The sequence below is a fragment of the Bos indicus x Bos taurus genome, chromosome X (assembly GCF_003369695.1).
Source record: "Bos indicus x Bos taurus breed Angus x Brahman F1 hybrid chromosome X, Bos_hybrid_MaternalHap_v2.0, whole genome shotgun sequence".
Classification (NCBI taxonomy): domain Eukaryota; kingdom Metazoa; phylum Chordata; class Mammalia; order Artiodactyla; family Bovidae; genus Bos; species Bos indicus x Bos taurus.
In genome coordinates this window covers 12,086,577-12,158,665 of record NC_040105.1, presented here as the reverse complement: position 1 = coordinate 12,158,665, position 72,089 = coordinate 12,086,577, and the positions used below count along the sequence as shown (strand labels likewise).

At 40.0% G+C, this 72,089-nt stretch overlaps 1 protein-coding gene and 1 pseudogene across 1 annotated transcript; one reads left to right on the top strand and one right to left on the bottom strand.

Annotated features, from left to right (window-relative positions):
• Window positions 1-20,086: 20,086 nt before the first annotated feature.
• Window positions 20,087-21,352, top strand: LOC113887886 (annotated as a pseudogene).
• A 27,077-nt stretch (window positions 21,353-48,429) lies between these two features.
• LOC113887389 (ATP synthase F(0) complex subunit C2, mitochondrial) lies at window positions 48,430-49,082 on the bottom strand. Its single transcript, XM_027534504.1, has one exon. The coding sequence runs from the start codon at window positions 49,006-49,008 to the stop codon at window positions 48,577-48,579; it is 432 nt and encodes a 143-aa protein (XP_027390305.1). The 5' UTR covers window positions 49,009-49,082; the 3' UTR covers window positions 48,430-48,576.
• Between the last annotated feature and the right edge of the window lie 23,007 nt (window positions 49,083-72,089).

Genomic DNA, 72,089 nt, shown 5'->3' with positions numbered 1-72,089 from the left:
TTTGAGGAACGATCACACTGTTTTCTATAGTATTATGGTTCCATAGTATTAATAGCTGTACCAGTTTACATTCCCAGAAGCAGTACATGAGGGTTCCCCTTTCTTCACACCCTCTCTATCTCTTGTTATTTTTATCTTTTGATAAGAGCCATTCTGACAGGTGTGAGGTGATATCTCTTTGTGGTTTTGATTTGTATTTCCTTGATGATTTAGTGATGTTGAGAATCTTTTCACGTGCCTGTTGGTTCCCTGTATGTCTTCCTTGGATAAATGTTTATTCAGGTCCTCTGCTCATGTTTAATTGAATTGTTTGGGGTTTTTATTTTGAGTTGTATGAGTTCTCTATATATTTTGGATATTGACTCCTTATTGGACATATCATTTGCAAATATCTTATTCTGCTATTAGTTATTTTATTCTTTTTGATATAATCATAAATGATATTGCTTTCTTAATTTCTGATAGTTTGCTATTAGTGTATAGATATGCAACAGGTTTCCATATATTGATTTTGTATCCTACAAATTTACTGAATTCATTTATTAGTTTTAATAGCTTTTTGGTGGAATCTTTAGGATTTTCTGTATATAGTATAATGTCATCTGCAAATAGTGGCAACTTTGCTTCTTCCTTTCCTATTTGGATGCCTTTTATTTTTTTTATTTATTTTTATTTTTATTTATTTATTTTTTGGATGCCTTTTCTTTTCTCTCTCTCTCTGCTTGGTCTGATCGCTATGGCTAGGTCCTCCAATACTATGTTGAAGAAAAGTGGCAATAGTGGATATTTTTGTCTTGTTCCTGATCTTAGAGGAAAAGCTTTCAGCTTTTCACAATTGAGTGTTATGTTACCTGTGGGTTTGTCATATATGGCCTATATTAGGTTGAGGTATGTTCCCTTTATACTCACTTTTTGGTCAGTTTTAATCATAAATGGATGTTGAATTCTGTCAAATGCCTTTTCTGCATCTATTGAGATGATCGAGTGATTTTTTTTTCATTTTGTTAATGTGGTATAGAGTGTTGATTGATTTGTGGATATTGAATCACACTGATGGTTTTTTAAAAAGCCTCCCCCCGGTGGTTTTCATGCACAGCCGGTGTCCAGAACCCCTGTTTTCAAGTTCAGTGGCAGAATGGAGGAGAACAAAGCCCAGATCAGAGATGGGTGCATTGCCCCCACGCTGTCTCCTTGCAGAATGCCGGCTGTTGGCACTGCAGATAATACTGAAAGTAGGTGAGTCACGGCCACACAAGAGAAGGAAAGCGTTGCATCCAGGAATTGAGCAAGAGGGAGAGTGCTAGTTCCATGTAAGTCAGTTGCAAGCATTTCCTGGGAGACACATAATACACAGGACACGCTGACATGCTAGATAGCTTGGACTTCAGGAGTGTCATACCCTGATTGTGGTACCCACTGGAAAGAGATACTAATCATTCAGCAAATGGAGTGATGGAGAAGCTCCTTCAGGAGGCTCATGCTTGGAATCCTTTCCTTTCCAGAGGATTTCAGGAATTAGAACATTCCTGTCAACTGCTTAAGTCAGCAGGTCATTCACTGAACTCCTCTCTTACCACCCTATATCTTTACTGGCTAGACAGTAAGCATCACTGAAGAAACTATGAATGGAACTACTTGAAGATAGCATCTTTAAAGAGGTAATTAAGGTTCCATGAGATCATTGGGGTTAGCCATAGTCCAGTATGACTGGTGTCCCTATAAGAAGAGAAGATGTCAGTGTCAGAGAAGACACTGACATGCACAGAGGAAAGACCACGTGAAGACACAGGAGAAGATGGCCGTCTATTAGCCCAGGAGAGAAGCTCTCAGAAGAAACCACACCTGCTGACAGCTTGATCTTGGACCTCTACCTTTCAGAAACATGAGGAAATGAATTTCTGTTGTTTAAGCCACTTAGACCATGGTAGTAACAAGGTAATACAACTATAGTGATACTAACAGTACCAGTGCCTGACAGCTAAATAAGACATGGCCCCAGACTCCAAATCACTCAGAGTCTAGCCACTTGTCAGAATCCACTGGAGGCAGTTTTCTCCAGGGAAGGAGGAGGAAGATTGTGAATGAGTCTGTGACTAAATCTAGAATTTTGGAACTGCCTGTAGGAATGGGGCAAGGGAGAAAAAGTGCTGGATCTTGGGCCAGAACCAAGTGGGACATAAAGGTGGCCAAGCTAGAACAAAGCACCAGGAGGGGTGCCAGCTCACAGAATTACAAACAAAATGGGGAGGAGCTGTGCTGGATGAGAAACAAGCCAAGTGATCCAGCCAAGAAAGAGGACCAGGTCACAAAGGCAAATGTTTAAAAAGCAGAGCCCAGGTAAAAGACAATGGGAAAGGGATCATAGGGACTGCTTCCTGGGTCCATAGCCCATCTGAAACCCAGTTGGCCAATGACATAGCTTTAAAAAGCTTAAACTCACTTTCCTTTCATGCTCTCTTACCTGTATAAAAGCCAGTGTTGAAATTGAATTCTGGCATCCCCATTAAAATATGGTTGAGGGACAGACTGTTCATAACTGTGTCATGTTGGGTTCCCCAGAAGCAAACCCTGAGAAGAAGATTCTGGATTACAATAATTTTTAATAATAGGGAGGATACATCTCTCCTTATTTACTACCGTCTCAAAAACATTCTTGGCAAATTGCATACTTTATTTTATTAAATGCATTCTTTTTGCGTGTCCAACTCTTTGCAACCCCACAGTCTGCAGTACGCCAGGCTCCTTCATCCATGAGATTCTCCAGACAAGAATACTGGAGTGGGTTGCTATGTCCTTCTCCAGGGGATCTTCCCAACCCAGTGATCGAACCCTTCTTTCTTATGTCTCCTGCATTGGCAGGCAGGTTCTTTACCACTAGCGCCACCTGGGAAGCTCCTATACATTCTTAAATTATTTTAAATTTAAAAAGAAAGCCTGTTTTGTTTATGATTGAAATTATATGAAATTGATATATTTATTTGAAAAGGATTAACATTTTTATTACATTATGACTTTCTATCCAGGAGCATGGTATATCTCTATATTCAGGTCTTGTTTTATGTTGCTCAATAAAATTTATAACTCTCTCTCAAATAAATCTTACATTTCTTTGTTAAATTTTCCCCTGTATATTTTGTAGCTTTTGTCTCTATTGTTAATAGGATGTATTAACAATACATGTAATATGGGATTTTTTTTCCCATTTTCATTTCTATCTGGTTTCTACTAGTAAATGAATTGATTTTTAAAATATTTGTCCTGGTAACCAGTACCTTACTAAATTATTTTACCTGCAATCCAATAATTTACTTTTAATTGTGCCTGATGTTTTTCTAGGAAATGATCATATCATTTGCAAATCAGGGTAGTATGACTACCACACTGGTGGCTCAGACGGTAAAGCGTCTGCCCACAATGCAGGAGACCCGGGTTCGATTCCTGGGTCAGGAAGATCCCCTGGAGAAGGAAATGGCAATCCATTCCAGCACTCTTGCCTGGAAAATCCCATGGACGGAGGAGTCTGATAGGCTACACTCCACGGGGTCACAAAGAGTCAGACACGACTGAGCGACTTCACTTTGACTTTCTTTACTTTTTAAGGCTTATTGCATTAGCTAGAACTCTGAAGAAATGAAAAATAGCAGCGTTTCTTTCTTGAGCAAGCATAAGCTACTGGCTATTATTTATGAGTTGTAATTGTGACAGCAGTTACTTTGTCTGTAATCCCTTCTGCAGTCTGTCAGCAGGATATCAGGATGATATTGCATAGTCAGAGTGCCTCCCTGGGCAGAACCACATGGAATCAGAGGGGTTTTAACGGACACATTTTGACAGAGTTCTGCCTATCTGTGAGGTTGAGTGGGGCTGGGGAAGGGAGCACACGGGCAGGCGTGAATTACATCTCAGGGACTGATTGTCCCACACAATTTTTAAAATTATTTTAAACAGCTTTATTGAAGTATAGTTAACATACAATAAGAGCTGCTGCTGCTGCTGCTAAATCGCTTCAGTCGTGTTCGACTCTGTGCAACCCCGTAGACGACAGCCCACCAGGCTCCCCCATCCCTGGATTCTCCAGGCAAGAACACTGGAATGGGTTGCCATTTCCTTCTCCAATGCATGAAAGTGAAAAGTGAAAAGTGAAAGTGAAGTCTCTCAGTCGTGCCTGGCTCTTAGCGACCCCATGGACTGCAACCCACCAAGCTTCTCCGTCCATGGGGCCTTCTCTGACAATAAGAGCAGAAGTTTTTAATTTTGGTGAAATGAAATTTATCTAATTTTTATTTTATAAATTTATTTGGTGTCATATCTCTGAAATCTTTGTTGAACCCATGCTCACATGGACTTTTGTTGTATATTTTCCTCTAGCACTTTCATAGTTTTAGACTTTTCATTTAGCTCTATGCTGTATTTTGTGTGAATTTAGGGGATGGTGTGAAGCCTTGTTCAAAGTTCACATATTTGCATACAGATTTCCAATTGTTTCAGCAACTTTTGCTGAAAAAGATTATTCTTTCTCTGTGCACCCCTGTTGCAAATCAGTCATCTATAGATGTCTGAGTATATTTCTTGAATCTATATGTTTTTTCATGGATAGTTTTTTTTTCATTGTTTCCACTCATACCACATTGTCTTGATTAGTATAGTTTTATAATAAGACTTGAGTAGACACACTTTTACAAATTTAGAAAATTTGAACTTCTTACTTGTGAGGTCTGGTCAAAATGCCCCCTCTTTAAACAGACTGGAGTGAAAACACTGCCAGCAACATATGCAGAGCCGATGGGAAGCTGGAGGTTCAGTCGACCCCTCCCTGCCTACATGTAAGGACTGTGCTGCCGGCCTGTGGTCTGCTGTTGTTTGCAAGGCCCAGGACCATGTCTCACACCCTCCTCTTTCCCCAAAGACAAAACCCACTTCCCATAACCAGGCCTGTGTGGATCTACACGACTGCACAGAGCTTGTTTTCCTCCTCTTACTCACCTTTTTGCTTCACTGTTTTGAAATCACCAGGCAAGCTCAGAGCAGGCAAAATCAAGTCACCTGGGTTATTGGATGATTTCTGTCTTCCACCTTGACCCCTCACCATCCCCTTTACATCATCTTTCCATGTGGTATAAGTATTTATTTGAGTGCCTTGGGCTTGATGTTCTCTACAGCAAGCAGCTCTACTTTCTTTTCATCTCTCCTGTGTGCTGACACCTGTAATAATTATCAGCCCAAAATTAATCCAATCCATCAGATGCACACTGTTTGGTTGCTCCTCAAAGCTTTTCATTTTTCCTGGCCTATCCTCACTGGAATGGCATTGTACTAAACTAAATTTAATGTGTGTACAATGAGAAGATTTTGCCTCATTTTTATAGGACTTTGATGCTCTGGTATTTCGAACCAGCCAGGCTGTGACAGCTCAAGTTGCCTAGTAACCATCCAAAGACCAGCACCAGAGTGAAACCCAGAGAAGCCACGTTCAATAATAAAAAGAGCAACAACCAGGAATGAACAGGCCCAGGCTCATGGCTGGGCTGGATCTGCACTCCTTTGAGTATGCAGCTGACACATCTTTGGTTAAGCTGCTCAAATCCTCCATCTGTAAAATGGGCCTGACATTTGAGAGCGGGTACCTCCTGTATATATTGTGAGGGTTAATAAAGAATCCAGAAAACAGTTTGAATCCTTCAAACTAAATGTACTTGGGAAATATGTTGGATTTATGATAATTTGGTGCTGACATGCAGATAATGTTGGGAAGCAGGATCAGTTCAATCACTGATTTCCAAGATTCTAAGACAAATACAGTAGTATCAGTATCTATGCTTGCCTTCTAGCTGCGATGACTGTCTGGACACATCTCAAGGATGGAAAGTAGTGAAAAATACATTGAATATTGAGGGGAAAATGAATCCAAGTATTCAAAAACTACCTGAGTTATGATGTCTGAGGTCAATACACATATATGGGATTTACTCACATTTAATTTGGCTAATTTTAGAGAAGTCTGTCACTTCAAAGGGTAGAAGCTCGGGATAAAGGTATATAGCACCACAAATAGAATATAAAATGGCTTCGTTTGGGTTTCAGTCACCTCTCTCAATGCCAAGGTGGAAATTGGGGTCATCTGAGCCAATATGCCTTAGCTGGGGTTCAAGCCTGCTCTCCTCCCCCCTGGAATCTGGGCATCTCCCTTTTCCCATCACCATCACCACAGGCAGACCTTGCGCTTTGCTCATGTTGATTTATTTCTCCCCGCACCCCCCCCCAAACATACTGAAGTCTTCACAGTTGCAAACATCAAGGCTCACAGTTTTCAGCCTTTTACCTTTTTTCATAGTCCTATTGAATGATCTGAAACAAAATTATCCTGAAAACCCCAGCTCAAGTGTTCCTTTGTAAAATGGATTGTTTCATTTCCCAGGCCCACATGGGTCATAAAGCCCCTGATATATCACCAGGAACCAAGACGAACTGGCTTCAAATCTTTTCTCTGTTGTTTTCTGTGCATACCTAAGGCAAATTACTTCATCTCACTCTTAGATTATCATGTTTAAAACAGATCATAATATACTCAAAGGTTGTTGAGAAGATTAAATAAGGATATATGTAATAAATGTGTACATATGTATCCTTATATGTGTATATATGTGTAAGGATAACAGATATAGACTTGGAAACAGACATATATGGTCAGATATCTATATAGGTACACAACACACACAGTCAGGAATTTTATAAGTATTCAGTGCTCGGTAAGCTTGTTTTTGGAGAAGGCAATGGCACCCCACTCCAGTACTCTTGCCTGGAAAATCCTATGGACGGAGGAGCCTGGTAGGCTACAGTACATGGGGTCGCTGAGGGTCGGACACGATGGAGCGACTTCACTTGCACTTTTCACTTTCATGCATTGGAGAAGGAAATGGCAACCCACTCCAGTGTTCTTGCCTGGAGAATCCCAGGGGCGGGGGAGCCTGGTGGGCTGCTGTCTATGGGGTCGCACAGAGTCGGACACGACTGAAGTGACTTAGCAGCAGCAGCAGCAGCAGCAGCAAGCTTGTTATCAACTATATTCTCTCTCTGCCCTTTTTCTAGCTCTTGTACCAATCATGGCAGCTTTTCCAGAGGCTAGAGTTGGACCCTACATCACCTAACAAAATCCACTTGTAGATGTATTCCTTTGGAGGAGGTTTAAAACCATGTTAAAAAGTAAAACATGCCCGCTAGCCTGTAATGTCCAGTAGTCTGCATTATAATTTTCTACAATTTTAGAGACTCCAACCACTGTGTCTGTTCCTCTACCCCATGCTGAGATCATTTGTTAATCACAAGTGCAAAAAGCATGGTTATGAAATAAGGCAAAGAGACCACCTATTTTTTAAAAAGGAAGCGTGTCTTGGTCCTATCTTAGGGAGACAAGTTTTTATTGTCTTAGAATATTTTTAAGTGATGTTTACCTGTTACAAGAGAAAAACTTCAAAACTCACAGTTCTGGAGAAAAAGCACCACACTGAAAGCCCTCCCCCAGGGCCATTTGTGCCTGCTCTCTGGGCATTAGGGAACGCATTGTACAGTGACACATGATTGCCTTGACTACATCTGATCCACCAGCAAGGACTCTGAACAACATTCATTTAATCACTTGTCCTGAAATCACCGCTGAAATTGCAGCCAGCTGAAGTGACACAGGAAACCAAGTCCCTGCACCTAGTGTGGGAGATGAAAAGAGAGATCATACAGAGGACTGATTAAAGCCGGGTGCTTCGGTGACCCTCATCCTCAGAACACCAGGGATATTCTTTTGTTTAATTTCTTTTTAATTGAAGGATAATTGCTTTACAGTATTGTGTTTGTTTTTACCAAATATCAGCATTGGATCAGCCATAGGTTTACCTATGTCCTCTCCCACTTGAACATCCCTCCCATCTCCCTCCCCATCACAGCTCTCTAGGTTGTTACTAAGCCCAGGTTTGAGATCCCTGAGTCATACAGCTAATTCTCATTGGCTATCTACTTTACATATGGTAATGTACATGTTTACATGTTACTCTCTCCATACATCCCACCCTATGTATATTCCCGTTATATTGAAGTATAACATAGATAAAGTATACTAATCAAAAGGTCACAGCTTGATGAATTTTTACAAACTGAGCAGACCCATATCAACAGCACCCAGATAAAGAATAAAGCATTACCAAAAAACAAAAAGAAAGAAAGAAAGTAGGGCACTACCATCACCCCAATAGGACTTGTGTCCCCTTTCAGTCATGAGCCCACCAAGGGTAAATGTTACCACAACTTCTAACACCTTAGTGTTTGCCTGCTTTAGGATTTCATATAAATGAAACCTTCTAGTATGCACACTTTAATATTTGCCTTCTTAAAATTCAGTGTTATTTTTGTGAGAGTAGACCACATTATTATGTGTAGTTGCAATTCATTAACTCCCATTAGATTAACATGCAACATTTTATTTATCCATTACATTGTTGGCTATTTTTTAATTAATTAATTTGAAATATAGTTGATTTACAATGTTGTGTTAGTCTCAGATATACAACAAAGTGATTCAGTTATATATACATAGAAATCTATACTTTTTCAGATTCCTTTCCATCATAGGTTATTATAAGATTTTGAGTATAGTTCCCTGTGCTATAGAGTAGGTCCTTGTTTATCTATTTTATATATGTATATATCAGAGTGTATATGTTAATCCCAAACGCCTAGTTTATCCCTCCTCCCCTCCCTTTCCCCTCTGTTAACCATAAGTTTGCTTTCTATGTTTGTGAGTCTATTTCTCTTTTGTAAATAAATTCATTTGTATCGTTTTTTAAGATTTGAACTATGGTGAATAGTATTACAACAAACACTTTCATGCATGTCTTTGGGTGAATAAATGTTGGCTATAAACCAAAAAGTAGAATGTTTGGGTCCTGGAATATGCATACGTTCAGCGTTAGTACAATTGTTTTTTATTTTTAAGTTTACATACAGTGAAATTCACTTTTGTTTTGGCATGAAGTTCTAAATGAATAGACTCTTATAACCACTACAATCAGGAATAAACAGCAAAAAATCCCCCCAAATTCCATCATGCTGCTCCTTTATAGTCAACCCTTAACCTACACTTTCCCCTGACAAACCACTGATCACTCTAAAAGTTTTGTTTGTTTGTTTGTTTTTTAATAAATGGAAATATGCAGTATGTAACCCCTTTTAGACTGGTTTATTCAGTGCAATGTATTTGAGATTCATTTGTTTATATTGTTGTTCAGTCACTCAGTCATGTCTGACTCTTTGGAACTCCATGACTGCGGCACACCAGGCTTCCCTGTCCTTCACTGTAAAGTCTTAATTCAATCCTTTTTATTACTGGGTCAGTTCAGTTCAGTTGCTCAGTTGTGTCCGACTCCTTGTGACCCCATAGACTGCCGCATGCCAGGTTTCCCTGTCCATCACCAACTCCCGGAGCTAGCTCAAACTCATGTCCATCAAGTCAGTGATGCCCTCCAACCATCTTATCCTCTCTCGTCCCCTTCTCCTGCCTTCAGTCTTTCCCAGCATCAGGGTCTTTTCCAGTGAGTCAGTTCTTCCCATCAGGTGGCCAAAGTATTGGAGCTTCAGCTTCAGCATCAGTCCTTCCAATGAATATTCAGGATTGATTTCCTTTAGGATTATTCAGTTCAGTTCAGTCACTCAGTCTTCTTCGACTCTTTGCGACCCCATGAATTGCAGCACGCCAGGCCTCCCTGTCCATCACCAACTCCCGGAGTTTACTCACACCCACATCCATCGAGTTGGTGATGCCATCCAGCCATCTCATCCTCTGTCGTCCCCTTCTCCTCCTGCCCCCAATCCCTCCCAGCATCAGAGTCTTTTCCAATGAGTCAACTCTTCGCATGAGGTGGCCAAAGTACTGGAGTTTCAGCTTTAGCATCATTCCTTCCAAAGAAATCCCAGGGCTGATCTCCTTCAGAATGGACTGGTTGGATCTCCTTGCAGTCCAAGGGACTCTCAAGAGTCTTCTCCAACACCACAGTTCAAAAGCATCAATTCTTTGGTGCTCAGCTTTCTTCACAGTCCAACTCTCACATCCATACATGACCACTGGAAAAACCATAGCCTTGACTAGACGGACCTTTGTTGGCAAAGTAATGTCTCTGCTTTTGAATATGCTATCTAGGTTGGTCATAACTTTTCTTCCAAGGAGTAAGCATCTTTTAAGTTCATGGCTGCAATCACCATCTGCAGTGATTTTGGGGCCCCAAAAAATAAAGTCTGACACTGTTTCCACTGTTTCCCCATCTATTTCCCATGAAGTGATGGGACCAGATGCCATGATCTTCGTTTTCTGAATGTTGAGCTTAAAGCCAACTTTTTCACTCTCCTCTATCACTTTCATCAAGAGGCTTTTTAGTTCCTCTTCACTTTCTGCCATACGGGTGGTGTCATCTGCATATCTGAGGTTATTGATATTTCTCCTGGCAATCTTGATTCCAGCTTGTGCTTCTTCCAGCCCAGCATTTCTCATGATGTACTCTGCATATAAGTTAAATAAGCAGGGTGACAATATACAGCCTTGACGTACTCCTTTTCCTATTTTTAACCAGTCTGTTGTTCCATGTCCAGTTCTAACTGTTGCTTCCTGACCTGCATACAGGTTTCTCAAGTGGCAGGTCAGGGGGTCTTGTATTCCCATCTCTTGCAGAATTTTCCACAGTTTATTGTGATCCACACAGTCAAAGGCTTTGGCATAGTCAATAAAGCAGAAATAGATGTTTTTCTGGAACTCTCTTGCTTTTTTGATGATTCAGTGGATGTTGGCAATTTGATCTCTGGTTCCTCTGCCTTTTCTCAATCCAGCTTGAACATCTGGAAGTTCATGGTTCACGTATTGCTGAAGCCTGACTTGGAGAATTTTGAGCATTCCTTTACTAGCGTGTGAGATGAGTGCAATTGTGCGGTAGTTTAAGCATTCTTTGGCATTGCCTTTGTTTGGGATTGGAATGAAAACTGACCTTTTACAGTCCTGTGGCCACTGCTGAGTTTTCCAGATTTGCTGACATATTGAATGCAGCACTTTCACAGCATCATCTTTCAGGATTTGAAATAGCTCAACTGGAATTCCATCACCTCCACTAGCTTTGTTCGTAGAGATGCTTTCTAAGGCCCACTTGACTTCACATGCCAGGATGTCTGGCTCTAGGTGAGTGATCACACCATCTTGATTATCTTGGTCATGAAGATCTTTTTTGTACAGTTTTCTGTGTATTCTTGCCACTTCTTCTTAATATCTTCTGCTTCTGTTAGGTCCCTACCATTTCTGTCCTTTATTGAGCCCATCTTTGCATGAAATGTTCCCTTGGTATCTCTAATTTTTTAAGAGATCTCTAGTCTTTCCCATTCCGTTTTTTTCCTCTATTTCTTTGCATTGATTACTGAGGAAGGCTTTCTTATCTCCCCTTGCTATTCTTTGGAACTCTGCATTCAGATTATTTACTGAGTACTGTTCCATTATTTGGATCACAATTTGTTAGTTCATCCATTTGTTGAAAGACATTTTTTTTTTTCTTTTTAAGGCTTCTATAAACATTCACATACAGGTTTGTGTGTGAATATAACTTTCATTTCTCTAGGATAATCACTTAGGAATGGTTTATTTGGTATTTTGTTGGCCTTTATAAGAAACAGCAAATTTGTTTTCTGCAATGACTGTCCCATTTTGAGTTCCCATGAGGAATATATTAGAGTTCGTGTTGCTCTGCATCCTCATTGGCAGTTGGTATTGTCAGGTTACTTTATAAGCCATTCTGATACTCTTGCAATGATTTCTTATTGTGGTTTCCATTTACATTTCCTTAATGATTAATGTTGTTGACCATACTTCTGTGTGTTTACTTGCAATTCTCAGAGAGTTACTTTATGTATTTTTAGTTGTAATTCATGGGAGGATAGGGTGAATTGTGCTTCCTTCATTTCAACCAGATCAGAAGTCCTCAATATCTTTTGAATTTAATTTATTATATGCTTCAGAGAATGTGCTTTCTGTTAGTCTCACAGCCAGCACAGCAAATAAATGGACCATTAACAGCACGAGGACTCCAGATGATATAAACACATCTCAACGACACTCAAGGACACCTATTATCCTTTGAATCATGTCTGCCAGTTTGTTGAGAGCCTGCTGTTCTATATGATAAGTTCCTACAAAATTCAAGTGGGCAAAAGAACTGGTGTGAGTTAATTTTAAATGTACTCCACACTTTTCTGATTGTCACCCCCATTTTGCTTCCCACAGAAGCAAGTTCACCTATTCCCCTTTGCTTATGGTGTTGTTTTTTTTTTTTTTTTTTAGGCTGGAAATAGTTTTTATTTTTTTATTTTTTTTTAATTTTTTATTCCTTTATTTCTCATGTGTTCCCCATCCTGAACCCTCCTCCCTCCTCCCTCCCCATACCATCCCTCTGGGTCGTCCCAGTGCACCAGCCCCAAGCATCCAGCATCATGCATTGAACCTGGACTGGCATCTCGTTTCATACATGACATTTCACATGTTTCAATGCCATTCTCCCAAATCTTCCCACCCTCTCCCTCTCCCACAGAGTCCATAAGCCTGTTCTATACATCAGTGTCTCTTTTGCTGTCTCGTATACAGGGTTATCGTTACCATCTTTCTAAATTCCATATATATGCATTAGTATACTGTATTGGTGTTTTTCCTTCTGGCTTACTTCACTCTGTATAATAGGCTCCAGTTTCATCCACCTCATTAGAACTGATTCAAATGTATTCTTTTTAATGGCTGAGTAATACTCCATTGTGTATATGTACCACAGCTTTCTTATCCATCCATCTGCTGATGGACATCTAGGTTGCTTCCATGTCCTGGCTATTATAAACAGTGCTGCGATGAACATTGGGGTACACGTGTCTCTTTCCCTTCTGGTTTCCTCAGTGTGTATGCCCAGCAGTGGGATTGCTGGATCATAAGGCAGTTCTATTTCCAGTTTTTTAAGGAATCTCCACACTGTTCTCCATAGTGGCTGTACTAGTTTGCATTCCCACCAACAGTGTAAGAGGGTTCCCTTTTCTCCACACCCTCTCCAGCATTTATTATTTGTAGACTTTTGGATCGCAGCCATTCTGACTGGTGTGAAATGGTACCTCATAGTGGTTTTGATTTGCATTTCTCTGATAATGAGTGATGTTGAGCATCTTTTCATGTGTTTGTTAGCCATCTGTATGTCTTCTTTGGAGAAACGTCTATTTAGATCTTTGGCCCATTTTTTGATTGGGTCATTTATTTTTCTGGAGTTGAGCTGTAGGAGTTGCTTGTATATTTTTGAGATTAGTTGTTTGTCGGTTGCTTCATTTGCTATTATTTTCTCCCATTCTGAAGGCTGTCTTTTCACCTTGCTAATAGTTTCCTTTGATGTGCAGAAGCTTTTAAGTTTAATTAGGTCCCATTTGTTTATTTTTGCTTTTATTTCCAATATTCTGGGAGGTGGGTCATAGAGGATCCTGCTGTGATGTATGTCAGAGAGTGTTTTGCCTATGTTCTCCTCTAGGAGTTTTATAGTTTCTGGTCTTACGTTGAGATCTTTAATCCATTTTGAGTTTATTTTTGTGTATGGTGTTAGAAAGTGTTCTAGTTTCATTCTTTTACAAGTGGTTGACCAGATTTCCCAGCACCACTTGTTAAAGAGATTGTCTTTAATCCATTGTATATTCTTGCCTCCTTTGTCAAAGATAAGGTGTCCATATGTGCGTGGATTTATCTCTGGACTTTCTATTTTGTTCCATTGATCTATATTTCTGTCTTTGTGCCAGTACCATACTGTCTTGATAACTGTGGCTTTGTAGTAGAGCCTGAAGTCAGGTAGGTTGATTCCTCCAGTTCCATTTTTCTCTGCTTATGGTGTTTTAAACTGCTATCATAGAAAGTAACTGGATCTGCTTAGGCGCTTTCTCCCTTTTCCACAGTTCTATTGTAATGATCTCATGTTTGGTTTGACTCAGTAGTTCTCAAGGTAGGGAAGCAGGCTTTCCCCTGCTTCTTAGGCTGCCTTAACAACAGAATTGGTAGGCACGGGTCATGATGGTGGCAACACATTTGTCAAACTGGAGCTGGTCTCAAAACATACTGTTTCTGGTATAGCCAAAGCTTATGACTTAAGATGCCCAAATATTGCTATCCATTCTAGTTTATTAGGCAGGATTACTTGAACCCACACATAATCCTCTAGCAGGATGTCGAGTGTTTCAAATGGCTGTATGTACTCATCCAGGCCATAAGGATAATGCTACTCAAAGTGTTCCTGCAGACCAGCAGTGTCAGCATTTCCTGGAAGCCTATTAGAAACCCCAGTGTCCAGGCAACCACTGCTGAATAAGATCTTTGATGGTGGGCACAGGAATATGGATTTGAACAAGCTTTCCATTGTACTCTTTGCATTCTAAAGTTCAAGAATCACTGCTTATTCACTTATACTTATCACAAAGCTGAATTTAAAAGTTGGTAAGAGGAAATGAGATGCCTCTCCCAATATTTTCAAATTTCTGAGTGTTGGTTTATTACTCTTTTAGGGCCAGGCTTCCCTAAACCTAAAAGAAGAACTAAAATGACTTCAGTAATAGCAGTTAGCAAAACTGTCAGCTTACAGGAGAGTATGAGGCACTCCTTTTACACTTATAGGTGGCAAAATATTATTGTGCAATGTAGGTAAAAAAAAAAAACTTATTTTTAAACTGTTTTAGAGTAAATGCCCACCATAAAGTAATTTTAAAACAAAGACAGTTTATTTCTCTTATAATTCATGTTTTAAAAAATAATATTCAGAAAACAGGAAAACAAGCAAAGCTATTGGTGGTGTACTTCCCTCAGGAAAGAAATTATTTTCTGAGCATAAGACCAGGGCAAAGTGAGCAAGTTTTAGAGTAATTCAAACTTGATTCTCAGTCTTGAGCCTTGTTAAAAGAATTCTGAGAGCTGAAATCAAGTAGAGATAGCATGGGAAGCTGGCAAAAAAAAAAAAAAGACAGACGCAGTCTTCTAGATTGGTCTCGAATTGGTCAGATGCTGTTAATAAATATTTATTGGGTGCTTATTATGTGTGGAATGTGTGCTTCATGCTGAAGCCAGCCATCATTATACCAGTTTGGAAGTATGCTACCAATTTGGAAGTATGCTCAGCTAGCCTTATAAAATGCCCACCAAACCCATGTAGGCAATAGAAGGCAAAGAAGGTTTCTTCTTTCCTTCTGTACTCTTCCTCGACTCCTCTGCAATCTCCCCACCCCTTACTGAGTTATGTTTTCTTCCACAGGAAGCTGTTAGTACTGAGTCAGCATCAGGGGCACTTCCATTGTTTCTGTTTCATCCAGCCATGAACATTCACCCTCCCTCTTCCAACAAAAAACACACCTTTTGCAAGCTGACGAAGTGAAATACGAGGGGTAAAGGGTGGACACGAGCTAAAAGAAGTGTTATTATCCAGAAGGAATTTATTTTTTTTTTGAGAATTATCAGTTCCTGCTGTTTGAACTTCAAGCAAAAGATACATATCATATAATTCTTGTATCTGTTTTTCCAATTAATGTCCCTATGAAAAAATCCAACAGAAGTGAATTAATCATGGCATCTTCTCTCTTGAGCTGGGGACTGGAGCTCAGGTTCACCAGCGGTTTTAGTGCTTACTCTGCCCCCTGGACTTCAGCTGCAGCTTGCTGAAGATAGTGACTGTTTAACCAGAACCACAGAGCTATTTGGCACATTGCACGTGCTGCGTCTGAAGGAATCATAACTGACTACTCATCTGCCTACAGCTTGAATCTCAGGCCAATGAGTAGCCTGAGAAAGAGCCAGATTATTTGAAAAGTGACGGTGCTGGCTAACACATTAACTGGGCACTGCCTCCATCTGGGAACACCTAGGGAAGTCCAAAACAGGACAAGGGCGTGCTTGCAGGAGAGACTCAATGGTCAGGTTCTGGGGTCCCTTTATTTCTCATCGTGTTCCCTCCAAGTGCTATTCTTCCCTTCCATTTGAAAAGAAATTGTGGTGTTAAAGGATTTTTCAGAAAGAAGAAGGAAACAATCACTTTATATCAGCAAAGGGGTTTTTTTCCTTTGGTTGTGAGAGGGTTTTGCTCATTTTCCTTTAACATTACAGACATCTGTCTCAGATTCTGCTCCAACAATATTGTAATGTCATCAGGGATCAGAACTGGCTTCTGTTGATCAAGGATTCGGAAAGTCCATTTGCAGATGTTAATTCTAAATGGGGGAGGAGCCAGATTTGCATGTCTTAGACCAGAGTTTGCTAATTCTTATGAATTTGAGGAACCCTTTATACCATCAGGAAAATTTCCAAGTCATCATATAATTTTACCTATGTTTCTAGTATTAGTTGATGGAGCAAATGCTTGTACTAGGAAAAGAAGTGGCTATCATTTCAAAAACAATTTTAAATGATTCTTACTTGATCAGTAACAAGACCTGAAGACCTTTGAAAGTAGTAGTCAATATATTGGAACATCTATTTTTATTCATTATGTAGTCAATACTTGGTGAGCAGAAGGATTAAAGGTCCTTTCACAGAGCAGTCAAAGTTCCTGAGCGTCCACAGTGCACAGATTTGAAAGCAATGACTTAGACAACAAATACTATTAAATAAACAAATGAATGAATAAATACAAAAAATAAATGATGGGGGAAAAAACAAACCTTGACTTATAAGTAAAACAGAAAGAAGCAGATTTCTATTGGTTCTGAAATTAGAATTACTTTGATTGGTAAATGGGAAATTATTTTGTGATAATTCTTGTTACTACCCTGAGTATCTGTGGTGAATTTAGGGGTACTTGTTGCTTTGAGGTAATCGAACTATATTAGTAGAGAAATCAGATAAAAATAAGACTTCTTTAGAAGTAGATTTTAGCTATTACAATGGTTTTTAAAGATGGTTTTATCTTCAGGGATTCAGGAGTACAGAGCATGGAAACATTCATGGCTTTGAGATATAACTTCCAGGAAGGATAGGAATGTCCCAAGTGTCCTGATCAAGGATAGAAGGTAACTTGATGCCTCCTACTGTACTGCCTCTAGTGTTGATGCAATGACGATTACCTATAAAGTGAGAGAGACACCTACTTAAAGAGGGATGGCGGCTCCTCACAGAGCAGTGTTACAGCTAAGAGCAGGCTCACGACTCCTACTTCTCTACCTCCTCATTCAACTCTGAATCATGAATCCCCATCTGGGATCTCTGAGGATGAAGATGGGGCTTCAAGTGCCATTAAATGGAATCTTGAGCCAAGGATAAAGTATCACCTGAATCTTATCTTGGTCCGTCCGTTCTCTTCTCCTTCAAGTCCTTAAGGTCACTCTGCCCACCGTGGACAAGGGCAAGGGCAGAAAGGCTTTCTTTCTTTTCAGTGAGCCTGTGCCTGAAACTCCAGTGCAGAGCTTTCTAGGTAGCTAGACAAAAATCCATGACTTAGACCCGGGCTGGGGGTTGAGAGCTCAACCTTCCTCTAATTGCAAAGCACACTGTAATATTTTACCACCCTTATGGAAACTGTATTAGGAAAGTAAGGCCAGGGTTTAGAATATCCAGCTGTATGTGAGATAGAAAAAAAAAAGGAAAGGAAGCCAGAGCCCAAAGCCAGGTTCTCCTCCATGGAGGCAAAACAGAGAAATACACCTGTATTTCTGACCCTCTAACACACAGGGTGAAACGCACACTGAGGTATCAGAGTCTCAGCCACTCAGATTAGCAGCACATGCTTTGGAGAGGACCTACAGAATAGACAGGAAGAAGGAAGAGATCTCCTTTCTCATTCTAGAAGGCCACTGTCCTCTTATGAACTCCACCCCAGAGGATACCTAACTTTGGAAATCACACAATGAAATTTTTTGGCAGATGAAATCGGCTCACAACCCTAATGGCACAAGAAACTGCATGGAAACAGTCTTTGACTTCCTGAAGCAAAAGAAATAATCAGGCTCATGCTGGCATTTGATGAGTTAAGTGAACTGAAGTATGAAGTCTGACAAATTTGTTCATGGAATTTCCTTCAATCAAGAGGAGAAACAAAATCTGTAGGAAGTAAATCTTTGCTTCCTCTCCTACTGCTGTTATTGAAAGAATTATGGAGACCTTTTCATTTTTTGCAGAAAAGCAATGAATTGCCTCTTTTTATTAAAATGGATAAAAGCAGTGTCTAACTCTAAGGAGACAAGAACGTTCTAGAACAGTATTGCCCAGTATGCTATACTTTCCAATATGGTAGCTAGCAGCCATGTGTGATTACTAAGCATTTGAAATGTGGCAGTATGGCTGAGGCATGAAATGTTTAATCTTATTTCATTTGAAGTAATTTGATTTTAAATAGCCAAATGTATCTAGAGATGACCATATTGTAACACACAGTTATAGAAGAACTGTTTTATTCATGAGTGCTATATTCTTATGAAATATATCATAGACATAAAAGAATATATAATGTATACAGTTTAAATAATATTGAAATAATTCACATGCCCTCCAACCCTTCCTAAGAAAGAGAATATTACCCAAACCTCTGAAGTTCCCCAAGTGCCCCTCCCCGGCCCAATCCCTTTGTATCCCATCACACCTCCAGAGCTAACTATTATCCTAAATTTTCTGTTCATTGTTCCCTTAGTTTTTTGGTATGTTTTTACCAAAATTTCTGTGCATTCTAGATATTAACCATTTGCCAGTCATATATACTGCAAATATCTTCTCCCTATTTATGGATTGTCTTTTTATTTTATGGTCTATTTACTAAACCGGAATTCTTAATTTCAATGTGGTTAACTTTAGCATATATTTCCTTTGCTTGTGCATTTGTTATTGTTAAAATATCCTCCCCACTGCCAAGGTTGTAACATCTTTCTCTTATATTTTCTTCTTTGTTTTAGTTTTCTGTTTGCCTTTATGTCTTTGATCGATCTGATTTTATTTATGATATAAAATGGGGATACAAATTCATTTCTTTCCTTAGGGATAGCTATTCTACTATTAGTTATTGAATAGGTGGATTGTTTGCTCACTTATCTTTCATGCCAACTCTTGTTTAAGTGGGCCGATTCTAGGCCCTCTCTTTTCATGTAGCTTTCATCTCTCTTCATCTTTCCGTGTATCTTTTCATCTCTCCTTTGTGTATGTGGGCATAATTCCAGACACTACCTTCTGTTCCACTGGTCTGTTTGTCTACTCCTGAGACAATACAGCCATCTCTTAATTACTACAATGCTGAAATAAAGGAACCAGACAGAAAATAACAACCGATCTATACTTCCATTTACTTTTAAAATTCAAAGCAGAATGCTTCACATTCTCTTCAGTGAGGCATAGAGAAGAGCAAGAGATGAAATCATAGAAATGCCAATTTGGGAGTGAGATGAAAGCCACTAGAAGATTTTCAAGTGACGTGACCTAGCTTATGTCTTCAAAGTATCACTCTGGAGCTTAACTGAGAATAAACCTTTGTGAGGCAAGAGTGGAAGCAGGAAGACAAACCAGGTGAGAGAAGATAGCAGATAAGACCAGAGTGGAAGCAGTAAATGTAGAGACATGTGGTCAGATTCCAGGTATATTATGAAGACCAGGCTGATCATACTTTCTGATGAATCCATTGTGAGGTATAAGATAGGAGAGGCATCAAAAGAAGAAGAGAGTTATCAAGAATGATGCATTAGTAAAAAAAAAAAAAAAAGAATGAAATAATGCCATTTGCAACAACATGGATGGACCTAGAGATTATTATACTAAGTGAAGTAAGATAAATATAAAGACAAAGGTAAATATCATATATCACTTATATGTGGAATCTAAGAAAATGATACAAATGAACTTATGTACAAAACAGTAACAGACTCATAGGCTTCAAAAACAAACTTATGGTTACCAAAGGGGAAGAGGAGGAGGGATGAATATGGAGCTTGGGAGTAACAGATACACACCACTACATATAAAATAGATAAACTACAAGGACCTAGTGTTTTAGCACCTGGAACTGTACTCAATATGTTATGATAACCTGCTTTTCCTGTGGGAGCCACCAGATTGAGAGGAGTGTGGCCTTCTCCTCTCCTCACCATGGTGTGTGCTCATCCACGGATATCAGTGTACTCCGAAAGGGAAGAGTCCTCTGGCAAAAAAGTCATTTTGCCTGCTGTGTTCAAGGCTCTCATTTGACCAGATATTGCTAACTTTGTCCACACTAACGTGTGCAAAAATAACAAACAGCCCTATGCTGTCTGTGAATTATCAGGTGATCAAATCAGTGCTGATTCTTGGGGTACTGGCAGATCTGTGGCTCAAATCCCCAGGGTTCGAGGTAGCAGGATTCACTGTTCTGGCTAGGGTGCTTTTGGAAACAGGTGTTGTGGGGATTGCATGTTTGTGCCAACCAAGACCTGGTGATGTTGGCACCTCAGAGTGAATACAGCACAGAAGTGATATGCCACTTGCTCTGCACTGGCTGCGAGTGCCTTATCAATGCTGGTCATGGCTAAAGGTTATCATCTAGAGGAAGCTCCCGAACTTTCTTTGGTGGTTGAAGGCTACAAGAAAACCATGGAGGCTGTTTTGTGTCTCAAGAGACTTAAGGTCTGAAATGATATAAAAAAGCTCTATGCCTCTCAGAGAATGAAAGCTGCCAAAGGTTAGATGAAAAACCATCACCATATCCAGCACACAGGACCTTCCATCACTGATAATGAGGATGGTGGTATCATCAAGGCCTTCAGAAATGTCCCTGGAGTTACTCTGCTTAATGCAAGCAAACTGACCATTTTGAAACTTGCTCCTGGTAGTCATGTGGGATGTTTCTGCATTTGGACAGGAAATGCTTTCTGCAAGTTAGATGAGCTGTGTGACACTTGACATAAAGCAGCCTCCCTCAAGAGTCACCACAACCTCCCCCATGCACAAGATGCTCAATATAGACCTTAGCAGGATCTTGAAAAGCCAGAAATCTAAAGAGCCCTCCAAACACCATGCAATAAGATTCATCACAGAGTCCTAAAGAAGAAGCCACTGAAAAACCTGACAATCATGTTGAAGCTAACTCCATATGCAAAAATCATGCCAAGAACCACAAAATTTGGATGAATAGGACAGCAGCAGCACTAGAAGCCAAATCAGATAAGAGGAGGGTTCGAGGCAAGAAGCTTGTAGTGGGAAACACAGGAAAGAAGGCTGTTGGCATTAAGGAGGGGAAGAAGACAGGTGGGTATAAAAGCTGCAAGGACCGAGAAACCAGAAGCTAAAAAGAAGCCCACAGGAAAGAAACCCACCATAGAGGAAAAGAAGGCTGCTGCATAAACTTCAATTTGTTTATCATGTAAAGGTCAAATCATTTTGGACAGCTGATTTTGAATAAAGATCTGATCAAAGAGGCAGTAAGAAAAAATATAATAACTTTAATGAAAAAGAATCTGAAAGAGAATATATATATGTATATATATGTATGTGTGTATAACTGAATCACTTTGCTGTACACTTGAAACTAACACTACAGGGGGCGGGCGGCGCGAGGGGCGCGCGGCGCGAGGGGCGCGCGGCGCGAGGGGCGCGCGGCGCGAGGGGCGCGCGGCGCGAGGGGCGCGCGGCGCGAGGGGCGCGCGGCGCGAGGGGCGCGCGGCGCGAGGGGCGCGCGGCGCGAGGGGCGCGCGGCGCGAGGGGCGGGCACCGAGCGCGTGAGTCACTCTGCTCCCCTGGGCTCGGAGAGGGACTTTGCCTCCCGCCTGTGAGAAAGAAAAAAAAAAAAAAAAAAAGAAACTAACACTACATTGTAAATGAACTCTACTTCAGTTTTTAAAAAAAATGATACATTAATTTTTTGGCTGAGCAATTGTAAGGATATATTATATATATACATATATATACTGTATATATCACATATATGGAATATACATAAGCTACACACACACACGCAGTGCCTAGTACAGGTTTAGGACATGATATATATATGTGTGTGAGTGTGTGAGTGTGTGTGTGTGTGTGTGTGTGTATTTCCTGGAGGCTCAGACGGTAAAGAGTCTGCCTGCAATGCGGGAGACCAGAGTTCTGTCCTTGAGTTGGGAAGATCCCTGGGAGAAGGAAATGGCAACCCACTCCAGTATTCTTACCTGGAAAACCCCATGGACAGAGGAGCCTGGAGATCTACAGTCCACAGCGTGGCAAAGAGTTGGACATGACCGAGCAACTTCACTTTCATACACATACACACACATACACACACGTGTATAAATATGTGTGTGCATGTTTTTTGTTTAACACATAGTCCCTCTCTCTCCCTCATGGGACATAGACATAAAGGACATCCCAGTTCGTTAAAGGTAGAGATACCCTCACACTTAAGTGGTAACCCTGAGTAATGCTTGCCTGATAATGGAGTGGTGGTGGAAGAGTGATGTCTGTAAGCCTTGATTCTTAGGCATTTGATGGGCACAGACAATGATGCCCATCTTAGGAAATAATCAGAGTAAACAAGAGTCACTATAATAATGTGGCTTCCAACAGGACTTTAAAAAAAAAAAAAAAAAACCAAGTGCTATTTTAGCGTGTGCCTGAGGGTGAATGTTTACAGTAGAGAGCTTTGAGATTTCTGTGTTATCTGGATATAAATAGAACTTTTGAGCCCCTTGGAAGAAAGCTTAGGTATTTACCAAGTTGACCACTATTTTCTGCTGCTGACCAGTGAAAGGCTTTCCAAATGTTTTTCTGATTGTATTAGCCCTTTAAGATGGATGTTTTGATATGACCTCATTGACTAGGTGACTTTCAGAGATGACAGACCCGTCACCAGCTTGACACAGTATCTCCCCACACATCTCAGTCTGCAAAGCCAGGACCAGGCATTTGTTTTCAGGTTAACATTATGAACACCAAATTAATGTGTGGTTTCTACAGAATCCATGCTTTCTCCTTTCTTGTGTTTATAATACATGTGTAAACAAAAGACTTGGTCAAGAACTACATTCCTCTGGGTCACTCTCATGCATCCTGTACCTGTCATCACTCATATCCCTAAAGACTCATATAATTATGCCCAGATTCTATTCTCCATTCAGTTGGGTTAATTGCTAATATAAGGTCAGCAACATTGTGTTCTTAACTTGGGTGTTATTTTTAAGACATTTTTAAAAATGCAAGATGTTAATTAGCAGTAAACATTGACTAGATTGAAACAAAATCTTTCCTTCAAGGTAACACCAAGTATATAAGATGCTTTAAAGTGATTTGAAGATCCTTTTCAACTTGCATCATCAGTCAAGTACAATAGTTATGTTTATATTGTCATGACTCTAGCCTTTGAAACTTGTAAAACTAGTATAAAGATGATCAGGGTACAAAATAAAAGGTCCTCCCTGTCACTGGTACCTTCTTAATGGAATAAGACATTATGGAGTTATTTTACATTAAAAGGCAATTGTGCCAGGGACTAGGAGGTATAAAAAGATAGAAAATGGCCCCCACCATTAAGGAGTTTATTATCATGGGGAGATAGAGTTGGAAGCCAGTGGTTTTAAAGACAGCAAAGGCCCAATGATCACTTCCAGGGGACAGTTTCTTGGTGAATAAGAAATGAATGCTATTAATCAGATAATAATACACACTCAGATTTATTGCATAGTTCTCTGTGTTCCATGTAACATCTCCTTTAATCTCTACTACAACCCTATGAAGTAGGATATTATTTGTATCACCGTTTTGCAGTCAGGGAAAAGGTACAGTCAGGTTAAGTAACTTCCCAAGGCATACAGGTAGCAAGTGGTATAGCTGGGATCTAGAAGAACTGAAGAAATTCTGTTTCAGAATCTGCATCACAACCTCTGTGTTGTTTTACCATTTTGATGTCAAAGTGGGAAAATCAACTTTACCACTTACTGTAGTAACAAAGGGTGGGTGAAAAGAGAGAACTTTTTATTTTGTGCCCTGGTCTGTCTGTGCACCACTTCTACAAATTTGGAAAGCAGGAGTCATGATAATGTAAAAATAGTTGCTTCTTGACTAGTCAAGTAGTGGTAAAAGGATCTTAAATCACATTTGGATATCTCTTTCATGTTCTGTGTTGGAAGAGGGTTGCCCTTCAGCCTACAAATGTTTCTTGCATGCTTCAAACCTTAGATGTGTTATCTTAGGAAGAATGCCACATTAAAAACACTGAAGGTTGCTTGCTCCATAGTGGCAGATAACTGGATAAATAGCACAATTTGGAGTTTAGTGGTATATATTTAGCTGCTCTAAGACTTAGTTTGGTCCCTTGTAAAAGGAGAATAATGGTATCTACCTTATAGGGTCTTTGTAAGTATTAAATGAGCTATTGAGAGTAAAATGCTTAACTTTATGCCTGGCACATAAAAAAATACTCCATGATAACGACAATCAAGATGATAATGATGATAGTGATGGTGATGATGATAAAACTCTCTTTGCTGATGGCAGGCTCAATTTTCAGTCAGTTCAGACACACCTTTTGAAGGAGGTCGCCATTTTCTTCATTACCTCCACCATAGTTTGGTCTCAGGTCTAACGACAGGGAGGGAACACAGCCCCGCCCATCAACAGAAAAGTGAAGTCGCTCAGTTGTGTCTGACTGTTTGCAACCCCATGGACTGTAGCCTACCAGGCTCCTCTGTACATGAGATTTTCCAGGCAAAAGTAGTAGAGTGGGTTGCCATTTCCTTCTCCAGGATATCTTCCTGACCCAGGGATTGACCCTGGGTCTCCCGCATTGTAGGCAGACGCTTTACCCTCTGAGCCACCAGAGATCAACAGAAAATGGGATTAAAGATTTACTGAGCATGGCCGTACCCATCAGAACAAGACCCAGTTTCCCCCACAGTTAGTCTCTCCCATCAGGAAGCTTCCATAAGCCTCTTGTCCTTCTCTATCAGAGGGCAGACAGAATGAAAACCACAGTCACAGAAAGCTAATCAAACTTATCACATCGACCTCAGTCATGTCCAACTCTTTGCAACCCCATGGACTGCAGCATGCCAGGCTTCTCTGTCCATCACCAATTCCCAGAGCCTGCTCAAATTCATGTCCTTTGAGTCCATGATGCCATCCAACCATCTCATCCTCTGTCATCCCCTTCTCCTCCTGCCTTCAACCTTTCCCAGCATCAGGGTCTTTTTCAATGAGTCAGTTCTTTGCATCAGGTGGCCAAAGTATTGGAGTTTCAACCTCAGCATCAGTCCTTCCAATGAACATTCAGGACAAATTTCCTTTAGGATTGACTGATTTGATCTCCTTGCAGTCCCAGGAACTCTCAAGAGTCTTCTCCAACACCACAGTTCAAAAGCATCAATTCTTCAGCGCTGTTTTCTTTACATCCAACTGTTTACTTTACATACAACTCTCACATCCATACATCAATTCTTCGGCACTCAGCTTTCTTCACAGTCCAACTCTCACATCCATACAAGACCACTGGAAAAGCCATAGCTTTGACTAGATGGACCTTTGTCGGCAAAGTGATGTCTCTGCTTTTTAATATGCGGTCTAGGTTGGTCATAGCTTTTCTTCCAAGGAGCAAGCATCTTTTAATTTCATGGCTGCAGTCACCATCTGCAGTGATGTTGGAGCCCCCCAAAATAAAGTCTGTCACTGTTTCCATTGTTTCCCCATCTATTTGCCATGAAGTGATGGGACCGGATGCCATGATCTTCATTTTTTGAATGTTGAGTTTTATGCCAGCTTTTTCACTCTCCTCTTTCACCTTCATCAAGAGGCTCTTTAATTCCTCTTCACTTTCTGCCATAAGGGTGGTGTCATCGGCATATCTGAGATTATTTATATTTCTCCTGGTAATCTTGATACCAGCTTGTGCCTCATCCAGTCTGACATTTCGCATGATGTACTCTGCATATAAGCTAAATAAGCAGGGTGACGATATACATCCTTGATGTACTCCTTTCTCAGTTTGGAACCAGTTCGTTGTTCCATGTCCGGTTCTAACTGTTGCTTCTTGACCCACATACAGATTTCACAGGAGGCAGGTAAGGTGGTCTGGTGTTCCCATCTCTTGAAGAATTATCCACAGTTTGTTGTGATCCACATAGTCAAAGGCTTTAGCATGGTCAGTGAAGCAGAAGTAGATGTTTTTCTGGAATTCTCTTGCTTTTTCTATGATCCAACGGATGTTGGCAATTTGATCTCTGGTTCCTCTGCCAGATTTTAGAATCTTAAATTTTAGGACACTGAGGTGAGATGTTCTATGTATTTTGCTTATGAATATAATATTTATAATATAGAAATTATCCTTCAGTCAGTTCTTCTATCATCCATTAATGACTTCCACATGCTTAATCTCTGCCATCTCTCTGAGATCTTATAAAAGCATTTAAAAGAAAATTTTACCAATTACTCTAACTGGAGTTGAGCAAAACTGGGTGAGAGGATTTTTGTTTAGATGAAAGTTTCTTTACCCCTCCACCACTGCCCCCTCTGCCCGAGTATTAGAATTTATAGAACATGATTCTGAACAATCTTGTAAACAGATTAGAACATTTCTGGAGATAAAAGAAATAGTGTGATAATGTTGCCTGTAAATGGAATATCTCACCTAATTCATTATACATGCTATACATAGATCTACTTCCAATCGGTATTGTCCACTGTAACCAGGCACACTGATTTTCAATAAATAATTCCCTGGACATTCTTTATCTAAGTTAGTTTATAATTGTGTTCACTGAGCATTATGTGTTCTTTGTGATTAGAGATGAGACGTCAAGAAAGGCTTCTTCGGATTCCAGAATTCCTTCCATTCACTATCACAGGAAGTATGCTCTCAGATTCTAGAATACTAATTGAAAGTTAAAGCACATTTTAAAAAATCTGAAATATATAATTAAACCAAATGGTTAGTCCTACTTGCTATTGTGTGCATATATAAGCATTTTATTTGTATTCAATTCTATAAAAAAGAAGGATTTAGTTACTTTTTTTTCTTTCATCTCTCCAAAGCAATATTTACAGTGTATTCTTAGATACGAGAGGGGGCTAAAATGCAGACTTATAAATAGGACCAAATTTCATTGAATTGGAAGAAAAATTCACCACTAAGAGGGTGTGCATGTGTGTGTGTGTTATTTTTATGCCCAAACATTGTCATCACTCTTCAGAGTCTAAAATGATGAGACTATTTTTGTGGATCTCATGTAATTCATTTACAGTCACAGCATGTAGGAAAATCTCTCCAGATCAGCATATTAGAGTGTATAGTGGGGAGAAGTAATATAGCTTTAATTTTAGTGATGAAGATTGGGTGATTTTCTGTCTTTAAATTTTTCTTTCTGCATAGGCCTCACTTCCCCTGCCAGTAAACCTCCATTGTTAAGATGTGAACGAGCGTGAGGGACAGGCAGCTGGATTTTCACTCTAAATTGCTAGCTTGCATGCACTGCCAGCTCCCAGTATCAAGTGTTCATCTCTGTCTCATGACTCGTCATTGACCTCAGTGAGATAAACCGTCGGGCGTGGGCCTAATACTGACTTATCCCTGGCTTTGGGGTGTACAGCAAATACTGAGGGCTTAGTTGAGGTTAGGAGAGCCCACCCAGGCATCAGTTAGGCCAGTAGGTGAAGAGTGGAATCCAGCAACACAGGTCAGAAGTAAAGCCAGAAGATGCACTGGAAACTAGTCTGGAAACAAACAAACAAAAAAACCTTCCTGGATATAGCAATATTAAATCTGATTCAGTTAAAGAAGATTTTTAAATGATGATCCCTCAGTGGTGTAAAAACTGAGAACAAACTCTGTCTCTGATATTTGGTACTTGGCATACTTCCCTCTAAGCACCCAATAAATCTCTGGAGGATAACTGAAAGAATGAATGTGAGTGTTGAAAGGCCAGTTTAGTGTTACATCCTCCGCTTTGTCTATCTGTTTTCCTGCATGCCTACTTCTGTCTTCTCTCACTATTATGTTTTCTCTCTCTCTGTCTGTCTCTCTCTTGACTGATATGCTCTCCTCCCCATCCATGTAACATAACCATATCATGACTTAACTCCTAAGTTAATATCTCTATTGCAAAGACCAACCCACATGGAGCCAAATTTCTTAGTATGAATTCCAAATAATCTGTGCCCCACCTTCTCAAAAAAGTACTGGGGTCAACTTAAAATAAAAATGCATAGACACTTGAATCCAGGCTAGGCAAAAGGAATTTAAATTATGATCAGGAATCATGTAAAGAAACTGAGACTATACTAGGAATAAAATAATGAAATGAAATAGTCACCATAACATGTAATTTACCTGGCAGGCAAGGTAATTAGGGAAACATTAAAGATCATAAAATTGCCACCCCTAATAGAAGAAATTGTCATTTTTTAAAAAGCCAGCTCTTATCATAATGTTTGACACATAGTAGGTACTCAGTAAACATTTGTCAGATAACTGAAAGAAGATGAACAGTTTCATGGAGAAAATGTAACACAGAAACACCCAGACCACATTCACATGCAGACAAACACATTCACACAAATAAGATATAAGTCAATGTGAGCATTTTTCATCCAACTAGCAATACAACAGGGGCTACTTTATATCTCTATACAAAATGTGGATATCTTTTCTGTAAGAATTCTGATCCTAGCTGAGAGAGAACGTGAGATAGTAGTTCAGAGAAGGCTCTAGTCCTGCTTACAACAACTTTGGCTATATAGCAAAAATGGAATCAAGTGACCCAAACTAATATAAACTAAAAGCCATCATTTATTATTAAGATACAATAATATGGACCTCAAAGGCCTTGGTGATAGATTAGAATGAAAGCTAAAGACACCATCTACATTCTATGCCTTTCTCATCGCTACCCATTCTGCAAGTCTTCCTCATTTCTTTCTCTTTTTCTCAAAGTTTCTGTATCTCTCTCCTCTTCTTGGGATCCTCTGTTTTTTAATTTTGCCCCCCCCCCCCCACCAATCATGGGTTTATATCGTCTCCTTTTAAATAAGACATCCTGGTGGAAACTGGAATCTCAATCCAAATTCCAAATTTTCAGAGAACGTGCTCTATTTTGTTTAGTCAGACATTCAAGTCTGGACCAGTCAACAGCACAGGAAGCCAAGGCCATATCAGAGAAAATGGTTGCTAGGGGACTACTCTTACCTTTCAGGTGGGAGTGGGTGTCCTGAAGGAAGGATTCTGTGGCAGGCAAGATAATATTATTGAATTCATTGCTTTCAGTGGATGGAACACTTAACACATGGCTAGAAGCAAGAGATCCTAGAATTACTGGTGGAAAACAGATCACCTCTTGCAAGTATAACCCTTCCCAACCCATGATTTTAGCCACAGCATATTTACAAAAATAAGCTTATCAATGGGCGTCTGATAGGTATACACATTCTGTTTTTTAAAGAAACAGACCCTATGATCTTGCTTTCAAATGACTATGTGGAAAATTTAAATAAACATTATTTTTTTAATTGAAGAACCTGGTTTGTATTCTCACTGAGATAAAAAGTCATCCTACCTTTATTTTTTTTAATTTTTAAAAATTTTTATTGGAGCATAGTTAATTTGTAATGTTGTATTACTTTCTGCTGTGTAGTACAGTGAATCAGTTATACATATACATAGATCTACTCTTTTTGAGATTCTTTTCTGATATAGGTCATCACAGGGTATTGAGTACAGTTCCCTATGCTATACCGTAGGTCATTATTAGTTATCTATTTTATTATAGTAGAATGTATCTGTTAATCCTAATCTCCCAATTCATCCCAACCCCCCTTTCTACTCTGGTAAGCATAAGATTGTTTTCTACATATGTGACACTATTTCTGTTTTGTAAATAAGTTCATTTCATCCTACCTTTAAACACCCTCTTCCAGCAACACAAGAGAAGACTCTGCACATGACATCACCAGATGGTCAACACCGAAATCAGATTGATTATATTCTTTGCAGCCAAAGATGGAGAAGCTCTATACAGTCAGCAAAAACAAGACTGGGAGCTGACTGTGGCTCAGATCATGAATTTCTTATTTCAAAATTCAGACTTAAATTGAAGAAAGTAGGGAAAACCACTAGAACATTCAGGCATGACCTAAATCAAATCCCTTGTGATTATACAGTGGAAGTGACAAATAGATTTAAGGGACTAGATCTGATAGAGTGCCTGATGAACTATGGACAGAGGTTCATGGCATTGTACAGGAAGCAGTGATCAAGACCATTACCAAGAAAAAGAAATGCAGAAAAGCAAAATGGTTGTCTGAGGAGGCCTTACAAACAGCTGAGAAAACAAGAGAAGCCAAAAGCAAAGGAGAAAAGGAAAGACATACCCATTTGAATGCAGAGTTCCAAAGAATAGCAAGGGGAGATAAGAAAGCCTTCCTCAGTGATCAGTGCAAAGAAACAGAGGAAAACAATAGAATGGAAAAGACTAGAGATGTCTTCAAGAAAATTAGAGATACCAAGGGAACATTTCATGCAAAGATGGGCTCGATAAAGGACAGAAATGGTAGGGACCTAACAGAAGCAGAAGATAGCAAGAAGAGGTGGCAAGAATACACAGAAGAACTGTACAAAAAAGATCTTCACGACCAAGATAACCACAATGGTGTGACGACTCACCTAGAGGCAGACATCCTGGTATTCTAAGTCAAGTGGGGCTTAGAAGCATCACTACAAACAAAGCTAGTGGAGGTAATGGAATTCCAGTTGAGCTATTTCAAATCCTAAAAGATGATGCTGTGAAAGTGCTGCACTCAATATGCCAGCAAATTTGGAAAACTCAGCTGTGGCCACAGGCCTGGAAGAGGTCGGTTTTCATTCTAATCCCAAAGAAAGGCAATGCCAAAGAATGTTCAAACTACCACACAATTGCACTCATGTCACATGCTAGTAAAGGCATGCTCAAAATTCTCCAAGCCAGGCTTCAACAGTACATGAACCATGAACTTCCAGATGTTCAAGCTGGATTGAGAAAAGGCAGAGGAACCAGAGATCAAATTGCCAGCATCTGCTGGATAATTGAAAAAGCAAGAGAGTTCCAGAAAAACATCTATTTCTGCTTTGTTGACTATGCCAAAGCCTTTGACTGTGTGGACCACAACAAACTGTGGAAAATTCTGAAAGAGATGGAAATACCAGACCACCTGACCTGCCTCTTGAGAAACCTGTATGCAGGTCAGGAAGCAACAGTTAGAAGTGGCCATGGAACAACAGACTGGTTCCAAATAGGAAAAGGACTACATCAAGGCTGTATATTGTCACCCTGCTTATTTAACTTATATGCAGAGTACATCATGAAAAATGCTGGGCTGGATGAAGCACAAGCCGGAATCAAGATTGCTGGGAAAAATATCGATAACCTCAGATATGCAGATGACACCACCCTTATGGCAGAAAGTGAAGAAGTAGAGCCTCTTGATGAAAGTGAAAGAAGGAGTGAAGAAGTTGGCTTTAAGCTCAACATTCAGAAAACTAAGATCGTGGCATCTGGCCCCATCACTTCATGGCAAATAGATGGGGAGACAGTGGAAACAGTGGCTGATTTTATTTTTGGGGGGCTCCAAAATCACTGCAGATGGTGACTGCAGCCATGAAATTAAGACACTCCTTGGAAGGAAAGTTATGACCAACTTAGACAGCATATTAAAAAGCAGAGACATTACTTTGCCAACAAAGGTCTGTCTAGTCAAGGCTATGGTTTTTCCAGTAGTCATGTATGGATGTGAGAGTCGGACTATAAAGAAAGCTGAGTGCCGAAGAATTGATGGTTTTGAACTGTGGTGTTGGAGAAGACTCTTGAGAGTCCCTTGGACTGCAAGGAGATCCAACTAGTCCATCCTAAATGAGATCAGTCCTGAGTGTTCATTGGAAGGGCTGATTTTGAAGCTGAAATTCCAATACTTTGGCCACCTGATGTGAAGAGCTAACTCATTGGAAAAGACCCTGATGCTGGGAAAGATTGAAGGCAGGAGGAGAAGGGGACGACAGAGGATGAGATGGTTAGATGGCATCACCAACTCAATGGACATGAGTTTGGGCAAACTCTGGGAGTTGGTGATGGACAGGGAGGCCTGGCGTGCTGCAGTCCATGGGGTCACAAAGAGTCGTATGTGACTGAGCGACTGAACTGAACTGAACTTAAATGGAAATGGGCCTCAGATGGACTTGAGCACAGAGTCCAATTTTTTCTCAGAACAGAATTTAAAATCCACCCTGAATCCTGCATGAGAACTCAGAGATTCCATCCATACCTCAGATAAACAGATTATAGGATATAGGAGAGATTTTGACTATGAAAGTTTTACTAGAAAGGTGTTAGGGTCAACTGCCATGAGCACCAGAGCAGCCTTGTGGTCCCAAGGACTGTGTGGGTCACAGGTGATAGAGAGAAAACATGTGATGACATCAGATTCCCAAATATCTTTCCCTTGAAAGCATTCATGACATAAGTGTTAAATCAGCTTATAGTAACCAAGAGATGGCAATTGTGTATAGTTGGGCCAGAATGCAGCATTCTTAGGATAGGAATGAGTCAGTCCCCTATCCCCATATAGTAAAACAGTCAAAGCTGGTTCATTCCTACCATGGGTGACAACAGAATTTTCAGGGAGGTCCAGACTTATCTGTGTCCCCCTTCCTCTTTCTTTACAGCCAAAAAACAAACTGGATAGAAGTCACATTAATGCACGGGGAGGAAAGAAGGTAATACATCAATAACTTGTCCTTTGTCCAGTTCCCACCAAACGTATAAAATTCCCAAAACTGTTTCACTCTGTGCTTGTAGTGAAATTTCCAAAAGCACAAGGCACAGTAATAAACAGGCCAATAGATTCAGACTGAGACCTAGCAGACCCTTGGAGGAAAAAATGATTAATAGTATCAGAATGACATCCTTGAGAAGCTGATCTCCTATCTCTGAGACAACAATAATCTAACTTTACAGAACAAACAGCACCACTAGACTGGGACTTGAGCCATCTTAGTGCATTCTGAAAAAATGGAGGAACTAAAAGAACAGCTTTAGAATCGCAGTCAGGAAACCTGCCAGTAAGACAATGGTTGGAGTGCACTTGGCAGGCTTTAGGGAAACGCCAGCTGAATCCAATATGTTCATTACACAATGCAAGCGAAATCTGAGCAAGTGGAAACCCAGCTGAAGTAAATGTAGTTGGAAAGCAGTAATAAAAAAAAAAATCAGGAAATGGGGTGAATGTGGTTAGAAAGCAGTAATAAAAATCAGTCAGGGAACTTGGGGATTTCTTAGGACTTGTGGACCAAATAAAAGAGATTGGAATATATAGGGCAGTGGTTCTCAAAGGAGCAGCATCAGTCTGCCAACTTGTTAGAAATGCAATTTCTTAGCCTTGTCCCTGTCTTGCTGAATCAGAAGCTCTGGGGGTGGGACTCAGAAAGTTGTGATTTTTAACAGGTACTCCAGGTGAATGGTTATGAAGAGGCATTTATATTGTTCACTTGATTTGTCATTGGTGATGACAAATCTAGGGGGGTAGTTGGGATAGAAACCAGATGCCTCTCAGTATACCAGGTTTCTAGCAAGATTGTTCTTCCTGGCCCCATTGTGTTCGCCATCTGACTAATTTGGGCCAATGAGTTGTAAGGGGAAGTTATATGAATCCCTTTGGGGTTGAATATTTCATGATAACATTTAGAGCTGCTTCCCTCTACCACAGCATCCACCAAGTTTCATGGACTGTTCCTTCATTTGGATGAGCCCAAACTGAGGAGATGTGTATAAAAGAAAGTGAATCTTTCTCATTATAAAAAAAAGAGGCATTTTATTGAGCATGGAGGGAGAAACATTATATATTTTCCAGGTATGGATAGGAGGAGAAACAAAAATGTTTGAATAAATGCATATTCCCTAGAGTTCTGATTTTTAAAGCCAGGTCATTAACACATTGTTGGGTCATGAATATATCTGAGTCATGGATCAGCATGTAGAAAACTTGATTAGAAAACATCTATTGAATTTAGAGTATTTTCTTCTCAAAACCTTCTTTTTAGTCATCTCTCTTTGTGTATATGTATGTATGTGTGTGTGCAGTAAAAAATATTTATTATCTTGGATAAAGGTCAAAATGTTACAAAAGCCACTTTTCTAAGACAGAGATTCTCTTTTTTAAAAATTTATTTTATTGAAGTATAGTTATTTACACTGTTGTGTTCATTTCTGCTATACAGCAAATAGATTTATATATATATATATATATATATATATATATATATATATATTCTTTTTCATAATCCTTTCCATTATGTTTTATCACAGGATATTGAATCTTGTTCCCTGCGCTTGTTGTTTATTCATCCTATATATAAGTTTGTATCTGCTAATCCCAAATTCCCAATACATCCTTCCCTCACCCCTCCCCTTACCCTATGACTAAGACAGTGATTCTTAAATTTTAATGTACATAAGAAGTACCCAAGTGTGTTAAAGATGAATTTCCAGACCCCAGGCAGAGAATGTAGTACACTAGACCTGAGATGGACCCAGGAATCTGCATTTTAACCAGTGCCCTAGGTGATTCTGATTCAGGTGGTCTGCAGATCCATTTTGAACAACAAGTTTCTAGGGTAGACATTGTAACTGACATTAATGAAAAAAATGAACAGTTCAGAGTAAATATTTTTGAGTCCCAATTAAAGATAGGCTAAAGGTTGTGGAGTGTGTAAAGTTGAATTAGACCTGGATTCTTCCCTCAAAGACATAAAAAAAGAAGCAGTCTTTATTGTTGGGCCTGCCTGATTTGGAAAGTCTGCAAAAGACAAAAAGGCTAAAATATCCCTGGGGATATTATTTGCCACTTACAATTCAGTTAGCAAGAACAAATATACTGGGCCAATCAGAGTCTCTGCTGGGTAAATGAACTAGGAAAACACACCTAATGGGTGGACCATCTAGAAAGACTTGTCCCTTCCTCCATATTAATATAGGCTTTGACACCACCACCATAGTTCTGTGTGGGACACAGAACATTCTTTCTACCCATACTCTTTGATGCTGCCCTTCCCCACTAGTTCTGGACTGTTGTTAAAACTTGATTTGGCCACCAGGACATCAGCAAACATGAGGCAAGCAGAGACTTGAAAAAGGTTTATACATTGGAGTTTACCCTCTTGCTGCTGTCAGTAACTTTTCCTACCATGCAGAGTCCATCCAGGTTAGCCAGGGGGATGGTGAGTGTGTATAAGGGGAGAGGTCTCAGTCATCCCAGCCATCCCAGTTGAGGCCATCCTAAACCAGCCAGCTCCAGCCCATTCATTAACTGACTATAGGTGAAGAAGCAAGCTAGCCAAGATCAGCCAAGCCTAGAAGAACCACCCAACTGAGCCCAACCCAGATTGCCAATCTATAATAATGAGCAAAAATAATGGTTACTGTTTTAAACCACCAAGGTTTGAAGTATTTGGGTATTTGATGAAGACTCATGAGCCACCTAATGGGCTTTCCTGGTGGCTCAGACAGTAAAGAATCCACCTACAATGCAGGAGACTTGGGTTCGATCCCTGGGTTGCGAAGATCCCCTAGAGGAGGGCATAGCAACCCACTCCAGTATTCTTTCCTGGAGAATCCCCATGGACAGAGGAGCCTGGCGGGCTTCAGTCCAAAGCGTTGCAAAGAGCTAGACATGACTGAGTGACTAAGCACAGCAATGAGCCACCTAGACAGTAATCTCTAGTTGGAAACAGTCCTTCATTATTCAAGCCCACAAGCCCAACAGTCTGTGGAGGACACAAGCTGCACCATTACACATGACAGCCTGAGGTGCAAACTATGTTAAGTCAGATTAAGCTTTATAGGCTGCAGTCATGTCCAACTCTTTGTGACCCTATGGACTGTAGCTCACAAGGCTCCTCTGTCCATGGGATTCTCCAGGCAAGAATACTAGAGTGGGTTGCCATGCCCTCCTCCAGGGGATCTTCCCAACCTAGGAATTGAACCCACATCTCTTATGTCTCCTGTATTGGCAAGTGGGTTCTTTACCCACTAGCGCCACATGGGAAGCCCAGGCTGCAGGATAACCACCAAGAAATCTCTGCCTGGCAGAGTAATTAGAGTCTGTCTATCTGGTCATTCATGAAAGAGTGAAATGACTCAAGAAGAGCCTGCTGAACTGGGAAATTAGATGATCTAATGATGAGATCAGACTCAATAAATGCATAATAGATGGTACAGCACAAAAATTCCAGACTGACTGCTGTAATGAAGGCACTCATTGTAAACACATAGCCTCTTTGGCTGAAGGATTGTTTTGGGCTATTTTTATTAAGAAAACTATGCATGTTTAGAAGATATAATTGGGTTTCCCTGGTGGCTCAGATGGTAAAGAATCTGCCTGCAGTGTAGGAGACCCGGGCTCAATTTCTGGGTTGGGGAAGATTCCCTGGAGAAGGGAATGGCTATCCACTCCAGTGTTCTTGCCTGAAGAATTCCATTGACAGAGGAGCCTGGTGAGCTACAGTCCATGTGTTGTGAAGAATTGTTTCAGTGTTTTATTACCCATCTGGATCCTGTGCAAAACCATTCATAAAATGTGTTCCTATATAACAGAGCAGCAGGAAACAACCAGACAAGCTCCAGTGGCAATTTCCCTTCACTCTCTACTCCTTATCATGCCATCAAATGTGAAGGGAAAAAACGGGAATCTCTCTTCCATATTTCCTTCAATTTGGAAAGTTTTCCTTTTAAAATCTTAAACAGTTTCCTTTCATAATATCCACAAATATCTGTATTGGTCACATAAAAAAGGAAATCATATCCCTGCACATTCCCCTGTGTACAGAAATGAAGTCTGAGCCAGCTGGTTTATCATTCTAAAGTAGATGTGGAAAACTGTTGAATGAGAGATAAGTTGCATGTGGAGAAAGTGACAAGACACAGAGATGTTCACAACACAAAGGTACCACCTTATACACCTATTAGGGATCAGAGGAAACCTGGAACAACCCTGAGAGCAAGCGACGATTCTGGTGTTCTTTAATGAGGTCAGTGAATAGGCCATAGCTGGGATGCAGAAACTCTGGGATTAGGCGCAACAATTCATGTGAATGAATTGTGTGCTTTTATCTGTGGAGAAGGCTCAGTTGCTTTCATCAGGTTCCTAAAGGAATCTTTGTCTTCCCTGCTGCTGCTGCTGCTAAGTCACTTCAGTCGTGTCTGACTCTGTGCGACCCCGTAGACGGCAGCCCACCAGGCTTCCCGTCCCTGGGATTCTCCAGGCAAGAACACTGGAGTGGGTTGCCATTTCCTTCTCCAGTGCTTGAAAGTGAAAAGTGAAAGTGAAGTCGCTCAGTCGTGTCTGACTCCTAGAGACCCCATGGACTACAGCCCACCAGGCTCCTCCATCCATGGGATTTTCCAGTCAAGAGTACTGGAGTGGGGTACCATTGCCTTCTCCACCTTTCCCCAAAAGGTTAAAAATCATTACAGTAATGGAATCTTAATTTGTGAGCATCTCACTTCATTAGAGGATGACTTGATTTTATCTTTTCTTTTCTTTGACAGCTTCATTGAGGTATAAATGATGTACAAAAAACTGCTCTCGTTTAATATATGCAGTTTAATGAGTTCCGACATATGCATCCACCCATGATACTATCCCCACAATCAAGGAAATAACCATATCAATCACTTCCAAAAGTTTCCCTTTTGTGTGTGTGTGGTAAGAACATTTAACATGAAATTTACTGTCTTAAGAAATGTTTAAGGGCACAACACCAACTTGTTAACTATAGATAGTATGTTGTATAGCAGATCTCTAAAACTTACGCATCTTTCATACCTAAGACTTAATACCCATTGAACAAAAATACACAGGGATCTCTTATTCAATTGTTTTTCTTTTTAAACCAGAGCCTGATTGTCTTTTACACAGAAGTACTTTGCACTCAATGTGTAACATGAATCTTTTCTTTCCCTTGACAGATGGGTCAATACCGCCATCAGATTGATTATATTCTTTGCTGCCAAAGGTGGAGAAGCTCTATACAGTCAGCAAAAACAAGACCGGGAGCTGACTATGGCCCAGATCATGAATTCCTTATTGCAAAATTCAGAATTAAATTGAAGAAAGTAAGGAAAACCACTAGACCGTACAGGTATGACCTAAATCAAATCCCTTACGATTATACAATGGAAGTGACAAATAGTTTCTAGCGATTAGATCTGATAGACAGAGTGCCTGAAGAACTATGGGCAGAAGTTTGTGATATTGTACAGGAGGCGGTGATCAAGACCATCCCCAAGAAAAAGAAATGCAAAAAGGCAAAATGGATGTCTGAGGAGGCCTTACAAATAACTGTGAAAAGAAGAGAAGTGAAAGGCAAAGGAGAAAAGGAAAGCTATACCCATTTCAATGCAGTTCCAAAGAATAGCAAGGAGAGATAAGAAAGCCTTCTTCAGTGATCAATGCAAAGAAATAGAGGAAAACAATAGACTGGGAAAGACTACAGATCTCTTTAAGAAAATTAGAGATACCAAGGAAATATTTCATGCAAACATGGGCACAATAAAGGACAGAAATGGTATGGACCTAACAGAAGCAGAAGATATTAAGAAGAGGTGGAAAGAATAGACAGAAGAACTGTACAAAAAAGATCTTCGTGACCCAGATAACCACGATGGTGTGATCACTCACCTAGAGCCACACATCCAGGAATGTGAAGTCAAGTGGCCTTAGGAAGCATCACTATGAACAAAGCTAGTGGAGGTGATGGAATTCCAGTTGAGCTATTTCAAATCCTAAAAGATGATGCTGTGAAAGTGCTGCACTCAATATGCCAGCAAATCTGGAAAACTCAGCAGTGGCCACAGGACTGGAAAAGGTCAGTTTTCATTCCAATCCCAAACAAAGGCAATGCCAAAGAATGCTTAAACTACCACACAATTGCACTCATCTCACACACTAGTAAAGTAATGCTCAAAATTCTCCAAGCCAGGCTTCAACAGTACATGAACCATGAACTTCCAGATGTTCAAGCTGGATTGAGAAAAGGCAGAGGAACCAGAGATCAAATTTCTAACATCGACTGGATCATTTAAAAAGCAAGAGAGTTCCATAAAAGCATCTACTTCTGCTTTATTGATTATGGCAAAACCTTTGACTATGTGGATCACAACAAACTGTGGAAAATTCTTCAAGAGATGGAAATACCAGACTACCTTACCTGCCTTCTGAGTAATCTGTATGCATGTCAAGAAGCAACAGTTAGAACTGGACATGGAACAATAGACTGGTTCCAAATTGGGAAAGGAGTATGTCAACGCTGTATATTGTCACCCTGCTTATTTAACTTATATGCAGAGTACATCATAAAAAATGCTGGGCTGAATGAAGCACAAGCTGGAATCAAGATTGCTGGGAGAAATATCAATAACCTCAAATATCAATATGGCAGAAAGCAAAGAAGAACTAAAGAGTGTCTTGATGAAAGTGAAAGAGGAGAGTAAAAAATCTGGCTTAAAACTCAACATTCAAAAAGCGAACATCATGGCATCTGGTCCCGTCATTTCATGGCAAATAGATGGGGAAACAATGGAAACAGTGAGAGACTTTATATTTTGGGGCTCCAAAATCACTGCAGATGGTGACTGCAGCCATGAAATTAAAAGACACTTGCTCCTTGGAAGAAAAGCTATGACCAACCTAGACAGCATATTAAAAAGCAGAGACATCACTTTGCCGACAAAGGTCTGTCTAGTCAAAGCTATGGTTTTTCCAGTAGTCATGTATGGATGTGAGGGTTGGACTATAAAGAAAGCTGAGTACCAAAGAATTGATGCTTTTGAACTGTGGTGTTGGAGAAGACTCCTAAGAGTCCCATGGACTGCAAGGAGATCCAACCAGTCCATCCTAAGGAAATCGGTCCTGAATATTCATTGGAAGGACTGATGCTGAAGCTGAAGCTCCAATACTTTGGCCACCTGATGTGGAGAACTGACTCATATGAAAAGGCCCTGATGCTGGGAAAGATTGAAGGCAGGAGAAAGGGATGACAGAGGATGATATGGTTGGATAGCATCACTGTCTCGATGGACTTGAGTTTGAGCAAATTCCAGGATTTGGTGATGATTCGGGAGGCCTGGAGTCCTGCAGTCCATGGGGTCACAAAGAGTCGGACACAACTAAGCGACTGAACTGAACTGAACCCATTTTATAATGAAATTAGATATGTGCTCCAAACAAGTAAGAAAAAAAAAAAAAAAAAAAGCTTTCAGTTTTTACTTTTGAATGTCTTGACAAGAAAAGGGTCAAGTGAAGAGGGGTAATTCTCTCCCCTAATCTCCTCTCCTCTCCAATTTCCTTATGGCCTCTTTTTAATTTCTTCTGTGTTCCTTTCACCTATTAGAACATTTTTTTTTTCTGACTTTAGGACACACCTGATGCTCTTTGCCTCTCCCCATGGACTAAAGGAATTGATTTGGGTCCTGAGCATCCTCTATGATCCCCTGGTTTACTTTCGCTGCCGGAGCTCTGCTGTCTTCCTGTATGTGAGTATTTGGCAGAACTGAGATATTCAATATATTGGCCTTCCCCTCACATCCCCGACACAAATGATGCACCTGACCTGAAGGTCCTCAAGTTTGACGTGTGATACAAAGTATGGTGTGGTACAAAATATGAATCAGTCCCCTTTTTCATCTGAATCTGTGAGTTAAAACAGTGACTATTTGTCTCATTTAACCAAATGCATCTAACAGCCCTTTATAAAAGAGATGCTATGCAGGATTATCAAAAGTTTCTCCATTTTACCCTCGTCAGTGCTTTTAGAAAGGATCTGCAAGCAGGGAATCATGAAAGTCTTCATGAATATCTTTCAGCAACAGACTAGCCAACCAGGAATCTTCAGTAGGGGGCAGGGGGCGAACTTGATTCCAGAGCCCAAAGCTGATTTGGGAACATAGGCAGTCTATTTTAACAATGAAGCTGATTTGGTCATACATTCTGAGCAACTTCAGATTAAGGTGAGGTAGGATCTGTCCATTCTTAAGGGAGGTAAAGAGAAGAGGGACTTATTTGGTGGCTTCCATTGTGTGCTCAGCCATGTCTGACTCTCTGCGACCTCATGGACTGTAGCTCACCAGGCTCCTCTGTCCATGGAATTCTCCAGGCAAGAATACGGAGTGGCTTGCCATTTCCTCCTCTAGGGGATCTTCCTGACCCAGGGATTGAACCCACGTCTCTGGCGTCTCATGCATTGGCAGGCAGATTCTTTACCACTGTGCCACCTGAGAAGCCTGGCTTCCATTGCTTCTCATTTTAAAAGCAGCAAAACCACATCACAAAAAGAAAAAAATCGGAACATAAGATAAAGAATAAAAAAGAGCTCCCAACTTCATCCATAGTCTACCACTCTCAGGCAACAAAATTAAGTTGTTTCTGTGTCTTAATCATGCAATGCAATCTATTTTCTCAATGTGTATGTATAAAATATAATTATTGCAACCTTTGTTGGTTCTCAGGTGATTCCATTCTAGGGACATCTATCATAATTTTCTCCCCCAGAATTTCAAATTAACTGGAAATATATGGGAAAACAACTTCCAGTCAATGAAATGAGGCTACAGGATAAAACTGACCAGACTGCCTCATTTATTAGCTGTGTAATCTGGACCATTGCTTACCACCTATATGTATTGGTTATTTGTTATAAAATGAAGATAGTAATGATCACTAGCTAAATGTATTGTAGCATTAAATAAGGCAATCTTTTTTTTTATTGAAATATAGTTGGTTTATAGTACTGTGTTAGTTATTGATGTGCAGGTGTACAAGTGATTCAGTTATATAAATATATGTGTGTGTGTGTGTGTGTGTATTCTTTTTCAGATTCTTTTCCATTATAGTTATTCAGCTCAGTTTCGTTCAGTCACTCAGTCGTGACTGACTCTTTGTGCCCCCATGGACCGCAGCATGCCTCCCAGAACCTACTCAAACTCATGTCCATCATATTGGTGATGCCATCCAACCATCTGATCCTCCATTGTCCCTTTCTCCTGCCTTCAATCTTTCCCAGCATCAGGGTCTTTTCCAATGAGTCAGTTCTTCGCATCAGGTGGCCAAAGTATTGGAATTTCAGCTTTAGCATCAGTCTTTCCAATGAATAGTCAGGACTGATTTCCTTTAGGATTAACTGGTTGGATCTCCTTGCAGTCCATGGAACTCTCAAGAGTCTTCTCCAACACCACAGTTCAAAAGCATCAATTCTTTGGCATTCAGCTTTCTTTATAGTCCAGCCCTCACATCCATACATGACTACTGGAAAAACCATAGCTTTGACTAGACAGACCCTTGTTGGTAAAGTAATATCTCTGCTTTTTAATATGCTATCTAGGTTGGTCATAGCTTTTCTTCCAAGGAGCAAGCATCTTTTAATTTCATGGCTGCAGTCACCATCTGCAGTGATTCTGGAGCCCTGCCAAAAAAGAGTCTCTCACTGTTTCCATTGTTTCCCCATCTATTTGCCATGAAGTGATGGGACCGGATGCCATGATTATAGGTTATTACAGGATATTGAATATAGTTCTCTGTGCTCTATATACAGTAGGATCTTATTATTTTATATATAGTGGTATGTATCTATTAATCCCAAACTCCTAATTTGTCCTTTCTCCCACTATCTTTCCCCTTTGGTTACCATAAGTTTGTTTTCTATGTCTGTGAGTCTGTTTCTGTTTCATAAATAAGTTAATTTGTATGATAGTTTAGATTCCATATACAAGTGATATCATAAGATATTCATCTTCCTCTGACTTCCTTCACTTAGTATCTCTAGGCCCATCTATGTTGCTGCAAATGGCATCATTTCATTCCTTTTTATGACTGAGAAATCTTTTAAGACACATAGCAGATTACCTAGAATGTCATAAAGTGAAAGTGAAAGTCACTCAGCCTGACTCTTTGCGACCCCATGGACTAGTCCATGGAATTCTCCAGGCCAGAATACTGGAGTGGGTAGCCTTTCCCTTCTCCAGGGGATCTTCCCAACTCAGGGATCAAACCCAGGTCTCTGATTGCAGTCAGATTCTTTACCAGCTGAGCCACAAGGATATAATAAGACTTCAATAAATACTGGCTGTTTAGTAATAGCCTACCCCAGCATTTGTTGGTTTATGTTTCCCACATACTGTTTAGATCCCCCAAGCCAAGAGCACAGAGGCTCTGAGTCAAAAAGAAGAAAGAGAACTATGGTAATCACATTGTGATCTGTAGTGTCACGACTAGTACTTAAGTGAGAATAGAGTCCATGTATTCCGCTCTTGGCCTTTTGTTTGTTCAAGATACTGCGATACCACGTTGGCTGAAGGTGCCCTTGTGAGCCTGCTCTGCACTACTACTGCTTTCTATCACCATCAATCAGGGCCACACATGTTAATTAAGCACTTTACTGTTTTTGCACATGATTTATTAGATCTCTTTTCATTAATGTGTTTGATCAAAAAGAAAAGTAATTAAGTGGGGAACAGTGGTGGCAAAACATACTCGGCATCAATTATTAAAAATAAAAATTCTTAGGATGAGAGCCTGATCATTCATCCTTAAGCCATCTGTGGGCCTCAGCTGATGGCGAACCAACTGAACCATTACTACCTCTAATTCTTAGATGCACAATTAATTTTTTAAGAGTATTAAAGGGAAATATATTTTTATGTTTACAGTCAAAATACCAGTAGTTGGCAAAGGAAGAAGGGCATTGCATAATCTTCTCTTTATCCCTTAATCACAGAAAATCAATAATACTCCTCTCCAGTCAAAAACCTGTGATTTGTCCCTTAAATATCCATAACGCAACTTTGTAAGATAGGCTTCTCCGAAAATAAGGAGTGCACAATTTTAATGGGGAAAAACACATTTTAAGGGAAAAAATACCCACCATTTCTTCCTTCAATAACTTGTTTTTATAATGGAAAGATTCAAAACTAGTTAAAAGGCAACCCCAGGGGTCACTGTGTAGATTCCTCATTTTTAAAGGCAGAGTTATAAACAAAATCTTCTAGAATTTTGTTCTCACTGTTGCAATAAAGCACCCAATGTAGAGACTATTATTCAAGTCTTATGATTAATCCTGGTATTCTGATGAATCTATAAAATGAAAATCATCATCTCCTACCCTCAGAGATATTTAAGAGGCTATGGGTTCTCAATATCTTAAAGCTGATGAGTTTTAATTATTGGAGTCAATTTAAAGACACTTGGAGAGTCACCATCAATTATATCTGCAACAGGATAGGGTGTAAATATACAAATAAATTGGATGCCACTGCCAAGGAATATTCAGATATGACAAGAATTCAGCCTCTTAGATTATAATAATAATGTACTGACTATAATAATGAAGCTGATTTTCTACTGTGCAATTTATTACTATCTTTCATTTTGAGACTATTTTTAAGCTTCAGTGTTTTATCTTATATCAGAAAAATTTTGTATTTGAAGGTCCTTATTTTTAAAAATGGGCCAAATGTGAAAGCAACATGACCATATGCAAACTGGAATATGAGATCTGCTGAATGGGAGGTAAAAATCTTGACAAGGATGAAAAGAGTATAGGATATACTTTGACTTTAGAAGGATGTCTATGAAAGTATTAGTAGTTGTGATGCTTAATAAGTTTTTGTGCTTTTCCCTATTTTTCAAATAAAATTCTATAATAAAAGTACATTGATTTTGGAATTAGATTAAGAGGCTATTTTTTAAAACAAATTTTATCAAGTTAAAACAGTAAGAAATTTAAAATAGTATAAACCTCACTTTTTTAATTTTAGTTTTTGATGTAGGTATGATTTCTAGATATTCCTGGTTTAACTTCCATAGTAGGATATTGTAGGCTTCCCTGGTGGCTCAGACAGTAAAGAATCTGCCTACAATGCAGGAGACCCAGGTTCAATCCCTGGACTAGGAATATTCCCTGGAGAAAGGAATGGCTACCCACTATAGTATTCTTGCCTGGTGAATTCCATGGACAGAGGAGCCTGGCGGGCTGCAGTCCATAGGGTTACTAAGAGTCGGACACAACTGAATAGGATATTGTACCAAAAATGAAAGTAGCCTTAGAAAGCATTTTTATTTCTCAAAGTAAATTCTGTAGAACATTAATCTTTTGAAACGGTCTTTGTAAAAAGGAGAAGAGGGCAGCAGAGGATGAGATGGTTGGATGGCATCACTGACTCAATGGACATGAATATGAGCAAACTCCAGGAGATGCGGAAGGAAAGGGAAACCTGGCGTGCTGCAATCTGTTGGGTCACAAAGAGTCAGACATGACTTAGTGACTGAACAACAACAAAAAGGGTTCGACAATCAAATAAGTGTGGTAAATCCTGCTCTTCATATTCAGAGGCTCCACGTAAAGAATGCAAGAAGCTTGCTTCTAATGAAACCTGTTTAAGTGTACCGCACCCAAAATCTGTATACCTCATTTGACCACAGAGAGCATTTTTCTACATAACTTCAATTAACATCCTGTCACACTTTGAGAAACACTAATTTCGATTAATCCTATCAAGAGAGAAACTTTAGAGAGCTGTTGCTCAAGGTTCAACAGCTAGTTAATAGAGACATTGGCCCTGGAACTCAGACATTCTGACTCCCTGTCCAGTGCTTGTTTTTATTAAACCCAAGTGTTCAACACTTTTACTCAAAGGTAAAGAGAGACCAATTCCTCCTTCCATAACCATCCAACAGTCCTTTTCTCACCTCAAGGAAACAGAGCAGGGAAGATTCCTTCTGACATTTCCTTCCAAGATTCAAGCCAATCTAACGTGGTAATGCATCCTCATGTCTTAGAACATTTGGATGATTATAAACCGACTTGAATAGTTCATCAACTGGCCCACTTAAGAAGGAAAATTCTGCCTCACACTTTGCTATTCCCATTCCCGCTAATTTGAAATGCTCCTCCCAACCCCAATAACCTTGAAGTAAAGCATTTTTTTTTGCTCTTTAAACACTAATGCCTCTTGAAGGCCATTTATGTCACACTTTAGGAGTTTTTTTCTCATTACCTGAAGAATCATAAAAGAGTGAAAATCTCTATCCATCTGGGAGCTGAAATGGAATCCATGTTCAGAGCAGTTATTGCTTTTCTCTTTGTTCTGTTTACTTATAGTACATAGCTTAAACGATCAGCTACCCAAGCCTGTCACATCACCATACCTTCAATTTGGAGTGTTTTGCTCCGTGGTAGTAAATTATTTGTTGCTCACTTATTGTCTGAAAACCCAGACCTTCCCATATTTCCTTCATTGTCTGGTTAATTTCTTCTTTTCCTTTACTTTTTTTTCCTTCTTAATATTCTAAGACCTTTAAAGAATAGCACCTCTGTGCAGCAATATGGTTTCACTCCTCATACTAAGATCTGTGGGAGAGCAGTTCAGCTATCACTTTGGGAGTTGTTTAGAAATGTAGAGCTACTGAGTCAGACTCTGCATTTTAACACAATCCCCATGGGGTTGTGTGCACCTTAACATTAAGAAAGCATTGGTCTATGATATGTTCCAATGCAAGGAATTAATTTGAGAGGCAGAAGCTGGAAAGAATTATGTTTACTTGCCAACTCCTTCTGAACTCAGGCATTCTTTTTGGTTCTGAAATAGACACCAAAGCTAATATATTAGGTGTGTGTGCTTTTGAATAAGTCAGTGAAACAGAAACAAACCTGGAGACTCTCTGAAACATTTGAAAGGAAGCATCAAAATATAGCTCACATGACTAATGTAGTCAATTTCACTTTGATGTAAAGTAAGCTAACAGGCAGCCTCCTTTCCCTCTAGGAACTGACAACTGGGCAGCACAGCTAAGCATCAGCTAGAGCTATGGAGGGGTGTGGATGGAATAAGCAGAACCATCCTGGGTGAGGCATTAACATGCATGCACAGCCCCTGGCTTTCTTCTACCTGGGCATTTCCACTCTTGTGATTTCCCTGCTGCTATCTTCTTGGGACTAATGGGGAAAAGGGGATCAAGTCTTTAATGCTTCCTTGATTTAAACAAAACCCCCCAAAAATGTAATTTTCCTCAGGATGCCAAGAAGTGGTATGTGACTGTGGACTCATCTTATTTGATAAGGCCAAGATTGATTTCTTTTTCCATGCATTTTGAAGTGCTGTATCTTAGCAGTAGCTTTCTCTAAGGAACTTTACACAAGCAGCTCATTACACTATGAAAAAAACAATCCCTGGGAGGTAAAGGGATCAATATGTATTATGCTCAGTCTTAGAGGAGTTGAAGATAGTGCATGGAGAGAGCTAAACGTGGTGAGTTGAATTTCAGACTCCTAGCTCTTAGCTGTATATTCTATGCAGTGGTGTCCCTAGACTCCATCTGTTAGAATTAAGGAAAACAAACCTCTTAGTTTCATTAACTTTGCTATTAGACAGTCCTAACCATCCTCTCAGTTCATAATAAGGAAGTAGATGGATGCCAAGCAGCCATGAAGATGCATTTTTGTCAATACAAATTTCAGGGGTAATGAATAACTAAGTTTCCAAGCTGTTGGTTCTATGCATGCTGATGGCCCTGTTATTTGCTTCTTAATTACTTAATTAACTTTTCACTGGCTTGTCTGTGGTCAGTGGACATTCATGCACCCTCAAGTCTATATCTAGTGCTTGGATTCTGAATTTTCCACTCAGGGGGTAATGTTTTAGTTAGCTAAAGTTCACAATCCATGGTTAAACATCCAAAATCAAATAGGCAAGGAAATTTGAGGCAGAAATTAGCTGTAAGTTGCCTTTGTTTTGTTGCCTAGCATGGAATAAAATCTAGATACAAAGTCTGGAATAAAACAATAAGAATTGATATATTTCTCAAGGGCAAGCATTTGCGCCCATTTGCATTTGAATTTGAAATCCATGGGTATATATCCCACCAGGATGTCCCGCAATCTGTTCAGACTAAACAAAATTGTGATAAGGCAAAATGGAGGGTGTGACACTCCTTCCATAAAGCATTTTTTACTTTACTTCTAAAGAAGTGATTAACTGGTGGAATTCATTCTTATTGAGATCAAGAAGTAGTAAAGAATTTGAAGTGAAGAGGCTTTTTTTTGGTTCCCTTCAATACACATCATCCAAGTGTTTAAAGCAAGCCTTGCTGAAACTAGAGGACGCTTAAGAGAATGAGACCTCGTTTTTCGCACACCTAGGATAGGATATGAGCTTTCTTAAATATAGATACTTTTTTGATACAATAGCTGATATAGTTAAGTATTTTCAAATTATGCCTTGCCCAAGGCATTCAAAATCATGCGAAAGAATTACAGTTATATGTCAATAGCTTTGAAAATATGCATGATTGGAATAGTTTTCAAAGAAAACAAAAATTATTAACTCTGACCCAAGTACAGTTAAAAAGACTGAGTAGACCATAAAAATATTTTTTTTTTTTTTTAAACATCTTATTAATACAGTATTTATTTGTCTTCCTTCTGTCAAGCCCTGAGCCAACCACTTTCCCCAGGTTGCCTGGGGAGGTACAGGAAAAGAAACATACAGGGCAGATGAGACACGGGAGAAGAACTATGGGAGGTGGAAACGGCTCCTTCACATGGCGAAGAGGATGAGAAAGGCCACCATCAGGCAAAAGAGCCCCATGGCCTCCGAGAGGGCAAAGCCCAGAATGGCGTAGGAGAAGAGCTGCTGCTTCAGAGAAGGGTTCCTGGCATAACCAATGATGAGACTCCCAAACACGGTCCCAATTCCAGCTCCAGAGCCAGCCACCCCTACTGTGGCAGCCCCAGCTCCAATGAACTTGGCTGCTGTGTCAATGTCCCTTGAAATGGCACTGGTTTGGAAGCTGCGGCTAGGAGTAAGTGAGGTGGTCAGGGGACGGGGAACTACTGCCAAGCTGCTGTGGCTCTCATCCGTCAGTGTTTCCGGTCGTCTTACCACCACTGCAGACAGTGATCGGCTCAATACTGTAGAGGTTCTCCTGATCAAGGAGGGGGTGGAGACGAACTTGGCGCAAGTGTACATTTTCAGGGGATGAAGGGCTACGGCAGGAAAGCTGCTCCCAGTGCAGAGAAGACAGAGAGGGGCAGGGAGGGGGCGGGAATCCATAAAAATATTTTTTAAATCATCAAAATTCTCCCTTGCCCTGCACAAGCCATTATGCCAGCTAGTTCTATGGAACAGTACTATGTACTGTTATATAGTACTATGTACTATATATATATATATTTTAAAAAGGTTATATGTGTTCTACTTAAACTGTCCTGAAGCTAGGAAAAAGATAAAAGTCCAAATTTATTTCTAAGAAACTAAGGTGACATGCTAATCAGATAAGGACAGCTCTATCCTCAAAACAAAATTATTGACCAGTCTTATTAATGAATATATTGCCAACATTAGTAAATTGGATATTAAAAATCATGCAAAAGAATTCATGATTAAAGAATTCACTTTAAAATATTAAAGTATATTCTAAAAGAATAATATATCACACATGATAAATATAAGGATAGTTCAACATGAGGAAACAATTTACACATGAAGGAGAAAAAAACCATGTGATAATTTTAATAGGTTTATGTGTTAAAATTAAACAGAAATTCAGGATAAGATTATTAGTAAGCAATGAATAAAAAAATATCTCTTTAACTAGAGCAAACATATTTATCAGGGACAAAGAACAAATTTCTTACCAAATAATAAAATAGAGACATTTCCATTAAAACAGTATCAAGACAATGATCCCTACCATCAAACAATTCTTCAGTATCTTCCTGGGCAATAACACTCATTCAGTTATAAAAATCACTTTTGAAAAAATACATCACTTTTAGTCAAGCAAATGGATTATTGAGCCTTCCTTAGTCATATTTTATCCTCAAAAATGTTTACCAAATAATTTAACTATATTGCTTGCTAATGAAAGAGAAATTATCTTTCCCCTTTGATAGACACACAATGTCATTGCCCTATGTGATTTTCCAGATGTTTTTCTGAAATTGCGCTGACACTTGGTTCTAGCTTGTCCTGACATGTAGACTGTGATTATCTTCTATTTGTCAAAGAAATCTACCATCAGAGAGTTGAAAAACCTATCCTCACACCCTCCTATTGCTTTCTACCTCCTATAGTTTCAGAAATAGCAATATACCCCATGTTACAAAGCAGGTTTATATCTTTGATCCATCACTCTGAATTGTAGTGGCTCTGATTTAGAAGCAAAGTTACTAGTCCAGCTGCAACAGGGAACCAGTTTAGCACATCACAATTCATCCTGAACAGAAGAAATAAAGACATAACAGTGACAAATTAACAGAACAAAACATTAGGCTCAACATTTACATGAGTAATGTCTATAGAATTCTAATTGGAAGCATATTAATGAGAAATGTTGAATATATAAAACTTGGAGTGAAAGAGCTATTTTTAGACCTTTGCTTTTCTTTAAATGTCACTCTTTTATATATAGTTTATATTCTTCCTTCATTCTATGAATCACAGTATATTAGAGATGAAGATGGCTTTATTTCAAGTGCTTTGTCTTTGTATTGATGTCAACGGGCTATTTTTTTAGGCTAGTGAAGCATGTGTAATTAGGAGGGACAGTGGCATTTGTAAACCAAGATGACAAGGTGGAGGGGGATCACTGTAGTTTTCCTATCTAATGACACTGAGAAAATATCAATAAGGGTGAATGTATTTTGTTTTACCTTGAGGCCTTACATTTAATTTCAGGAAAGAAGACAAAAATCATAATGCCCTTGAGCAGGAAAAAGAAAGGTTATAATCTCCTGAAAGCTTGCGCAAAACAAACCATTCATACTCTCAAAGTATGTGAATCTGAACTCTTTTTTTTTTTTTTTTTTTACTTTTTCTTTTGAGATAATTATAGATACACTTGCAGTTTTAGGGAATGATATAGAGATATCCTAGGAACATTTTATTCAGTCTTACTCAATAATATCTTAAAAAACCAAAATTTCTCCCCAAAAGCCAGGAGAAATATCAATAACCTCAGATATACTGGTGACACCACCCTTATGGCAAAAAGTGAAGAGGAACTAAAGAGCCTCCTGATGAAGGTGAAAGAAAAGAGTGAAAAAGCTGGCTTAAAATTCAACATTCAAAAAACAAAGATCATCATTTCATGGCAAATAGATGGGGAAACAATGGAAACAGTGACAGACTTTATTTTCTTGGGCTCCAAAATCACTGTGGACAGTAACTGCAGCCATGGAATTAAAAATACGTTTGCTCTTTGGAAGAAAAGCTATGACCAACCTAGACAGCATATTAAAAAGCAGAGACATTACTTTGCCGATAAAGGTCTGTATAGTCAAAGCTGTGGTTTTTCCAGTAGTCATGTATGGATATGAGAGTTGGGCCATAAAGAAAGCTGAGTGCAGAGATTTGATGCGTTTGAACTGTGGTGCTGGAGAAGACTCTTGAGAGTCCCTTAGACTGCAAGGAGGTCAAACCTGTCAATCCTAAAGGAAATCAACCCTGAATATTCATTGGAAGAACTGATGCTGAAGCTGAAGCTCCAATACTTTGGCCACCTGATACGAAGAGCTGACTCATTAGAAAAGACCCTGATGCTGGAAAAGATTGAAGGCAGGAGGAGAAGCGGACAACAGAGGATGAGATAGTTGGATGGCATCACCAACTTGATGGACATGAGTTTGAGTAAGCTCCGGAAGATGGTGAAGGACAGGGAAGCCTGTTGTGCTGCAGTCCAGGGGGTCGCAAAGAGTCAGACATGACTGAGCAACTGAACAATAACAACAAAAGCCAAATACAATATCACAACCAGGCTAGTTCCCTTTACTTGTGCTCATTGGTGTGTGTGTGTGTATGTGTGTGTGTATTTGGTTCCGTTCAAATTTATCACATGGGTAGGTTTGTCTAGCCACCACTGTAGTCAGCATCCTGAATAGTTCTGTCCCTGCAAGAATCCTCTGTGTTGCCCTATTCAAAGTGCAACGACCTTCTACCTGCTCCCTGTCTTGTTTCCCTGTCTTTAACACCTGGCAATCACTAATCTATTCTCCACTTTTACATTCCATTTCTATAACATGTCAAGAATGGAATCCTACAGCATTTAGCCTTTGGGGATTTGCTTTTTACACTCAGCATAATTCTCAGGAGATGCGCCCAAGTTGTGGCATGTATCCATAGTCTCTTACTTTTACTGCTAAGTAATATTCTATGGTATGGATGTGAGAGGGTGACAGGTAGGAACACCACAGGTCTCCAAGAGGCAGGAGGAAGTAAACTTCAAGTGGCAGATGTTTGTTTGTTTGTTTGTTTTTTCCTGGTCTACTCAAAATTAAAAGAAGCTTCTTTTAATTCTGTGTTGAAGGCACCTGGTTCTGCCTTGAACTAACCAATGCACTTTTCTTATGGAAATGTTTTTCTTAACCTTTGTTAATGAAACTATGTATTTGCTTTGGAATCTGCCTTTCTTCAAAATAGTTCCGCCTAAGACTATTTTCTTTTCTCAAACTTTGGGCTGATAACGACTCAACACACCAGTACTCGTGTGAATTATTTCATGGCCGTGGGTGACACACCTTGTGCTGTCCTATCTCAAAAATGTATATTGTGGGAGAGGGGCCTGGAGAAACTCCCTCAGCCTTGAGGCGTTTCCTTTATCTGATTAGAAGCTCTCTAACCACATAAAATGCCTTGCTAAAAACTAGCGAGTGGGCGTTCTTTCTGCCCTCTTCTGATACCTATCCTATGTCAGAAGCTTTCTCTGTCTCCCTTATACTTTAATAAAATTCTGTTACACAAAAAGCTCCAGTGGTCAAGCCTGGTCTCTGGCCCCGGGTGGAAATCCTCTCCTCCAGAGATCATGAATCCCAGCGGAGCACATGGCTTTGCAGCAGCAACCTTTCAGAAGTAGCATAGTTTGTTTTGCCGTTCACACATTGAAGGACATCTGTGTTATTTCCAGTCTGGGGTTATTATGAATAGAGCTTCTTGGAATATTTGTGCCCAGGTTATGTAGGAACATACATTTTCATTTCTCTTGATTAAATGCCCAAGAATGCAATTGCTGAGTCTTATGATGATTACAGGTAGAGTTGTACAAGAAACCATCAAACTGTTTCCCTGAATGATGATACCACTCATACATTCCCACCAGCAGTGCATGAGTGATCCTCTTGTGTCTCCACATCCTTGCCAGCACTCGATGTGTCACTGTATTTTATTTCAGCCAGTCTGATTGGTGTGGAGTGTATTTTTCATCCAGGGCTTCTCATCCTCAGCACTACTGGCATGTTAGATGGGGTAATTCTTTGGTGTTGGGTAGGGGGAAGGGTCGGAGAAGGCAATGGCACCCCACTCCAGTACTCTTGCCTGGAAAATCCCATGGATGGAGGAGCCTGGTGGGCTACAGTCCATGGGGTCACTGAGGGTCGGACACGACTGAACGACTTCACTTTCACTTTTCACTTTCATGCATTGGAGAAGGAAATGGCAACCCACTCCAGTGTTCTTGCCTGGAGAATCCCAGGGACGGGGGAGCCTGGTGGGCTGCCGTCTATGGGGTCACACAGAGTCGGACACGACTGAAGTGACTTAGCAGCAGCAGCAGCAGCAGCAGCAGGGGGAAGGGTTGTTCTATGTATTGTAGAATGTTTAGCCACATCCCTGTCCTCTGTTAGATGCCAGTAGCTCCTTGCCCCCATTGTGACAAGCAAAAATGTCTTCAGATACTGCTAAATGTCCCCTTGGGGACAACATTTTCCCCTCTTAAGAATCACTGTTAAAGAAAGGATCACTAATCCATCATGACAGTCTAAGTAAAACAAGATCACTAATGCTCATTTATCTCCTCCGGGCTCTTTCCCTTTTTTGGATATTAAAAACTTTTCTTAGTACCTACTTCCCTCCTGTTTTCCAACCAAACTCCTCAACTCACTACCCAGATGCATAAGATGATAAGCCTGCTCTGATGACTTACTAGACTAAGACCAAAGTGAAATTGCCTTCATATGATTTGAACTATTAAGTCTTGCCCAGACTATTAATTCTCAAATCGTCTGCAGTAGCTCTGAATGTGCCTGCTCCAGCTTGTTTATAAGATGCTAATCTCATGAAGGAGAAAATTCAGAACAATTAAGAGATGAGAAAGGAGAGAAAAATCTGGACAATAGGCTTTCTTAAAGGAGTGTTGAGGCAGATAAGAATGAATCCAGGTGAAAGCAGATAATGCTACAAGTTGGGAAAAGCTAGAATTCCAGTGGCTATACCTCCAGAGTTTTACCCCCAAGCATACAACTCTGCCTGTCACTTCAGGCATGTGTCAAAACACTAATTCCCTCACTTCTCAGTCTATTAAAATGCTTCTCATCTTCCAAAGGTCAGATCAAGTGTTGTCTCTTCTGTAATACCTTCTCCAATACTCCTAGCTGGAACAAAATCATCTTTCCCCTGGATTCTGCCAACATTTATCTCCACCTTGGTCATTTTGACCACACTTTGATATGTGTGCATCTTTCTCCAAAGTGAGATGGCCAGCTTCTTGAATTTTATTTGACAGTGGCTTAAAGATCAGAGCAAGAGTGCATGTACAGCAGGTACAGTGGGCTACATAGAAGGCCAAAGGGGAAAGTATAGAGAAGCAACCAACAGCTGAAAGACAGTGGAAAAGGGCTGATTTCTAAATCTGCATATATAGAGGGCTTAGATTGGAATTTGAATCCCAGACTTCTGGACCCCACCCGTAAAAATTTTGATTTGGTGTCAGGAATGGGCCTGAGAATATGCATCTTTAACAACTTTTCAGGTGATGCTGATGTTGGTAGTCCAGCAGCAACTTGGAGAACCACTGTCCAGGCTGGCTGTGTTGACGGCATGGGCTTACCATCAGGGGTCCAACAGAGCGGGGGTGCTGTTGGGGGAAGGACTTGTATACGGGACCAAACTGGGGAGCACCTCCTCTTTGCTCAGGCAAGTCTAGAATCTCCCCATGAGCATGGGCTCTGGACATCCTTTAATGACTTTAATTAAACAAACATTCAATGAGATTCATATTCATCTTTGTATTTCTGAAATGCTTTGCATGGGTAAGTGGAGGACACTCAAGAAATGCTAATTAAATATTTTTAAAAGGCAGATAGATGAACTTAATATCCTTTTAATCCTTGCGTTTTCCTAAAACAGGGAAGTTAGTTGCCCAGTAAAAGTTTGTTGGTCTTGCTGCTGCTGCCATAATATCCTTCTCAATCTGATACCAAACAAGGTGCTATCTATGGAAGACACAGAATGAAGAAATAGTTAGTGGAATGAATAATCAGCTTTGAGGCACTAAAGGTCTATAAAGGTAATCTATGCTGCAGATATTTCCCATGCGCTATTTATCTAAGTAGTGGAATCTTAATTAATATGCATAGGTAGGTAGATGGATGGATGGACGGACAGATATGTAGACAGAGAGATATACCCACTCCCCCTTCATGGGTCCTGTGGCAGGCAAACTTCTAAGATGGCCCCAAGGATCGCCACCTCTTGGTATTCACACCCATGTATAACCCATCTCCTTTGAGTATGCATGGACCACCATAGCAAGTTGTTTAAAATTTGAATACAAAAAAGTAGTAGGATGTTATATTTTCAATTGAAAATAGCAAAACTTACAAATCACTGTGACTTCCTACCTTCTGACTTGTACTCTCTCTCTCTCTCTTGCCTTTTCACGTGCTCGTACTAGTAAATCCAGATGTGATATTCCCTCCACAGAGATGCCCTATGGAGAGGCCACTTGGCAAGGAACTGAGGGAAGCCTGACCACAGACTATGAGGAACTGAGGCCCCAGGCCAACATGGGTCCAGCAACCGCATGAGTGAGCTAGGAAGCAGATCCTTCCAGGTTAGCCTTGAGAGGACCGTGGCCTTCTCAGAAACCCTGATATGGGGCCCAGTTATGCCATATAAGGATTCCTGATCCACAGAAGTGATGTGATGATAAATGTGTACTATTTTAAGCTACCAAAATAGTAATTTGGGGGTAATTTGTGATGCAGCAATAGATAATGATTGCAGATTCTTTTCTAAGAATGCCAAATAATTAGTATCTCCTGCATATCATCAAAGAAGTAGTGTGTGTATATATATATATACGTGTGTGTGTGTGTGTGTGTGAGAGAGAGAGAGAGAGAGGGAGGGAGCAAAGGAGGGAAGAGATCAGGCAGGATTCCAAAGAGATTTTTGATCCCCCCCTAATGGGGCATAGTCTTATTTCCTATCACAAGAGATTTGTTGCCAATCTGATCCCTTAAAAAAGTAAACACCAAAATTGCTAGGATTAATTAAGGTTGTCATTGTCACTATTTTTCAAATTTTCCAGTCCTAATCGGGCCATCCCTCTCACCTTACTCACGAGTAACTGACAGAACTGTGTTATTTGTAATTATTTTTAGTCTTACTCTTGCTGACTCACATTTCAAGCTCCACTCATATCTTTTTGGAGACTTAACTAAGTCTCAAGAAGAATGTGGCTTTACCCCAGCTGTGGCTAAAGTCTCAAATACTCCAACCATACATAAACACTTTTACACATCCAGAATGACAGACAGCGTTCATTGAGTTATCCATTTAATTTTTGACTAATGTTAATTCACTGCCTACTAGGAGCAACGTGCTAGGAACAGTAATGGGAAGGTGACCATATGTCATGCATTCATGATGCATATATGACCATAATGTATTCATGCTCCCTTAAAAGTTGACAGTAACCATTGCACATACCCCCACCCCATGGTGATTTCTTTGTAGCAGTATCTTGTATAGCAAATGTGGCGAGAACATGACCATTTGTGAAATACCCTTGGTGAAAATGTTGATTCTCAGGAATAGATGAGAAGTCTGTCATTGGCATGTACTTTGACCAGCCTTTAAAAATGAAACACCAGCAATGTGCCCCTTTAGCTATTGCTTGCATGGCACCTGATTTTAGATTTGAAACTCTGGCTGGCTCTTTCCCATAGTACCACCCTGAGGGCTAAGGGAAGATCATAGGGGCCTCTCTGTCAGGATAAATCCCAGCAAGGCAGACACAAGTGTGTGTCTGACATGGATTCATCTCTGCTCACACAGCCAGCAGGTAGCACAATGGCAATTCATAACATCCCATGACCCTCAGCGTTCCCAGAGATCAAAGGAAGTAAACAAGAGACAGAATATGCTCTTGAGGCACATTGCTTATAAGTGAAAAGCAATATATAAGTATTAAAATAAATCCGTAAGAGGCAATTTGGCAATGCATATGAAAAGACTTAATTTGTAGTTTGCATATCTTTTGATCTAGCAAATCTACTTCTAGGAATTTATCCTAAAGGGGGAAGAAATCACAGGGCTTTGAAAATCTAGTTACATGGGTACTTGCTAAAATTACCTTCATGAGGGAAGAAATTGGAAACAGCTTAAATATGCACCAAGTATGAACTGAGTAAATGAATTATTATATAATTAACAATGGAATGTAATTCAGCCCCTGAAATAATACTGTGAAAGAATAATTTAAAAGAATATAAAAGGAAAATGTTCATGTTCATTATATATTATAAAGTGAAAAAGTAGGCTAATAAATGACATGTACAATATTATGTTTAAAAATGTGTGTGGATACATCTGTGTATCGTATATGTGTATCCATACAGAGAGAGAGAAGGAGATTTCAATAGTGGTTCTTTTTAGGTGTTGAGCTTATGGATAATTTGAATATTATTATTTAACTATGGTCTATTTTTATAATGAGTATATATTATTGAAATTAAGGACAATTCAAATTATATTAGTTTTATTTGACTGTTATCTATATTTTCAACAATGACCATACATTGTTTAGAAAGCATTAAATTCTTATTAGAAAAAGGGATTAATTAAGTGTACACTAAAGGGATTCTTAAACCAAATCTTGAGGTTTTAGGTACATAAAAAAGGGAATATATGTGGGCATCTTAATTCTATGTTCTGCCCAGAGACTTGGCTATCACTCAAAGGCAATAGAAAGTTAAAGGGTTCCAAACGTCACTAACTGTCAGATAACAACTCTAGATCCTGTTAGCTTCTGTCATTGGGACTTTCCTTTTGCCAATGACTGAATCAAAAGGAACTTGTCTTGGGATTTCGGGAGACAAAGGAAATGGTCTTTCAAGGAGGAAGGAGAGAGGACAATCCCTTAGGTAAAGACAAAACAAATGCCAGCTGAGGAAGACACATATGTGAGGCTGCTACTAAGGAGAGGTAGGTCCTCAAAGGCAGTTCAGACATAGATGCTTTCTGTTCAAGGACAGTGGGGGGTTTCCTTTCCTTTTAAAAAAAATCTCAATAGGCAAATAATTCAAAGAAACTGAAATTGTAGAAGATGTAAATGTAACAGGTGTAGGAAACACTTGGTCTCTTCCTGAGATCCAGCAAAACCTGGTATTTACCAGGCAACTGATTTTTATTTTAAATCAAAATAATACTTCACATTTAAGCAATTTCCCCCTCTGAAAATTTTTCCATTTCTTTGATCTGAGTAAAAAGAAAGCTTTCCAACCAGAGTTCAGTAGAAAAATACCTAAAATATCTAAACAGACAAGAAACATCTAATTTAACAAATGCTTTGACTCTATTAGGTTGCCTCTTCCTAGGAGACACAAAACAACCCGAAAAGATATACACTCACTAAGTGTGCAGATAAATAATCTACCCATTTACTCATTTAACATGAATTTGCTTACCATCCACTGTTAAGTGTCCAGGATAAAAGATAAATAAAGACCAGTGCTGCCCTACAGGAATTGCCTTCTGTTGTTCTAGAGCACTGGAAGAGAATAGGAAGAGCTGTGGAGAAAGAAGACTTGTTAAAATAAAGTAGATAAGGAAATCCTGTTTTCAACACAATGTATTAAATGCTTTAATAGATTAATGCACAGCATGAATGCTATGGAAGACCATGAGACAGCTATTTTTAAAATACCCAACAGAAGGAGGCATTAGTGAGGCTTCCAGAGGAAGAAAGACTTGCTGAATCTTGAAAGGATGGAAAAGTAACCCAAGAGATGAGTGGGGCATACTTCTAAGGGCTCACTAGCCAGGATCATTAGCTAGATTTGGAAGTTGTAAATGATATGGCAGTAAAAATGGGCAGAAGTCACTAATATTAGGAGATAGGCTCAGCTGTTCTAACAATGACATCAAAACATCAGTGGCTTTAACATGATAGACATTCATTTTCCCTCTTGTAACTCAAGTCATAATTCATCCAGGGAGATAAGACAGATTTACAGTGTGGGATACCCAGGCCCTTTCCATCTTGTTACTCTGTAATCTCCAACCCATGGCTTCCATCTCGTGATCTGAATGGCCACTCCAACTCCCACCAGCATGTCTGTATTCCAGGAGGAATGTAGAAGGCATGCTCCTTTCCTTTAAAGTGAATGAACCAGATATTTCACTCATCACTTCTGCTCATACCCTTTTGGCCAGCACCAAGTAATATGACTGCAAGAGAGAATGGAAATGCAGTCTTTATCTGGTCAGTCATGTGCACAGCAAAAACTCAGGGATATTATTCAGTTCAGTACAGTTCAGTTCAGTCGCTCAGTCGTGTCCGACTCTTTGCAACCCCATGAATCACAGCACGCCAGGCCTCCCTGTCCATCACCAACTCCCGGAGCTCACTCAGACTCATGTCCATCGAGTGAGTGATGCCATCCAGCCATCTCATCCTCTGTCGTCCCCTTCTCCTCCTGTCCCCAATCCCTCCCAGCATCGGAGTCTTCTCTAATGAGTCAACTCTTCGCATGAGGTGGCCAAAGTACTGGAGTTTCAGCTTCAGCATCATTCCCTCCGAAGAAATCCCAGGGCTGATCTCCTTCAGAATGGACTGGTTGGATCTCCTTGCAGTCCAAGGGACTCTCAAGAGTCTTCTCCAACACCACAGTTCAAAAACATCAATTCTTCGGCACTCAGCCTTCTTCACAGTCCAACTCTCACATCCATACATGACCACAGGAAAAACCATAGCCTTGACTAGACAGACCTTTGTTGGCAAAGTAATGTCTCTGCTTTTGAATATGCTATCTAGGTTGGTCATAACTTTCCTTCCAAGGAGTAAGCGTCTTTTAATTTCATCGCTGCAGTCACTGCAGGGATATTATTACTAAAGTTCAAAGGGGAGAATGGATAGTGGGGGAATTAGCAGTTTCAGACACAGTTATCCAGTTGGTAAATGAGTTGGATTGTGGATCTGGCTGGAAAGTAGGAAGAATGGCATTATCACATTTATATTTTTGAAAAATCACTTAAGGTATGGAATTTGGATTTGAGGGGATCAAGTCAGGAATTATGGAGATTAGGAGGCAAGTGCAATAGACAGATGAAAAATGAGGGAAGCCTGAACTCTGAAAAGAAGTGGTCTGATTTGAGGGAATTTTAGGAGCAATAATCCATAGCACCTGGGGATTGATTGAGTACAAGGAGTGACTGAAAAAAGGAAATAATCATCAAGAATGTTTCCTAGACTTCTGCCTGGAGATTTGGATGGACCATTCTCAGAGACTGGGGAGAGTAGGGAGGGAGTCAGTTTGGTCAGCTCGCAGTTGTGGTGAACTGACGTTGTAAGAATGGACAAGACTAATACGGTGAATTCTAGACTCATAAGAGAGCATGTTACTCTCTTGTGAAGTGTGGCCTGGATAAGTATGACAAAGGAATTCTTAGGGCAGCATAAACATACCTGTTAATTTCTGTTGTTTGACTGAAACAGAATTTGATTATATGTTGGCAGTTAACAAGCTAATATGGTTTAAGAACTTGTAAGATTCCCCAACTGTGGTGTATGAAGTTATTGGGTTTTTTTAAGATTCATTTATTTATTGGCTGTACTGTGTCTTTGTTGTTGCGTGTGGACTTTCTCTAGTTACACCGAGTGGGGGCTACTCTTCACTGCAGTGTGTGGGCTTCTCATTGCGGTGGCTGCTCTTGTTGCAGAGCACAGGCTTTAGGGCACGTGGGCTTCAGCAGTTGCAGGTCCCAGGCTCTAGAGCTCAGGCTTTGTAGTTGTGGCACACACACAACTACAGGAGTTTAGTTGCTCCTGGGCATGTGGGATCTTCCTGGACCAGGGATCAAACCAGTGTCCCCTTGCATTGCAAGGTGGATTCTTAACCACTGAACCACCAGGGAAGCCCTGAAGTTATTATTAAAAATTATTTACTGACCCCTTCTCCACTTTGGATTGCACTTGCCCATCCCTTGACTAGGGGTTTGTCCATTTACTTGCGTTAGACGGTGGGATGTCAGAAGACATGAGACCTAAAAACACTTGAGAGGCTGGGCTCTCTCAGTTGCATCTCTGCTATCACCATGAGATGAACTTACTATCTTCTTGTTCCTGGGAAGAAAATAAGCCACAGAGAGCACAATCTCCCCATTCTAGTCCTTTCCAGATTAGTCATCCCGAAGTTCATCCTCAAACTTGTGTGCTTATTGCTGTATGCATCTGAGATTTTATGGTCGTTTGTTATGCAGCAGTATTGTAATCATAGTTACTGATACATCAATTAAAAATATTTCCTGATATTATGCATACAATTTCAAATATAACTAATATTTCTTAAATGAGAAACTTATCACAGTTTTATTTTGTGTTACTGTGTGATATGTGAGTTTTGGAGAGAATTAATACAGAGTTTAGTTGAGATGAATGCCCAGACACGTTAAAGAAATTCATGAAATTCCTGGGCTTTGGGTGGTAGGAAAGGAGAGAGAAGACAAAAAGAGAGAGAGTAGGAATGAAACATATTTACCCTCCTCACATATTTTTTTCAGGATATATCTGGCATTCAACTAAGTGTTTGGTTTAGCAGAGGAGGGGGTAGACAGATCTTTTTAAACTTTAATCCTGCTTCTATATACTATATATACTATATTCATGGATTAGAAGACTCAATACTGTAAAGGCAATAGTTATCTCCAAATGCATGCAAAGATTTGATGCCATTTCAGTCATTGCGAAAATCCACAAACCGACTATAACATTTATAGTTATAAATGCAAAGGCCAGGATATCTGTGGCAATTATTTTTCCATAATTTTATTTATTTGTGGCTGTGCTGGGTCTTCTGTGGTAGCTTCTCTTGTTTCATAGTGTGGGCTCTAGGGCTCATGGGCTCAGTAGTTGTGGCCCAAAGGCTTAATTGCTCCGCAGCATATGGAATCTTCCCAGACCAGGGATTGAACCCATGTCTCCCGTGTTAGCAGGCAGACTCTCCACCAGGGAGCCACCAGGGAAGCCCTGTGGCAATCTTAAAGAAATACAGAGCTGGAAAACATTGCCGGATGTCAAGATTTGTTATATAGCTAAAGGGATGAAGCCCATGTGCTGTTGGTGCAGAGAAAGACAAATAGACCTTTTGGACCAAAATAGAGAGTCGAAAAACAGACCCATCCATATACAGTCACATGATTTATGACAAAGTTGACTCTGCTGTGCAGTGGGAGAAAGGATATTGTCGATAAGTGGTCCTGGATTATTTAAATACCCAAATGGAAAAAATAGTGACTCTTAATTACTATCCCACATCATCCCCCAAATTAATTTCAGACAGAAGATAGATGCAAATGTAAAAGTAGAGGAATGAAGAAAATATAGGATACTATTTTCCTGACTTATGAATAGGCAAAAAGTTCTTGTATAGGATCATAAACAAAATGAATGACAATTTGGATTATAATTCTAATCATCCAATTTTGAGGTGACTCTACCAGTACCATTTCCAGGGTGAAATGTGAACCGGAAGGCATTACTTCATTTATGGAATAGTCACTTAAATGTATTATTGCCACTTCAGGCCTCACTGTATAATATCCCCAATCTCTGATAGAAAAGATAAAAACTTTCCTTACTAGTGATACAGATGGTGAGTATGAAATGAATGAGCGTCCTTTCTAATATCAGGTATTATTCACTGGTATGAGGGAGCAATCCTAAAGAACTCATTTTTTTTCCCTTCTCTAATATTAGTATGCTCACCACAGAGAGACATCACAGAGCAAAGAAATAATGCCTCCTAACCCCTGGAGTATTGCATTAAAGGCCCGTGTGAATAGCAGACTTCCTTGGTGCGTTGTGAGGGTCTGCAGATCACTGACTACTTGACTGACTGGTGGTGGCAAATCGCAAGTGTTGGATCAATCTGAAATGAAAAGAAAACATCACACATGACGATCTGAGTCAAGGGGAAAGAAGATTAAACCTGTATAAGCAATACTTAAGAGCATCCATCAGATACAGGAAGGTAAACATATTCAGTTTCAGGCATTTCAAGAGCTGAGAGGTTCTTTGGAAAGGGAGACTCAAAAGATTAACTGCCAAAGAAGCATGGAAATGAGCCCAGGAGAGAACAGCTAGCGCGGGAGCCCGGTGCTCTCTGTGCTCTGTGATGTTCCCAACAGGCAGGGCACAGACCTCACCTGAAGTGGCCCAGAGGCTGCCAGAAAAGGCTGCGCCTGAGTAAATGCAACGGTGAGCTATTTTTTCCCCTGCAGATGTGTGTCACGATGGATCTGTAGTCCCAACGCGGGGAGTCAGAGCATCAGCACTGAAGTCATTCCATAGCAAGACGTCAGCACACCCCACACGCATGCTCACTGGCGTCACACAGCCGACCTTGATGATTCCAAATGAGGCCTGGCAGAATCCACAAGTTCTGATTGCAAAGGGTGTTTGTGTGTGTGTTTCTATCACTTACAATGGGACAGGAAGTGTTTTACAGACTACTGCATGGCGGTACTCGGACACAACAGTATTTTTTTTACTGAAATATGGTTGGTTTACAGTGCAGTGTTCATTTCTGCTGTACAGCCAAATGTTTCAGTCATACATGTATGCACATTCTTTTTTATATTCTTTTCTTTTGTGATTTATTATAGGATATGGAATATAGTTCCCTGTGCTATACAGTAGGACCTTATTGTTTATCCATCCTATATATAATAGTTTACAGCATCTCACCGCAGACTCTCACTCCGTGCCTCCCCCAGCCCCTCCAGCTCGGCAATCACAAGTTTGTCCTCGATGACTGCAGACGCAACAGTACTGAGCCACATAACTAAAAGCTACCTATCAACGATTGCTCTTTTATTTCCACGGGAAAAGAAAGAGACATAGACCTCCCAGGAGAGAAAGCAATGTATATTATCAACATTAAAGAAATATTGTCAAGAGGTCATTTTTAAAACATCATTCCCCCCTCGCCTGCCCCAATTAAGCTGCTACAGTGACAGGTACCACCAAACAGTAGCTTCTCCCCCGTCCATTTAACCTGCTCAGATCTTGGGTTAAATTAGTTAACCTCTTCTGGATTTCTTTACCTGAAAAATTAAAATATAAAGTATTTGTTAATTGCCTGCCTCAAGGTCTCCCCCCAAATTAAGAACCTATGAACATTTAAACTTGGCCGATGGCTTTCTGTTCTGCCAACTCACTGTATTATGCAATAACGTGCTAATGCTCAAATGTACTTAACCTTGGCAAAGACTAATTGAGGGACTTAAATGACTTCAGGTTTTATTTTAAAAGTGCACAAGTGCAAAATATTTACAACCTTTTCTGAGAGAGCCTTGGTGATTTATTTCTGTATAGCAGAACCAAAAGAAATTTCATTAAAAAAGGAACTGCTTCTTAATCAGAAAATGACTTTTCTTTTTAATAAAAAAAAATCAGCCTCTCATAGGAGACTCATGCATAAGTGGCTATGTGTTAAATACACTAAATAGAGGATGAATAATATATTTAGAGATTTTAGCACAATTAAGAGGACCTCCCATTGCCTTTAAACATTTCCCGCAACTCAAATCCCAAATGGACTCAGAAATAGAAGACAGTTTGTCAGTTCTGAAATATTGTGTAATATGGATAATCTTGAGAAACAGAGACTCTGTGAAGCTAACATGTCAATCTGTGTGTCTAGAAGACAACCCTGCAATAGATTTAGCAAAACACGTTAAGAGTCTGGCATTGCTAGTTCTAAAAAGATGTGAGCAGAACGTGTGGCTTTTTGTTATGTCTGATCGGGGTAAGTTACAGTGGTCATCAGCCTTCCGATCTCTCCCCACAGTCACTGTCTCTGTCCTGCTTCTTCTCTTGATCAAATGGAGTTGGCTCCATTCTGATGGGCCATGGAGATTAATTCCAGATATGTGCAGAATCCACCTGGCAAACCCGATAAAGGCAGCTTCCAAGAGTAGAAACAGAACAAAGGCATGAATAATAACACAGGGGATTTACAAAGGACAAAAATATGGGTCACCATTTGAAAGTGACAGTAGTTACTGAAGTAAATGTCAAAACTCTTGAAAGAAACAAGAGGAAGACAAGTCATGAATATTTAAAGTTGAAACATGCCATTCTATTGATGTGCTATTTAGAAAGAGATCCTTCTTCTTACATTAGCTCAGGTAGTGTTTTTTGGAAGTGGTATACAGCCTATCTATCTTTATAATGGGCAAACTGACTCATAAATGATACAAAGTCCACACACATTTTATCCAGTCCCTTAGTGCCTTACTACACAAAAGGCTAGCAGCCTTGGCCCCAGCTGGGAGCTTGCTAGAAATGCAGAATCTCGTATCCCATCACAGACCTACTGATTCAGAACCTGCATCTTAACAAGATCCCCAGGTGGTTTGTGCGTGGTAAAGATTGAAATGCCCAGTCTCAGAACATTTTGAAATGGCATCTTTTCAGTGATGGGTTGTTCCAGGCTTCTGCATTTAGAATACCTTAGTGGCCAGTAAAAGGGTTGCAGTTGCCTCAGAGAATAAAAGGATAAATAATTTGCTAACCTACCTGGTCTTGTCATGAATAGTTTCCTAACTGTCCAAACATGGTAATTGAGAAGAGAACCCCTAAAGAATATGTAATCCCATAGACGTTCACAGATAGCTTTCAAGAAGAAAAAGCTGCCATCTATTAATGCATTAAGGATAAAATTCCTGCTACATAAAGACAGTCCTTTATCTCCTTATTTTCTTAAAACATTAGTGTAACATTTTCTTAAAAGAAATTTAGATCCCAAGTACTGATGGAAGGTTATCAAAATATTTATGACCTCAAACAGCAGACCAAATCAAAACAGTACCGAGAAAAGTAGTGTGCCCAGAATCATCAACTATTTGACCTGGCAATCACTTTAGAAATCAACTAGCACACCACCACCCTATTTTGACCATGCAGAAAATAATTTCCCACATGGTGAAATGACATGTTCAGGACTTTACAAATAATTGATGACAGAGCCAGAATTGCAGGTCCAGTCTTATGAATCAAATCAGGGCTGTTTCTCTGCTCAACATGCATGGATGTGATCTGCATGATGACTGAGTTCTGCAAGTGGTAAAAAAAGCCTGTTTTTCTTTCTCCAGTCACATCACCTAGGGCTTCAAACAGTGCCTTTACCTGCTCATTTGGAAACAGTTATTTTTAAATGAATTTCAAAAGCAGCGTCCAAAAATAAAAAAGGGGGTGTAGCCCTTAAAAAATAGAACTGTTTCAAAAGGAGCCGGGTGCCTGTTTGAATGGTTAATGGATAATCTTGAGCATCTGATTGAAGTGAGCGTTTATAACAATTATGTGTGCCAACGTAAGCTTCTTTGAAGAAAAGAAGAGGTGGTGTGAGTGAATTACTTTCTCAACTTGAGACCTGAAAAGTCACAATGAGTTCTGTGATTTTTCCCCTTGCTTTTGCCACATGGATAAGAGGACCCAAGGAAGTTAGAAGGGCAGGCAAGTTCTCCTCCCTGAGCAGGGGAGAGTCTCGGTACAGAATGCTCAGCTAGCAGAGTGAGATGAGAAAGCCAGTGCTGCTCCTCTGAGACCTCCAGAGGCCTGGGCTGGTCCCAGAAACACTGACTGTCACAAAAGGATCATGGTAAACCGCTTTTTTCAAATTCGATTAATTACTTTATTCAACTTTAGAAGACTCCTTAATTTAGGAGTTGGATTAAGCCATAGTTACATTTGGTGATAGATTTGGTTTTGCATTTATTTCCCTAATCACCAGTGAGTGTTTCATTAGTATGTCTCATTCCTTTAAAATATCTTATGTCCTTTACACGAGTAAATAAATTATGTGCTAATTTATAATACCTGGTATCTTCCACAAGAGTGAGTCCTAATCACATCAGCCAGTCACTGTTTTTATCACTTCCATAGGGTTGCAAAGAGTCAGACACGGCTAAGCAAGAGAGCATAAAGGAATATGTAACTTCCTAAGCATTAGTCACTTAATTTTTTTGTATCAGGATATTAAAATGAAACTCTCTCTCAGTTTTGATTGAGGGACTGGAGAACAAAACAATCATTGGCAACAATTACCACATTCCAGACTGAGGAGCTTTACCATTTCTTCAGGACTTGGAAAGGAGGGACCTGAAAACGTCCATGAGTTACCTTCTCACCCAGAACTCCTTGGGAACCAATACCTCACTTTTGCTTTGGTCTCCCACAAGTTAATCCATCGTTCCTGGAAATGGAATTTGCCAGCCAGCCCAGTTTTAACCAGGTGGAGTGATTTGATTCTATTGCTCTATGTAGGGAACCAAGCATCTATCTGATTTTGAGAAAATGCCACAATAGTTCTGAAATGAACTCTAGAGAACCACTGCCTTAATCTGATAGAATGAAACTCTGAGCATAGTTTGTCTGGTTATGTAACAAAGAGAGATATTTTACAGAGAATGTCTTCATGAAAAGTGAAAGTGAAGTCGCTCAGTTGTGTCCAACTCTTTGCGACCCCATGGACTGTAGTCTATCAGGCTCCTCCATCCACGGGATTTTCCAGGCAATAGTACTGGAGAATGTCTTCATAGCACTCCTGAAATCACAGTGTTCTCTCCCACTTTCATCAAATGGACAAGGATTTGTGGTAGATTATTAAATAATGGTTCCCAATTCATCATACCTCCCAGAGGTCTTGCCCTGTTTTGTCCTCTCCCTCTTGGACTCTAGACTTCGCCATGTGCCTTGCTTTGGCCATCAGAACATCAATACATGTGATTCAGGCAGAGATTTGATACACGCTTATGCAGCGAGTTTTGCTCTCCTGGAACCCTGAGACCGTGGTGGAGAAGCTGACATTGAAAGGCCACATGAAGAGAGAGGCCCAGCCATCCAAGCAGAGTCGCCAGCTGACTGCAGTGAGCTCTAGTGAGAGCATAGAACTTCCCAGTCAACCCACAGAACTGTGAGGAGTAATACATTCTTCTGTTCTAACCCACTGTATCTTGGGATAGCTTATATTGCAGAAATAGATAACTGAAACACAATCTAAGGAAATTGTTTACTTCTGCTGCTGCTGCTAAGTCACTTCAGTCCTGTCGGACTCTGTGCGACCCCATAGACTGCAGCTTACCAGGCTCCCCCGTCCCTGGGATTCTCCAGGCAAGAACACTGAAGTGGGTTGCCATTTCCTTCTGCAATGCGTGAAAGTGAAGTCGCTCAGTCGTGTCTGATGCTTAGTGACCCCATGGACTGCAGCCTACCACGCTCCTTCGCCCATGGGATTTTCCAGGCAAGACTACTGGAGTGGGGTGCCACTGCCTTCTCCATTGTTTACTACATCCATTTAAAAAAGCAACTAATCAGCAAGTGCATGAAATATAAGTTCTAAAGTTGATCTTAGAGATGAAAAGTAAGATACCTAAACTTTGAGTAAATTTATGCCTCTGCATAATGGATTCAGGGCTTCCCAGGTGGCTTAGTAGTAAAGAATCTGCCTGCCAATGCAAGAGACACAAGATATGCAGGTTCAACCCCTGGGTTGGAAAGATCCTCTGGAGGAGAAAATGGCAGCCCACTCCAGTATTCTTGCCTGGAGAATCCCATGGACAGAGGAGCCTAATGGGCTACAGTCCACAGGGTCCCAAAGAGTCGGACACGACTGAGCAACTGAGTGTGTGCCCACACACACACGCACACACACACCCCTCTCATTCAAGGATTTTCTTATTTCAACCCTTTAGTACCTAAACAAGTCTCTGACTTCCAGTTCCTTTTAAGATTTCAAAATTATACAAAATTTCCATCCTGAATGTTTTTTATAATTTTATACATTTTTTTTTTTTTTTGGCTGTGCTGAGTCTTCATTGCCATGGAGGCTGTTCTCCAGTTGCGGTGCAAAGGCAACTTCAACTTTGTGGTGGCTTCTCTTGTTGCAGAGCACAGGCTCTAGAGCATGAGGGCTTCTGTAGTTGTGGCTCCTGGGCTCTAGAGCACAGGCTCAATAGTCGTGGTGCACAGGCTTCACTGATCCATGGCATGTGGGATCTTCCCTGACAAGGGATTGAACCTGTGTCTCCTGCATTGGCAGGTGGATTCTTTACCACTGAGCCACCCGGGAAGCCCCATCTTGAATGTTTTTAATATGAAAGGTCCCCCAAATATCATTTAATATGTATGTGTGTGTGAGCCAAAAAGGTCAAATTATTTACTAAGACAACTTAATTAGTAGCAGAATTATATAAGTCTCAAGTCTGATAATCTTGAGTCAAACCTTTTCTCTGTTCATCATGCTTCTTAAACTACTATACTTTTATTTGTGGAGATGTCAGGCAGAGTAACAAAGGACTTGGGAAGCTACAGGAAAGCCATGGTGCATCTTTCTGGCATGTTATTTTTACCTGATAGAATTTAGTTTTATGCTATTTTTTAAAATAAAAAAATATTAACATATTGTATACATGTAATGTTCACAAAAGACTTAGCTCAAAAAATAATAAGCCAGCTAGTTCCCTTAGAATAGATTCTTTTTTTTACCTTAATGAATACTTTGGAATATTTCAGAAGCACTACACTAGGCTGATACTCCTATGCTTCTCATTATCATCATGGTAAAGGAAAGAATTCCATGCTGAGAGGCTTTGGAATTGTGAACTTTTCCTTGATAAGTCACTTCTCTACAAAGCATGCGTGTAGAGAAGGGAGGTGAAGACTCATATCAATTAGATGATCTTTGTTCAACACTGTGTATGCTGCTGCTGCTGCTGCTGCCAAGTCTCTTCAGTCGTGTCCGACTCTGTGCGACCCCATAGACGGCAGCCCACCAGGCTCCCCCGTTCCTGGGATTCTCCAGGCAAGAACACTAGAGTGGGTTGCCGTTTCCTTCTCCAGTGCATGAAAGTGAAAAGGGAAAGTGAAGTCGCTCAGTCATGTCTGACTCCTAGCGACCCCATGGACTGCAGCCTACCAGGCTCCTCCATCCATGGGATTTTCCAGGCAAGAGTACTGGAGTGGGGTGCCATTGCCTTCTCTGTACACTGTGTATAGATTATCACAAATAATAAGTCAAACTGCTATTTCTTTAGAGGATAATCATTTATTTCATACATTCACAGAATATTTACAAAGGACTGGCATGCACTTGGCCACCAAAGTCACTGGTTATTAAATATCCAATTTGTACCAAACACCTGAGAGATATCAGTGGTTGTCACACGCAGAGATTCTGATGTAATTAGACTTGGATGGGACATAGGCATTGGTATGTTTAAAGTTTCCCAGGCTTGTCTGTTACCAAAGGACAAATTTTTTATGATCATACTAGATACTGAAAATAAGAGCTCTTCAGTTTGTTTATTGTCCTAACTAGGGTTGGCAGTGTTTTCCAGATCTATTTGTCATACTTCTTCAAGTCTTAAGAATACCCAGGGTAAAAAGGGAGGTGGAATAGAGTTCACAGTCTCTGACATAATCTCTTTTATGTCAAGAATGTCTTTGTACTAATAGTGGGTGAGGCTTGAAAGTCAAGAAGTTAATTTTTCTTGACCCATCTTAAATACCAGCCCTATCTTGAAACTGCCCAGATGGTTACCATCTTAATTTTGTTTTCTACAATGCCTTCAATATTATCATTCTAAAAAACACATGCTGTATTGTGATTGGCCTTCTCACAAATGAGGAATGTCCATTTAAGAAAGCCACAGATTTCTTTGTCTAATATTCAAGACCCTTACTGAGAACCAAACAGTTCTTTAAGCCAAATTCCAATGACCCAAGACACCAATCTCTTCTTTTGTTATTACTAGACTATGTATGATGCCTCTGCTATAAATGACTTTGCCAATAATTTTCTTCTTTTGTCTCTCTCCCTTTTCATGCTTCAAAGCCCTAGGCAGATGCTACCACCTCCATTAAAACATCTCTAACCCTAATCAGAATGACTGGTTCTTCTACCTGCCCAGAATTGATTTGCATCACAACTAGTGTTTGTTGCACGGTGGGTTTTCATTATTAGTATTTATGTGTCTGCTTTTCTCCCTAGATGACAACAGTAGAAAGAAAAAAAAAAAAAAGACAGTAAAAAAGAATATTTATCAACCACTTATTTTTTTGCCAGCTGCTAAGCTAAATGCTGTCTATATTTCATACTTTAATTGTCACAACAACTCCTTCACTGACACCATTTTATAGATGTAGACACTGTGGCTTAGAGAGTTTAAGTAGATCACTTCAAAGTCATATAAGCTAGGAAGCTGTAGCTCTCACTTAGCTTTATCTCAGACCGGGATCTAAACTTTTAGCCACTGTGCTATTTCACTTGTAGTGAGGGGCAGTATATAATCCTTTGTGTATCCTTTGCCATCTCCCAATATCTGGATTAATTCCTTAGGCATAGAGACTCCCAAAGGTTTATTGATTTACTCCATTGGCAATATAAACAACAGCAAATTTTTTCCCACAGACAAATAAATCATTTGTGTCTTGTGCTTCAAAATATAGTCTTAGTTATCTTGGCTGGCATGGGAATGGCAGAGGGGTAGATTTTCAATAAAGGTATATCATGGACACAAAGAAGTCTAGTGGGGAGAGGAGGCTTGGGAGAGAGTATTCGGTGGCTTTATAAACTCCCCACAGGGCATATTTACGTAGAAGTTTAGTTAAATAGGCTAAGGGACCATGAGTGTTTGTGAAGGGCAAACAGTGAGGTCATCCTCTGTTTGGGAAACTCAGTTACCCATGTTTGATGTGACTCCTCTGAGTGCAACAAGCTAACCCTAATTGGAGTTACTAGAATTTACACATTGGCATTCAAAACATGTTGGGC

Coding starts and splice junctions, on each gene's coding strand:
- LOC113887389 (XM_027534504.1), bottom strand. CDS start 49,008: ATGTACACTTGCGCCAAGTTCGTCTCCACCCCCTCCTTGATCAGGAGA.